Source organism: Triturus cristatus, chromosome 1_1 (assembly GCF_964204655.1).
Source record: "Triturus cristatus chromosome 1_1, aTriCri1.1, whole genome shotgun sequence".
NCBI lineage: Eukaryota > Metazoa > Chordata > Amphibia > Caudata > Salamandridae > Triturus > Triturus cristatus.
In genome coordinates this window covers 75298158-75370246 of record NC_140579.1, presented here as the reverse complement: position 1 = coordinate 75370246, position 72089 = coordinate 75298158, and the positions used below count along the sequence as shown (strand labels likewise).

General features: G+C 47.4%; 1 protein-coding gene across 2 annotated transcripts; it reads right to left on the bottom strand.

The window, feature by feature from the left end:
• Positions 1-16688: 16688 nt before the first annotated feature.
• Positions 16689-67471, bottom strand: LOC146869481 (keratin, type I cytoskeletal 19-like). 2 transcript variants are annotated; one of them, XM_085599872.1, is made up of 8 exons: positions 65969-67471; positions 34458-34540; positions 33649-33805; positions 22939-23100; positions 22713-22838; positions 22081-22301; positions 19979-20007; positions 16689-17694 (listed from the first exon to the last, which is right to left on the bottom strand). In XM_085599872.1, the coding sequence occupies exons 1-8, from the start codon at positions 66431-66433 to the stop codon at positions 17672-17674; spliced, it is 1266 nt and encodes a 421-aa protein (XP_085455998.1). In that variant the 5' UTR covers positions 66434-67471; the 3' UTR covers positions 16689-17671. The 2 variants fall into 2 exon arrangements, with proteins under 2 accessions (XP_085455998.1, XP_085455999.1); XM_085599873.1 differs by lacking the exons at positions 33649-33805; positions 34458-34540 and having other exon boundaries at positions 65969-66769.
• Positions 67472-72089: the final 4618 nt, after the last annotated feature.

The window sequence follows — 72089 nt, the reverse complement described above, 5'->3', positions numbered from 1 at the left end:
CCTGCTGCTACAGCTCAGCGCACAATCATTCCGTCACACCCCTTGCCTGCTACAGCACTTACTCCGCGCTCCTGACAGGCAACAGAAGAAAGAACAAAGTATATTTTGCCATTCAGACATCCGATCCTGCAGCAGCACACTTGCAAGTCCCCCTGCTGTGCCAGTGCGGCAGGATGCATACATGCCAACAGACCTGATTCGGGCGGGAGACTTCATTTTTAAAGCCCCACACATCTTCATCTCAGCTGTCTCCTGCCTACAATTGCCTCTGTTTCCACGCAAGTCAATGGGAAAAATAAATTGCCCGGAATGTTTTTCCAGTTCTCCCTCTTTGCAGCTTCACAATGTTGGCATGTATACCATTTACCATATATGCAGAAGTTCCCGTGAGAATCGGACGGCTCCTCTTCCCCTGCTGGGACAGTGGCAGGACTTTGGCAGCCACCCACGTTCTCGAGCTGGGACCACCCAGGGGCCTCCATTTTGGTTTCAGATCAGAAACCAAACCAAGTACGGTGCAGTCAGCGATGTCGCCCGATCACAGAACACCCCTCCCAGGCAGAAGACGTCATTAATACTTGTAATACCAGATATCAAAAGGCCTCTCTAGAGGGGGTGTTTTTTAATATGTTGAACAAGACCAATTTAGGAATAAACAGCAGGTAAACTTTCGAGGAAAAGTGCAGCGCTGGCACGGACTGCTCCTTTCTGTACTGGGAACTCATTTCTCTTCTATCGAGTAGATATGGCAGGTTGTATTCTCTTCTGTTCCCAGGGGCTGTAGGTTTAATTAGTAAATGTAAATCAGTAGTGGACTTCGGGCACCGTTACTGGGCTATTGACTTTAGAGCTCAAGGTCTGCGTAGATATCAGGCTGGCCTGCAATGCGCGTGACCCATTACTGGAACAGCGCAGGGAGCAGGGGTAGGACCGAGGAGCACGGAGTGAGCCTTTTTGTTGCATGAGCGCTGGATAGCGAGGATGTGGGCTAGTCAGGAATTGTAAATAGATTTATATAGCGTTTGTTTCCCCTGGTGAGGTGTCACAGCGCTTTTCTGCGAGTGGCACGCTACTCCGGAACCCAAAAAGGATTAGTGGTGAATTAGTATAGGGAAATGTGAAATTAATTTGAGTTGTGGTCATGTGAGTCTGTTATTTGGATTGAAAAAGGAAAGTTGTGGGATAGAAGAGGGAAGGGATTGCATTTTTATAGCGCTTGGTACCCCTGATGATGCGTCAAAGCACTTTTTGGCGAGTAGCACACTACTCCTGAACCCAAACAGGATTAGTACAGGGAAATATGAAATTAGTTTGAGCTGTGGACATGCGAGTCTGTGGAAATCGAGAGACATTAGCAGAGCTATGTGTGGGTTCTCTTACAGGAATAGCATCTGTCATCTGTCAACATTGAGGTGCATGGTACGAGCTACATGTGGCATCATGGCCAGTGGCATAAGGAAATTTGAGGGCTCCCCTGTAAACTACAGGAAGGGGGCCCCCACGCTCCAGACCCGGTCAAGAGCCCGCAGCCCCACCACCCATGCACAGTGACAGAGGCCTCCCCACACTGCGGGTGCTGCAGGGCTATTGTTCCACCACTGATCATGGCTGACTAAGCAGGGTGTTCTCTACTTTATGTCTGGGTATTAAGGGGCACTGGAAGAGTTGTGCCCATGTCCCATTCATGAAATGTCAGGGTAACTGGAGAAGGGAATGAGGTGCCGCTCTTGAAGCAATCTTTTAAACTTGCCCATAAAGTTGTGAACTTTGCCAATGGTGACGATGGACAAAGTTTTGTTTGATCTGCCTGGCCCACTGCCAGTGACAATTTCATGTGGTAGGCAGTCGTCCGGCTCTGTCTGAAGTGGAGTCTCCTGTGGCTGCAACCCCCAGACTTCTCAAGGCACGAGACACAGAGGTTCACAGACAGTGAGAACCTCAGGGAGGGGAGGAGCTGCAGCAGGGGGCAGTGTGAGAGATGTATGTTAGGGGGATAATGTTTTCACGATCGGTAGGGGACAGTGCCTGAACTGAGGAGGTGAACAGTGAGAAGGCTCAGGTGTTTGGGGTACGGCTTGGAGCCGGGGTGAGGAGACCACTGCCGAGTAGCAGAAGTCCACACTCTGCCTTCCAGAGTCACATCATTGGCCAAGAGCACATAGTTCTAACTAAAGCTGCTCTGGGGAATCAGTCAGCTCATCCCAGAACAGGACCTAACATCAGTTGTCCAGGCAGCTTCTTGACTGTGAGATTTTGCTCATTCTAGGCATCCCCAAAGTTCTACAGGCTTTGGCCCAGCTTGTTACGGGTCACAAGAACTTTGACCACATCACTTACATCTTGATAACCCTCCATTGGCTGCCTGTTGAGGTGAGAGCCCAGTCTAAAACTGCCTGTACCACACACAAGCCACTGCACTCCTCCTCTTCCATGTATCCGACTGAAGAATTGATCCTTCTGGGCACAAAACAGCGTTCAAGAAATGACCAATCTCTTCTCCTGGGCCCCCACCACCTTCAGAGGAGAGTGATTCTTGAAACAATCATTCTCCAGCAGCACCACAAGAATTTGGGACTCCTGTCTTCTGACCCTCCGTATGACCACATGGCATGCTTCCTTCAAAAAAGATCTCAAAGCTCTTCTCTTTGAAAGACACTTCCTTTTGCTCCCACTCACTCTTGAATGTCTGCTTTAATTTTTCCAATGCTCTGTCTCAATTGTACTTCTACACTGATTGTTTGGGAACTGTACTCAAATACAGCTTTTCTCCCACTTACTCTTGATGGAAGTTTTTATCTCTAATGTACTCCTGTTGCGATTGTTTGGTAACTGTCCTCTTGTGGGCCGCTCTGATGCCTCCGGGACATGTCCGCACTATATAAAACTACAGAAATAAATAATATACAAAATAAATAGTGGGCATGAGTAGCAGTAGGAACAGTTATCCACTGCCCCATGTTTGCAACGTTATAGCAATGCTGCAGAATTCATTTTTTAAACGTGTCAGTGAAGCAAAAAAGTCAAAAACGAAAGTGTTTGAGCAACTTAACAATGTGATTTTCTAGGGAAACCTTTAATTCCACCATATTTCGCTTATCTGACCAGTTGCAAAATGAATCCAACCGTATAAAACTCTATCTTGCTCACACATCACCTAGGCATTACATCAGGAGCTTCACGACCCTGCCCCCTTTAAACAGTAGTATATGTAATCTATGACATGTATGATCTTATCTTGTATGATCAAGAGCTAACCAGTGCATGCTTTGAGCTATGAGCTAAGCCTGACCACATTCCTCTCACATGGGAAAACTCACTAAGACACTGAAAAAGTGATGGATGGAACTGTTTGCCCGAAAGCTTAACCAAAGGGAATTCCCCCAGTAAACATTACCCATTATACATTTCTTATATCACGTGTTTGGTTTCAGTGACTTAGCTGGAAAAGACTGTTTTCTACAAAGTGCAGTTTACAATGGGCACTGATTTGAATAAGAATATTCAGATTCTGTGTACCGTTCGTTCATGAATACATTGTTGGTTAAACAATAGGCAATGGCGACGATTGGTAAATTAATGCAACTCTGCGACTGCAGCGTTTTCCACATAATTATTTACCTTTCATAAGTTACCATATAATTTGCTTCAATATTTATGGATTTCACAAAAAATACAGTTATTAACTCAAGTGGGTGAAAATAATGCTGACAGAGAATGTGTCACACAATGAATTCTCCAAATTCAGAGAGTGGTGGATTAGCTGATATTGGATTCTCAAAATACATTGACATCTGCCCCATCTTCACTAGGTATTACAACTTCGGCTAAGTATTTGGGTGTGTGTCTTAGTGCCTGTACTGATGATATTTTTGATTTAAACTATACACCGCTTTTGAAAAAGGTCAATAACGATTTACGTAGGTGGCAAAAGCTCCCGCTGACTATTATTGGGAGGTGCAATATAGTAAAGATGAATATATTGCCTAAATTTCTTCACTTTTTTCGCGCCATTCCCTTAAGGATTCCGGTGTCTTTTTTTAAGCGTTTAGACAGCGCCGTCGGAAGCTTTATTTGGAACTATCGGAGAGCAAGACGGGCGCTCAGATACATCAAGCTGTCCTTTAAGCAGGGAGGTTTTAAACTTCCAGACTTTAGAACTTACTTCTGGGCTGCCTTCATTAGTCGAATTCAGTCCTTAATCAAGGGACCTGATGTGAGGAAACCTTGGTTATCGTACCAGTTGGCATTTGGCTTAAGTACTGGCTTCTTGCTTCAGTCCATGTCTGATCCCAATTATTACAAAAGAGTCCGATTTAAGACTATCCGACATATCTCTTATATTTGGCAAGACATCTGTAAAATTTTAATCTTTCAGATTTGCATGAATTTACCTATCTCTGGGGTAATCCTAAACTTCCCGATATTTTTTCGGATTCAGTTACGCAATCTTGGCAACAACAGGGAATCACAATGTTGGGGCAGCTCTATGATGAAAAAGGTTTCAAGTCATTTCAGTTATTATTAACGGAATATGGGCTTACGTATAATTCTTTTTTTAAATATCTACAAATCAGGAATTTCTTTATGCAAGGTAAAGGACTGCTGGCTCTCCCCCCAACAACAGAAGTTCTTCGTGTAATTTTTAAGAATGGTAATCGTGGCCTTATAGGGAGAGCTTATGGCTGCTTCATGGACGAACTCGATGATGATTTGCTTCAGGTTACAGCTAAATTAAATACTATGTTTGGTATAGAGGTGACTTCCGATGAGGTCTCAGATTCACTTGTTAGAATTAGCTCCTCTGTTACTTCAATAAATCTAAAACTACAACAGCACCGCATTTTATTTATGCTGTATTATACCCCAAAAGTGATTTCCAAATGGACCGCCTTCAGCAATTCTATTAAATCTTACTGCCCTAAGTGTAACGAATTCGCTGCAGATTTACTGCATATGTTTGTCACATGCCCCAAGCTTGCCGACTTTTGGTGTAGGATTGCCCAGGAACTGAGTAAGTTAACTGGTAAAACAACGGTATTATCAGAGAAGGAAATCTTATTGGGGTTATTATTGGATACCGGCAATGTTTCAAATTTCTTTGTGTCAATTTTTATGGCATGTGCTCATCTGACTATCGCTAGAGTATGGATAGAAAAATCCAGCCCTACTATTAATGAATTTTGGTTGTTATTGAGGGGGGTCTACGAAATGGAATTGGCATTGTCAAAAGCAAGGGGCCCGAGATCTTTGGTTAAATTCGGACGGCTATGGTCCAGCCTTCAGTGGGATTAAAAGCATTTTTGTAATTATTGCTGAAACTTGATATGGTTATGATCTGATATGATATTTCTACAAGTTTCTTGTGTATATATCCATCTGTATTTATCTACTTATTGTAATTGTATCTAATGTAATTGAAACATGTCTTTTTTTGACTTGTTCTTTTTATGCTTGTAAAAGACAAAATGATATGCAACTCTCTCTTTTTTTTATGTGACTGTGACCAATAAAGTTAAATATGAATTTAAAAAAAAAAAAAGGATTCTCAAAATACAAATGATCTGCTCTCCACTAAGACGGCAGAAGGCACTGCAGTGAGTCACAGAGTCACACTAAAAGGGCCACGTACCAGCAATGAAGTAGTATTATACACCTACTCCTAAAGTAACAGGTTGTGCTTTAAAGAAAAGTCACAAATTATAAATAATGACATTGGATCGCTGGATATTTATGTGCTCATCAGCGAATTTTGCAGATTGGAAATGCTGTGCTTTGGCAGAGTTTGGTGAAAGCTGAGGGACCGCATCTCGATACTAATGAGTCCAGTCAGGTAACTGGTACTGTAGTACTGAAATACAGAAGGTGTTTCGGGCTACAATGTAGGTGTTAGTTACACTGGGAGAGATGTGTAAGGTTCCTGTACAGGATTAGAAGAGGGCACTGCTGTTAAGGTTTTAGGTACACTGGGAGAGGTGTGTACGGTTCCCTGAACAAGAAACAAATAGGGTGCTGCTTTGTATGTTTTAGGTACACTGGGAGAGATGTGTAAGGTTCCTGTACAGGATTAGAAGAGGGCACTGCTGTTTATGTTTTAGTTACTCTTGGAGAGATGTGTAGGGTTCCCTGTGCAAAAAACAAAGAGGGTGCTGCTTTGTACGTTTTAGGTACACTGGGAGAGATGTGTAAGGTTCCTCTACAGGATTAGAAGAGGGTGGTGCTTTTTAGATTTTAGTTAACTATTGGAGAGATGTGTAAGGTTCCTCTACAGGATTAGAAGAGGGTGGTGCTGTTAAGGTTTTAGTTACTCTTGGAGAGATGTGTAAGGTTCCTCTACAGGATTAGAAGAGGGTGGTGCTTTTTAGATTTTAGTTAACTATTGGAGAGATGTGTAAGGTTCCTCTACAGGATTAGAAGAGGGTGGTGCTGTTAAGGTTTTAGTTACTCTTGGTGAGATGTGTAAGGTTCCTCTACAGGATTAGAAGAGGGTGGTGCTGTTAAGGTTTTAGTTACTCTTGGAGAGATGTGTAAGGTTCCTCTACAGGATTAGAAGAGGGTGGTGCTGTTAAGGTTTTAGTTACTCTTGGAGATGTGTAAGGTTCCCTGTACAAGAAACTAAGAGGGTGCTGCTTTGTACATTTTAGGTACTCTGGGAGAGATGTGTACGGTTCCTGTACAGGATTAGAAGAGGTTGCTGTTGTTTATTTCTTTAGGTACACTGGGAGAGATGTGTAAGGTTCCTCTACAGGATTAGAAGAGGGTGGTGCTTTTTAGATTTTAGTTAACTATTGGAGAGATTTGTAAGGTTCCTGTACAGGATTAGAAGAGGGTGGTGATATTAAGGTTTTAGGTACACTGGGAGAGATGTGTAAGGTTCCCTATACAACAAACAGAGAGGGTGCTGCTTTGTACGTTTTAGGTACTCTGGGAGAGATGTGTAAGTTTCCTGCACAGAAATAGAAGAGGGTGGTGCTTTTTTGGTTTTCGGTACGCTGGGAGAGATGTGTAAGGTTCCCTGTACAGAAACAGAAGAGAATGGTGCTCTTTAGGTTTTCGGTACGCCGGGAGAGATGTGTAAGGTTCCCTGTACAGAAACAGAAGAGGGTGGTGCTCTTTAGGTTTTCGGTACGCTGGGAGAGATGTGTAAGGTTCCCTGTACAGAAATAGAAGAGGGTGGTGCTCTTTAGGTTTTCGGTACGCTGGGAGAGATGTGTAAGGTTCCTCTACAGGATTAGAAGAGGTTGCTGTTGTTTATTTCTTTAGGTACTCTGGGAGAGATGTGTACGTTTCCTGCAAAGAAATAGAAGAGGGTGGTGCTTTTTTGGTTTTAGGTACGCTGGGAGAGATGTGTAAGGTTCTTCTACAGGATTAGAAGAGGGTGGTGCTCTTTAGGTTTTAGGTACTCTGGGAGAGATGTGTAAGGTTCCCTGTACAGAAACAGAAGAGGGTGGTGCTCTTTAGGTTTTCGGTACACTGGGAGAGATGTGCAAGGTTCCCTGTACAGAAATAGAAGAGGGTGGTGCTCTTTAGGTTTTCGGTACGCTGGGAGAGATGTGTAAGGTTCCCTGTACAGAAATAGAAGAGGGTGGTGCTCTTTATGTTTTCGGTTCGCTGGGAGAGATCTGTAAGGTTCCTCTACAGGATTAGAAGAGTGTGGTCTTACAATGTAGTCTTTAGATACATTAATAGCGATGCTTGAGGCTCTCGTTATCGAAGCAGCAGGGGTGCCACAGCCTGAGGTTTAAGTTGTAGTTGCACTGGCCGAGATGAGTGCCTTGATACTGAAATAGGGGTGGGGTTGGGCAGTCTTCTACCTAGACCTTATTTACACTGCCATGGGAGTGAGGGTCTCAGAACAGCAGAGGGTGGGCAGACCATGGCCTAGGTTTTAGTTACACTTTCGGATATGGGCGAGTGACTCAGTACTGGGATGGGAGAAGGTACTGCAGCTTGCAGCCTTGGTTTCATTTAGAATGTCAGAGATGTGTGATAGCCCCAGTACGGAGATACTGGATATTGTTGTCATATTGGCAGAGATGCGTCAAGTGGCCAGTACTGCACTTGCAGAGAATGACGCAGCCTATACCTTACGTATCAGATATGAGTGACCGACTCAGTACTGGAATACCCTATGTTTCATTTACCTCCGCAGGGATGTTTGAGAGCTGACAGCCTCAGTACAGGAGCAGAGTACTGCAATAGCAGAGGGTGCTGCAGCCTGCACCTTAGGTTGTAGTTACATTAGCAGAGGTATCTGTGGGCCGTAGTACTAGAATACCAAAGGGTGGTGTTGCTTACTGCATAGATTTTGTTTGCATTTTGCACAGTGTTATGCTTGTCTCAGTACTGCTGCAGCCTGTAGCGTAGGTTTTATTTACACTGGCAGGCATGTTTGAAGGTGTCAGCACTGGGATAGCAGAGGGTGCCGCAGCAAGCAGCCTAGTTTTCAGTTTCATTGGCAGGCATGTATGTGTGTGCGGGTATCAGTACTGTAACGGCAGATGGTGCTTGGTCCACTGCTTAGGTTTTATTTACATTTTTATCAGGGATGTATGTGGCCACAGTACTGGAGCAGCAGAGGGTGCTGCATCTATTGGTTTGCTTTACAATCGCAGAGACATTGCAGGACCTCAGTACAGATCTGAAACCTGCCGGTGAGGTACAAGTGAAATTGCTAGAGATAAGTGAGGGTCTCAGTACTGGTACAGCAGACACCTCTGCAGTCTACAGCACAGATTTTATTTGTACTGCCAGAGATAAGTGATGGTCTCAGTATTGGTACAGCAGACACCGCTGCAGTCTGCAGCACAGATTTTATTTGTACTGCCAGAGATAAGTGAGGGTCTCAGTACTGGTACAGCAGACGCCGCTGCACTCTGCAGCACAGATTTTATTTCTACTACCAGAGATAAGTGAGGGTCTCAGTACTGGTAGAGCAGACACCGCTGCAGTCTGCAGCACAGATTTTATTTGTACTGCCAGACATGTCTAAGGGTCTCAGTACTGGTACAGCAGACGCGGCTGCAGTCTTCAGCACAGATTTTATTTGTACTGCCGGAGATAAGTGAGGGTCTCAGTTCTGGTACCACAGATGCCATTGCAGTCTCCGGCACAGAATTTATTTGTACTGCCAGAGATAAGTAAGGGTCTCAGTACTAGTAGAGCAGACGCAGATGCAGTCTGCAGCACAGATTTTATTTGTACTGCCAGAGATAAGTGAGGGTCTCAGTATTGGTCTGGTATAGCAGAGCAGACACCGCTGCAGTCTGCAGCACAGATTTTATTTGTACTGCCAGACATGTCTAAGGGTCTCAGTACCGATACAGCAGACGCCGCTGCAGTCTGCAGCACAGATTTTATTTGTACTGCCAGAGATAAGTGAGGGTCTCAGTACTGGTACAGCAGACGCCACTGCAGTCTGCAGCACAGATTTTATTTGTACTGCCAGAGATAAGTGAGGGTCTCGGTACTGGTACAGCAGACGCAGCTGCAGTCTGCAGCACAGATTTTATTTGTACTGCCAGAGATAAGTGAGGGTCTCAGTACTGGTACAGCAGACGCCGCTTCAGTCTGCAGCACAGATTTGATTTGTACTGGTAGAGATAAGTGAGGGTCTCAGAACTGGTACAGCAGACACCGCTGCAGTCTGCAGCACAGATTTTATTTGTACTGCCAGAGATAAGTGAGGGTCTCAGTACTGGTACAGCAGACGCCACTGCAGTCTGCAGCACAGATTTTATTTGTACTACCAGAGATAAGTGAGGGTCTCAATACTGGGAGAGCAGACACCGCTGCAGTTTGCAGCACAGATTTTATTTGTACTGCAGAGGTAATTGAGGGTCTCAGTATTGGTCTGGTATAGCAGAGCAGACACCGCGGCAGTCTGTAGCACAGATTTTATTTGTACTGCCAGACATGTCTAAGGGTCTCAGTACTGGTACAGCAGACGCCGCTGCAGTCTGCGGCACAGATTTTATTTGTACTGGTAGAGATAAGTGAGGGTCTCAGAACTGGTACAGCAGACGCCGCTGCAGTCTGCAGCACAGATTGTATTTGTACTGCCAGAGATAAGTGAGGGTCTCAGTACTGGTACAGCAGACGCTGCTGCAGTCTGCGGCACAGATTTTATTTGTGTACTGCCAGAGATACGCGAGGGTCTCAGTACTGGTAGAGCAGATGCCGCGGCAGTCTGCAGCACAGATTTTATTTGTACTGCCAGAGATAAGTGAGGGTCTCAGTATTGTTCTGGTATAGCAGAGCAGAGACCGCTGCAGTCTGCAGCACAGAAATATTTGTATTGCCAGAGATAAGTGAGGGTCTCAGTACTGGTACAGCAGACGCCGCTGCAGTCTGCAGCCCAGATTTTATTTGTACTGCCAGAGATAAGTGAGGGTCTCAGTACTGGTACAGCAGACGCCGCTGCAGTCTGCAGCACAGATTTTATTTCTACTACCAGAGATAAGTGAGGGTCTCAGTACTGGTAGAGCAGACACCGCTGCAGTCTGCAGCACAGATTTTATTTGTACTGCCAGACATGTCTAAGGGTCTCAGTACTGGTACAGCAGACGCGGCTGCAGTGTTCAGCACAGATTTTATTTGTACTGCCAGAGATAAGTGAGGGTCTCAGTTCTGGTACCACAGATGCCATTGCAGTCTCCGGCACAGAATTTATTTGTACTGCCAGAGATAAGTAAGGGTCTCAGTACTAGTAGAGCAGACGCAGATGCAGTCTGCAGCACAGATTTTATTTGTACTGCCAGAGATAAGTGAGGGTCTCAGTATTGGTCTGGTATAGCAGAGCAGACACCGCTGCAGTCTGCAGCACAGATTTTATTTGTACTGCCAGACATGTCTAAGGGTCTCAGTACCGATACAGCAGACACCGCTGCAGTCTGCAGCACAGATTTTATTTGTACTGCCAGAGATAAGTGAGGGTCTCAGTACTGGTACAGCAGACGCCACTGCAGTCTGCAGCACAGATTTTATTTGTACTGCCAGAGATAAGTGAGGGTCTCGGTACTGGTACAGCAGACGCAGCTGCAGTCTGCAGCACAGATTTTATTTGTACTGCCAGAGATAAGTGAGGGTCTCAGTACTGGTACAGCAGACGCCGCTTCAGTCTGCAGCACAGATTTTATTTGTACTGGTAGAGATAAGTGAGGGTCTCAGAACTGGTACAGCAGACACCGCTGCAGTCTGCAGCACAGATTTTATTTGTACTGCCAGAGATAAGTGAGGGTCTCAGTACTGGTACAGCAGACGCCACTGCAGTCTGCAGCACAGATTTTATTTGTACTACCAGAGATAAGTGAGGGTCTCAATACTGGGAGAGCAGACACCGCTGCAGTTTGCAGCACAGATTTTATTTGTACTGCAGAGGTAATTGAGGGTCTCAGTATTGGTCTGGTATAGCAGAGCAGACACCGCGGCAGTCTGTAGCACAGATTTTATTTGTACTGCCAGACATGTCTAAGGGTCTCAGTACTGGTACAGCAGACGCCGCTGCAGTCTGCGGCACAGATTTTATTTGTACTGGTAGAGATAAGTGAGGGTCTCAGAACTGGTACAGCAGACGCCGCTGCAGTCTGCAGCACAGATTGTATTTGTACTGCCAGAGATAAGTGAGGGTCTCAGTACTGGTACAGCAGACGCTGCTGCAGTCTGCGGCACAGATTTTATTTGTACTGCCAGAGATACGCGAGGGTCTCAGTACTGGTAGAGCAGATGCCGCGGCAGTCTGCAGCACAGATTTTATTTGTACTGCCAGAGATAAGTGAGGGTCTCAGTATTGTTCTGGTATAGCAGAGCAGAGACCGCTGCAGTCTGCAGCACAGAAATATTTGTATTGCCAGAGATAAGTGAGGGTCTCAGTACTGGTACAGCAGACGCCGCTGCAGTCTGCAGCCCAGATTTTATTTGTACTGCCAGAGATAAGTGAGGGTCTCAGTACTGGTAGAGCAGACGCCGCTGCAGTCTGCAGCACAGATTTTATTTCTACTACCAGAGATAAGTGAGGGTCTCAGTACTGGTAGAGCAGACACCGCTGCAGTCTGCAGCACAGATTTTATTTGTACTGCCAGACATGTCTAAGGGTCTCAGTACTGGTACAGCAGACGCGGCTGCAGTCTTCAGCACAGATTTTATTTGTACTGCCAGAGATAAGTGAGGGTCTCAGTTCTGGTACCACAGATGCCATTGCAGTCTCCGGCACAGAATGTATTTGTACTGCCAGAGATAAGTGAGGGTCTCAGTACTAGTAGAGCAGACGCAAATGCAGTCTGCAGCACAGATTTTATTTGTACTGCCAGAGATAAGTGAGGTTCTCAGTATTGGTCTGGTATAGCAGAGCAGACACCGCTGCAGTCTGCAGCACAGATTTTATTTGTACTGCCAGACATGTCTAAGGGTCTCAGTACCGGTACAGCAGACGCCACTGCAGTCTGCAGCACAGATTTTATTTGTACTGCCAGAGATAAGTGAGGGTCTCGGTACTGGTACGGCAGACGCAGCTGCAGTCTGCAGCACAGATTATATTTGTACTGCCAGAGATAAGTGAGGGTCTCAGTACTGGTACAGCAGACGCCGCTGCAGTCTGCAGCACAGATTTTATTTGTACTGGCAGAGATAAGTGAGGGTCTCAGAACTGGTACAGCAGACGCCGCTGCAGTCTGCAGCACAGATTTTATTTGTACTACCAGGGATAAGTGAGGGTCTCAATACTGGTAGAGCAGACACCGCTGCAGTTTGCAGCACAGATTTTATTTGTACTGCAGAGATAAGTGAGGGTCTCAGTATTGGTCTGGTATAGCAGAGCAGACACCGCGGCAGTCTGTAGCACAGATTTTATTTGTACTGCCAGACATGTCTAAGGGTCTCAGTACTGGTACAGCAGACGCCGCTGCAGTCTGCAGCAGAGATTTTATTTGTACTGCCAGAGATAAGTGAGGGTCTCAGTACTGGTACAGCAGACGCCACTGCAGTCTGCAGCACAGATTGTATTTGTACTGCCAGAGATAAGTGAGGGTCTCAGTATTGTTCTGGTATAGCAGAGCAGAGAGCGCTGCAGTCTGCAGCACAGAAATATTTGTATTGCCAGAGATAAGTGAGGGTCTCAGTACTGGTACAGCAGACGCCACTGCAGTCTGCAGCACAGATTGTATTTGTACTGCCAGAGATAAGTGAGGGTCTCAGTACTGGTACAGCAGACGCCGCTGCAGTCTGCAGCACAGATTTTATTTGTACTGCCAGAGATAAGTGAGGGTCTCAGTACTGGTACAGCAGACGCCGCTGCAGTCTGCAGCACAGATTTTATTTGTACTGCCAGGGATAAGTGAGGGTCTCAATACTGGTAGAGCAGACACCGCTGCAGTTTGCAGCACAGATTTTATTTGTACTGCAGAGATAAGTGAGGGTCTCAGTATTGGTCTGGTATAGCAGAGCAGACACCGCGGCAGTCTGTAGCACAGATTTTATTTGTACTGCCAGACATGTCTAAGGGTCTCAGTACTGGTACAGCAGACGCCGCTGCAGTCTGCAGCAGAGATTTTATTTGTACTGCCAGAGATAAGTGAGGGTCTCAGTACTGGTACAGCAGACGCCACTGCAGTCTGCAGCACAGATTGTATTTGTACTGCCAGAGATAAGTGAGGGTCTCAGTATTGTTCTGGTATAGCAGAGCAGAGAGCGCTGCAGTCTGCAGCACAGAAATATTTGTATTGCCAGAGATAAGTGAGGGTCTCAGTACTGGTACAGCAGACGCCACTGCAGTCTGCAGCACAGATTGTATTTGTACTGCCAGAGATAAGTGAGGGTCTCAGTACTGGTACAGCAGACGCCGCTGCAGTCTGCAGCACAGATTTTATTTGTACTGCCAGAGATAAGTGAGGGTCTCAGTACAGGTACAGCAGACGCCGCTGCAATCTGCAAAACAGATTTTATTTGTACTGCCAGAGATAAGTGAGGGTCTCAGTACTGGTACAGCAGACGCCGCTGCAATCTGTTACCGACAGTGCAGTACGAGACTCAGTCTCAGGAGAGATGCCTGCAGGAACATGTTACCCACAGTGCAGTACTTGGAGCCTCAGTCTCAGCCTCAGGAGAGATGCCTGCAGGAACATGTTACCGACAGTGCAGTACTTGGAGCCTCAGCCTCAGGAGAGATGCCTGCAGGAACATGTTACCGACAGTGCAGTACTTGGAGCCTCAGTTTCAGCCTCAGGAGAGATGCCTGCAGGAACATGTTACCCACAGTGCAGTACTTGGAGCCTCAGTTTCAGCCTTAGGAGAGATGCCTGCAGGAACATGTTACCAACAGTGCAGTACGAGCCTCAGTCTCAGCCTCAGGAGAGATGCCTGCAGGAACATGTTACCAACAGTGCAGTACGAGCCTCAGTCTCAGCCTCAGGAGAGATGCCTGCAGGAACATGTTACCGACAGTGCAGTACTTGGAGCCTCAGTCTCAGCCTCAGGAGAGATGCCTGCAGGAACATGTTACCCACAGTGCAGTAGTTCGAGCCTCAGTCTCAGCCTCAGGAGAGATGCCTGCAGGAACATGTTACCAACAGTGCAGTACGAGCCTCAGTCTCAGCCTCAGGAGAGATGCCTGCAGGAACATGTTACCGACAGTGCAGTACTTGGAGCCTCAGTCTCAGCCTCAGGAGAGATGCCTGCAGGAACATGTTACCCACAGTGCAGTAGTTCGAGCCTCAGTCTCAGCCTCAGGAGAGATGCCTGCAGGAACATGTTACAGACAGTGCAGTACTGCGAGCCTCAGTCTCAGCCTCAGGAGAGATGCCTGCAGGAACATGTTACCGACAGTGCAGTACTTCGAGCCTCACTCTCAGCGTCAGGAGAGATGCCTGCAGGAACATGTTACCGACAGTGCAGTACTTGGAGCCTCAGTCTCAGCCTCAGGAGAGATGCCTGCAGGAACATGTTACCGACAGTGCAGTACTTGGAGCCTCAGTCTCAGCCTCAGGAGAGATGCCTGCAGGAACATGTTACCGACAGTGCAGTACTTGGAGCCTCAGTCTCAGCCTCAGGAGAGATGCCTGCAGGAACATGTTACCCACAGTGCAGTAGTTCGAGCCTCAGTCTCAGCCTCAGGAGAGATGCCTGCAGGAACATGTTACAGACAGTGCAGTACTGCGAGCCTCAGTCTCAACCTCAGGAGAGATGCCTGCAGGAACATGTTACCGACAGTGCAGTACTTGGAGCCTCAGTCTCAGCCTCAGGAGAGATGCCTGCAGGAACATGTTACAGACAGTGCAGTACTGCGAGCCTCAGTCTCAGCCTCAGGAGAGATGCCTGCAGGAACATGTTACCGACAGTGCAGTACTTGGAGCCTCAGTCTCAGCCTCAGGAGAGATGCCTGCAGGAACATGTTACCGACAGTGCAGTACTTCGAGCCTCACTCTCAGCGTCAGGAGAGATGCCTGCAGGAACATGTTACCGACAGTGCAGTACTTGGAGCCTCAGTCTCAGCCTCAGGAGAGATGCCTGCAGGAACATGTTACCGACAGTGCAGTACTTGGAGCCTCAGTCTCAGCCTCAGGAGAGATGCCTGCAGGAACATGTTACAGACAGTGCAGTACTGCGAGCCTCAGTCTCAACCTCAGGAGAGATGCCTGCAGGAACATGTTACCGACAGTGCAGTACTTCGAGCCTCACTCTCAGCGTCAGGAGAGATGCCTGCAAGAACATGTTACCGACAGTGCAGTACTTCGAGCCTCAGTCTCAGCCTCAGAAGAGATGCCTGCAGGAACATGTTACTGACAGTGCAGTACTTGGAGCCTCAGTCTCAGCCTCCGGAGAGATGCCTGCAGGAACATGTTACCGACAGTGCAGTACTTGGAGCCTCAGCCTCAGCCTCAGGAGAGATGCCTGCAGGAACATGTTACCGACAGTGCAGTACTTGGAGCCTCAGCCTCAGCCTCAGGAGAGATGCCTGCAGGAACATGTTACCGACAGTGCAGTACTTGGAGCCTCAGCCTCAGGAGAGATGCCTGCAGGAACATGTTACCGACAGTGCAGTACTTGGAGCCTCAGCCTCAGGAGAGATGCCTGCAGTGCTGAAGCCGCAAGAATGCTGAAGCATAGAGCAGAGACTTGGAAGCGGGAAAGAGAGGAGGACGAGGTGGGAAGAGCTGGGCCTGGTGCTTGTTTGAGTCAGGAAGAGTCCAGAAAAGGGGATCGGTCACTTGTGATTGCTTTTACCAAGTTGATGTTCTGTTCAATGACCCAAAGATTGGGCTGGTTAGCATGAATCATGAGCTTACTAATATTCTCGATGTGCTCATCTTCGAGGCATAGGGTGGGTTTTATGGAGCTCGGAGGTTCTGCCGGGTGTCGAGAATCTTGAAGGAGATGGGTCATTTTGAGAAATCTTCCTTTTCCAGTTGGAGTATTGTATTGTATTGTATGCGGTATTTGTAAAGCGCAACAATCACCCAATGGGTATCTCGGCGCTACGGTACATGATACAGGTGGCTTGGAGTTAACAGGTGGCTTGGAGTTTCATAGCTTTAGAACAGGAGTTCTGTGGTTCCATTTTTCAGGATTGAGGTGGGTATCGGCATTACAGTTTCATAATGGGAAATGTCCTGCTTCGTGGTAAATGGGAAATGTTCGACTTTGTGGTAATTTATTGGAGATAGAACGGGTACTCGTTCTGACAAAATAACATACATGAATTGTGGGTTGGGGGAGCCCAGCGAAGGATTTTTATTAGACAGCCAAAGCAGATATATATATATGTATTGGAAACAATAACGCTTTCATCAACTGTGGAAACATATTACCCAGGGATGGGACAGCACCGCCTCCTTCCTGGTAATAAGAAGCAGTTTAAATGGACGGGCTCAATGTCACTTGACTGAAAGTCGTGGAAATCAACCTTTCCTATAATTGGAAGCTTGGTGTGACTGTGCCAAGGCACAAAACAAATAGTACATTGTTTATGTTCTGATTGAAATAATCACATAATTAAAACTATACCTCTCAACTCCCCGTCACTGCAGAGTATCACATGCCTTTAAATCACCTTCACCCTGCATGACACATGCCTCCATTCAGATAAATGCGTTCCGTCTTTCTCTAAACTTCCCCCCTCATTGGACCACAGCTGGATAACCCTAAAAAACGGCCGTGACTTTGCGGGAGTGTAGTTTGACAGATCTGTACAAACTTTGTTCATGGAAAAAACTAAGACGGAAAAGCCAAACAAATTGGCTTTGCCAAGGGTTTTACTTGTATCAAACAAGTCATGCAAAACAGCCGTGCTGTTCTTGGAGACAGTATTCCACTAAACAGGCTCTTGAAAAGCCATCGGTTGAGGGAGTGATAAAAACTAAACATTGTGCTGAGACCATGGTAGTTGACAGACTAATGCACCAACAGAGTTCAAAAGGGTCATCATTTCAACAAAATGGCCGGCAGTTTCAGGCCATCGCCAGGAACCTTTGACTTGGAATCACGTTATTGAACCTTCTTCATGCTTGGAAACCAAACTGTGAGACTTAAAATGTCCATCTAGGTTCATGTTTTCTGGCTTCCACCTAGATGTTTCTTCTTTTCTTTTTTGTTAAAATGCTGTCTCTTCTTTCATCTGAGTCCTCCGGGTCTTTGGTATGCTCTTGGAACTGGGCTCCTCCCGCTTTTTCTCTAGGGGCATGCCTTATTTGCCCCCACTCTTGGAGCCTAGAGTGACAAAAAAGAGCAGATGTTAGGATTTCACACCTTAGAATTGATTTCGCTTTGATTGGCAGAAGGGACGTCTACACTAGTGATAACAGATCTTTTTCTGGTTGTTTTCAGTGCTTCTGAGATATGTCCTAAGAGTCCAAGCAAACCTGGAATCCTACACTTTTTTTAATGTACCACATATGTACTTGAGATGTATATGCCTACACATTATATAGTAAATACAACAGGAACAGAACAGTGGGCCACATTACAATGGCAGTCATTGTCGCGGGAGTAGGACCGCCCAACAAGTAGGCGGTGGTCCCACCTGCCACATTTTGATTCGCCGCCATTCAAGCAGTCGGAAAATGGCTTTTTCTACTGCAGCTTGTGGCCCGGAAAAGGGGCGCAGCACAAGCCGCAGTAGAAAAGGGCATTTTTCAAACACCCATGCACCGTGTGCCAGGTATCATGTGGTGCACACGGTGCATGGACGTGTGGGGGGACGAGGGTGCTGGTTGGGCCCTCCAAAGTCTGTTTCCATCTCCCTATCCATGGTGTTGGGACCGCCATGAAAAGGCATTTGGAAAGGGACATCGTGATCATGACGGCTGTGCTTGCCATTCGGGATCACGATTCTGACCACCGCCTCAACTGGATTAGTAGATCCTGTTGGAGGCGGCGGTCTGTCCTCTGAGATTTTAGGGTCCAACCACCTGCATCATAATGTGGTGGTCGGCCCGAAGGGCTGTATGTCGGTGAGACAGTCATTGATGGCCTGTTGGGGACGGTTCCACCGGCATCGTAATGTGGTGGTCGGCCCCAAGGGCTGTATGTCGGTGAGACAGCCATTGATGGACTGTTGGTGATGGTTCCACCGGCATCGTAATGTGGTGGTCGGCCCGAAGGGCTGTATGTCGGTGAGACAGCCATAGATGGCCTGTTGGTGACGGTCCCACCGGCATCGTTATGTGGTGGTCGGCCCGAAGGGCTGTATGTCGGTGAGACAGCCATTGATGGCCTGTTGGTGACGGTTCCACTTTTTGCAAACCTGGGGACCAGAAGGATGGGACTGGTGAGACAGACTCAACCTGGGTGGGAAGTAGGGGCTGCGGACACAAGAGCTGGCCACATGGGGCATATAGCGCAACAAATGATGAGGGAAGGAGATTGAGAAAGGAAGGAGAAAAAGCTGAGAAGAAGTGAGATAGGGTCAAACAGAGAAGAAAGGGACAAATATACGGAAGAGAGAATTATTAGGAAACAGAGGAAGTTAGGGGATGGATGGGACCGAGAAGAGAGGGAGGGGGTGAGAGCGAGAAAGACAAAAAGGTGAAGGAGTGAAAGTGTGCACGAAGTGAGCTATAGGTTATAAAGAGAACAAATAAGGAGAGAAAACAGAGAGAGAGAGAGATATGAAGTTAAAGTGAGGGAGGTGACAAGCAGAAGAGAGAGAGAGAGAGAGAAAGGTATAGACAAAGGAGAGGAAAAGGAGTGATAGTGGGAGCAAAGACAGATAGGAGAGCCGCTTTGTCATTAATGCCCGCAGGGCTTTAAGGGGGCCGGGTCTCAGTTTGATAAAGGGGCCTCGAAGCGGGTCTCTATCGGGATCTGTTTTGTGCCCTGGCACAGGCGGACTGCAGTGACAGGGGCACATCGATGTGCGCTGCTCACTTCTCGCAAATGGATGTCACGGCATGAGCGTTGCAGGGGAAGGGGAATCCTTTAAATAGAGTCATTTTGTATCTGGATTTCCCTTCTCCTTTTGAAACTCCGGAGCAGCAACATTGTCGTGGTGTCTCTAGGACTTTAAGTAGAAGCTTTTTCAATATTAATTACAAGCCATAGTTGCTGCTTATTTATATTATGCAGCTAACAACCATTGACAAAGCCAATAGTCCTGACTTGCTTTAGGTATGATGTTACTTGTATCATATATCTGGATGCAATGACAAACAGCAAAATACAGGTCATGCGGCACACTATGAAAAAGTACAGATTTTTAATTTACGTATTTTTTAGCCCCACCCTTAATTACATTGGCCACGCCACTTGGAGAGACCCCACAGTTTGTTCATCCCACTTAAAGCCCTGAATACCCGGGTCTGTGCTCCTGGCTGCCTCCCATTATCATGAGCAAGGCCAGTTAAACCAGAAATGCTAGACTCTGGAAAGGTAGCCAAATCCTCCAAGCGCTATTCGGTGTTCTTAGCTTTACCAAATATACCCGTTTGTTCAAAGTGACCCGGAAGGGGCCTGCGTTTTGTAAACGTGAGATTAAGTAAAGAGGAATGCTTACCATGTGTGGACTGCGAGCCTCCGGACACACTGCGGGGAGAAGAGCATAGGAACGCGTCACTCCCGGCTCTTAATCCCGCGAGGCCCCTCCCCTGCCTCCCCCCCCCCCCCCCCCCCACACACACACACACACAGAGGGCGCGGTCTGCTTTCCAGGGGCCCGCACGTGCAGCAGGACCTCGAATTTACATGACACGAAAGCGCACAGTGTCCCTGGCAAAGCTACTCTCGCCCTTCAGGCAAACTCCTGGCATCCTTCTGAGGGCATGAACTGGGCACCTAGGAAGGACTCGACAGAGATGATTGGCGGGCAGGAAAGTAACCGCCCACTTCCTGCAGCAGTGCATGGGGCTGTATGGGGAGGAAGAGCAAACATTTCACACAGGTGTGGCCTAGAATTGGGGCGATGTGATGGCATTGCCCAAACTGGCAACAATAAGTAGAATTTAAAGTGCCAGGGCCCAAAGTGTTCATTAAGCAAGTTTTCTCTCTCTTGCTCTGGGTCAAAGTCTGATGTTGATACATAAGTTCCTGTCGCCGAAAATGAGTTGTAGAAATTATGTCTGCGCTGTTTATTCTATCAGTGAAATTGTGTAAATTTCACTTCCTCGCTGCATAACATTGAGAAGTTTGCCCGCTTTGTTGAATTACAGAATGTGGACAATGAATGGCTCACACAATGTCACACAAGATACCCACCAGACATTTTTTTAGCTAGCTCAGTCCCAAAATTATTCTTTTTTTAAAAAAATTAATTGGTCACAACATTCTTCTTTTTTTTTTTAAACTCACTTCTTGAAATTAGCGGTTGGATTAACTAGATTTTAAAATATGTGCAGAAGCGAAGTATGGCCATTTTTCACGGCCCTGGTACATATTGTGGGGCAGGAAGTAGGAACCTTCTTCCAGACACTTCCAAAAAACAAAGAATTGGAGAGGAGACACATGCCTGAGCGAGTCTACCAATCCCGAGCACGAAGGAATGAGGTGAGAATTGATGGACCAATGGTCAGCTAGAAGTGCTAAAGATGACCTGCACAGGCTCTGGATCCCACAGAGCCTGAGTGAGTCTACCAATCCCGAGCACGAAGGAATGAGGGGAGCATCGATGGACCAATGGTCAGCTAGAAGTGCTAAAGATGACCTGACCAGGCTCTGGATCCCACAGAGCAGGTCGCGCATGGAGTTACAACTGGTGAGCAGAGGGTTTGTTTGAAGGGTCTCCCAACCTCTGCGGGGGGAAAGTGATTCAAGAGGTGCACATGGAGAGAGCCATTACCCACTGAGGGAGAAGCCACTGCACTAAAGAGCCAGGTCATATCCGTCAAGGATGTGGTTTCTGGATCACCCCCGGCAACCGGCGACATGTTCCGCTCCTGATGTTTCCTCTTCCAGACTTTTGCTTTCTGACATTTTATTCCCAAAAGCTGCACTTAAGCGAACCAAGATCACAACTCCTGGGTGCTTGTTGCACAATAAAAACTCCGGAATGACAATGGCTGCCCGGGTTACAAGAAGCCTTATTGTGCCATTACCTGACTACAGGGCATCGCTAAAGTCACATTCACCACTTCAAGCTATAGGCAGAGCCCTGCAAGTGGACATCTTATGTTTAAACACTTTTCACCAGGTGGGTACTAGTACATGTTTATGGGGTTATTTAGAGTTTTGCACAAGCAGGACATCTAACAAAAATTGGCAGATGCCCCATATGCCCTATTTAGAGTTTGTAGACCTGTAGACACTCTAAATAGGGTGGGCTGGACACCCTGCACATTTTGTGTAATGTCCAACATCTGCAAGATTTGAAATAACCCCTTTAGTGCTACAAATCAAACCCCAATCGAAATAGGTTGGAGTTAAAAAAGTTTTGGGTATGAAGTGGCTTCTCACAGATTGACCCATCGGCCTGGGTGATCTTTCATCTGTGATGGGATGCACGCATTCTAATAAGGTAATTCTAGTGTGATAGGACCAGAAGCCCCTCCATGCTCACATGCAAGCATTATAGGTTCATCTCTAATAAGATATGACAAGAAAGCCCCTCTAGTATGCTCTATACCCTCATGGCTACAGCATTGCACATCAGCCAGTCTTACTTACTGGGCATCGCCCCCCTCGAGCAGCTGGCGGTATGTGGCTATCTCCATCTCCAGCCGGTTCTTGATGTCCATCAGCATCTTGTACTCGTGGTTCTGACGCTCCATGTCTGAGCGAAGGTCGCCAAGCTGGGCCTCTAGTTGCGATATCGTGCCCTGGATCTGCTGGAGCTGGGCACAATAGCGGGCTTCTGTTTCTGCCAGGGTTCCCTCGATGGAGGCTTTCTAAAAGAAAGAGAAGAAAGAGAAGAAAGAGAAGAAAATACCTTCTGTTCGCACACACAGAGGATGATCTCTATGACTGAGGGATCTGGTGGGAGGAGAGGGCAAAGTGGAACCATGTCAGTGGAGGACAGGCTGCAAAGGGAATGCAGACCACTTCCCCTAAAATGCAGGTTCTGTTTAACAGAGACAGTCATTTGTCAACAGGACTCCACCCCAGGCCTACTGTTTTGATGGCAAAACTCTTGCAATCTCATATGCTTTTCCTCTACAAGACTGAGCCTAGGCTCAGCTAGGCAATGGAGAAGATGTGTGCAAGGCTGTGGAACCCTGAACTCATAATAAGACCCTTAAAAAACCAAAGAAAGGGGCTTTGAGTGTAGACATCTCTAACTACCAGCAAAAGGGACGTACCATGCTAAGCTGTGACTGCAGCTCTATCTCCAGGCCTTGCATGGTGCGCCTGAGGTCGGTGACCTCTGTCCGGCTTGACTGCACCTCCTGCGTGTGGGTGGCCACCTCCTTGTTCAACTCGTCCGTCTTGGGATAAAGTAGGATATTGGGAAAGAGAAAAAGAAGTTACGTTAGATGTGAATCGACAAGTCTCGCTTGCTCTGGCAGATGACTGGTGATACCTTACCTTACTCAAGAACCTGGCCTCAGCGTCCAGGCGGTTCTTATGGGCCAATTGTTCGTACTGGTCCCTCATTTCCGTAAGAATACGGCCCAGGTCCACCGCTGGAGCAGCATCCACTTCAACACTGACCTGGCCGCCCACTTGTCCCTTCAGAGCCATAAGCTCCTGCAAATAAAGTGGAACATATTTACAGATGCCTCAGATACATTACTGATGAAAGATGCAGCCCAAGGTTTAGCCCCCAAGACAGGGAATGTGAGTTGTTTTAAGGGGCCCTACACCGATAGGTGGATTATGTTCAAGGCAGGGCCCTCTAGCGGGCCACGTTGGGTGTGCTCGCCCTTAGATTATATGGAATGCCTTCGGTGTTTTCTGAGTGGTTCTCAAACTTTCCAACTCTGACACTAGAGAACCTATGCAGGTATCCTAGCTAATCCTGGCAGTAGCCAGTAAAATAATACTATCATAGAGCCTTCTTTTGGACGGGGGGGGGTTATATAGCATGAGCTTGACCTGAAGGTACCAGGTATCAGAGCGCTTTACATGACCACCAGTTGCATTGTATAAGGAAACATTTTTGCTAGGCATGGGGAGAATAAGTGTTATGTTATGTTATGTTATTTGCACTTATAGAGCGCGCGATTACCCTTGGGTGTTCTGGCGCTAAGTACTGGTTACCTGGGAAAGCCGGGGAGCACTATTGCAGGAAAAGCCATGTCTTCAAGCCCCTACGAAGAGACAAAATATCTGGGGCCGCTTAAAGGAAGCTCATTCCAGGCCTTGGAGGCAGAAAGGGTAAAGCTCCTACCTCCCCAATTAAGTTTTCTAACTTTAGGTATTTGCACTTGTTTGGCACTGGCAGAGCGTAGTGTTCTGCCAGGTACATACCAATGAAATTTCTGCTTAAGAAATTCAGGGCCGATGCCGTTAACGGCCTTAAAAACAATGCAGAGAGCCTTAAAACGGACTCTTTGTTTTATCGGCAGCCAATGTAGTTTCCTAAGTTCTCCCTTTACTGAAGCAAATTTAGGTGGACCAACTGAAGCCTATACATTTGCTGTTTTTGTATGTTCAAATAGAGGCTGTTACAGTAGTCCAGACGCGATGTTACAAGGGCCATTACTACTGTTTTAAGATTGCTTTCAGTTAGGAAAATCTTAATTTTCCTAATGATTCTAAGAATTATAAAACAGGCTGAGGTCACAGAGCTTACTTGGTCGCCCAGAGTAAGTGTGTTATCCACTAACACCCCAAGGTTTTTGGCCTTCCTAGAGGGTACGGGACAAGGTCCCAGATCTTCCGGCCACCAATCCGGTGTCCATACAAAAGGATTGACCCCAAATTTCAGGACCTCAGCCTTGTTAGAATTGAGCTTTAAGCAATTTGAGGACATCCAATAGGAGATAGCGCTCATACATTCAGAGAACTGATCCCCAGTTTCTTTCTCATTTCCTTTAGCCAGTGACAACACTATTTGTGTTGGTTTCAAATAAGGGGGATAAAAGGGGGGGCTTTTTCCGCTCACAGAGGAGTGGGAGGTCCAGACAGGTAGAGTGCCCCAACAGTAAGACTACCAAGAAGAGTGTTACCTGTTGTTCCTCAATAGAAGGAGAAGATTGAAAGTGAATCAACAAGAGAGCTGGATTAGACTACATGTGCGCTATGTGCGAAGTGGGTAATCCTTTTGTTGGATATTAATGCCCTCACACACCCTTTCAGGTGTCATGCTTCATCATCTGGGCTGCTCCTCGTCGGGCCGGCGGTGCAATGCCTAACGGGCTCCCTAAAAGGGGCACTTTATCGGAGTTCTTTTAATCCAACAGCCGTTTGGTGAAGTGCGGGTATGGGGGCCTGGTTAATGTAGATATGAAAAAGTGATTTAAAACAGGGTCGAAAGTACCAGTGTAGGAATGCAATTTTATTCTAAAGGTCTCCTTCCCTGATTAAAAAAGTGTATTTGGCACTCGGTAGAGTTTAATGTCTCTAATTAGAGTGCTTAAAATTAGTGTTAGTGGTCAACATGTTTCTCGCTCAGAGCTCGTGCACTCGCGATTCTTCAGGACCTATAAAAACTATCAACAAAAAAGGGGGGGGGGACTATACGGAATATTAGTCTCTCAATCACAACAAGTAATGTGAAAAAATCATTTAACTAGAATACCTGTCGTGGTCTGGTGCTACCTGTAAAAAAGGGGGAAGGTAGGTTAAACAGATCATAGTTAAATCAGATATGACCACAGGTAATTGATAAATGGAGAACAAACAAAAAAGCTGTCGAGGTGATTCATCTCAGTCATATTTAAAAGGATCAGTGGTGACTACTGATGCATGAGCGTCAAAAAACGCTCTGATTAAGTGGTGTACCATCAAAGTGAACTAAAGTGACTATTCACCTATGTGGAACAAGTAAAAAATATATAAACAAAGCGGCAAAGAAGGTCGTAGGACTCACCCTATTCAGTAGGACTGCGGACCACAACAGTACTTGGTGGTCTCTACATGAGCCGAGGAACCTCTAAAAGTAGGTCTGGACCAAAAGGTAGTAACGGACTTAATGGCGTAAAACAGGGGAGGGAGAGTCACATGTCACAACAAATAGATAGACGTAAGGACAAGTGGAGCAACAATAATACAGATAATTAATGAATAACCACGTAGACAGACTGGGATCCAAAAGGTGTATAGTGGAAAAAAGGTAGAAACCTTCTGACAAATGGCTATCATCCAGCGTGGCCATAGCGGTATGTAATTGGATCAGCTGTAGGTGGCTGAGATCTAGTGTGTGTGAGCGCTATCTCACGTACTTAACATGATCGTGGTATTCCTTGCTGGGAAGCCAAATATACTCAGAACTGTAAGTCGGGATTTAAAATTAAATAATATAGCCAAACCGCCGATAGTTAGCAAGGAGGGGAGAACAAGGAGTTAAAGGAAAGAACACCCTCTTAAATGGCGCTAGCGATGGTGGTAGCTAACCATTAATAGGTCCCACAAGTTATAAAGTGGTATCAGGATTTGAAAGAAGATGGTTATGGTACTCACGTTTGCCCACAGAATTATAAAACAGGCTGAGGTCACAGAGCTTACTTGGTCGCCCAGAGTAAGTGTGTTATCCACTAACACCCCAAGGTTTTTGGCCTTCCTAGAGGGTACGGGACAAGGTCCCAGATCTTCCGGCCACCAATCCGGTGTCCATACAAAAGGATTGACCCCAAATTTCAGGACCTCAGCCTTGTTAGAATTGAGCTTTAAGCAATTTGAGGACATCCAATAGGAGATAGCGCTCATACATTCAGAGAACTGATCCCCAGTTTCTTTCTCATTTCCTTTAGCCAGTGACAACACTATTTGTGTGTCATCTGTGTAGGAGGTAAGCTGGAAGCCGAAAGATCTAATAACTCCTGCCAATGGTGCTACGTAAATATTAAAAAGAGTTGGGCTAAGAGAAGAGCCCTGTGGCACCCCGCAAGGGAGGGTGAATGGTTTGGATGTAAAGTCATCCAGCTCCACCGTTTGAGATCTGTCAGTAAGGAAAGATTGTAAAAGTTTCCAGGCTGGGCCTTTGGCACTAATCTCAGACAACCGGTCCATCAATAATTTATGATGGACGGTGTCAAAGGCCGCCGACAGGTCAAGTAAAATTAATACTGCAGTACCTCCTCCATCAACGGACTCTCTGATTTCCTCAGTGGATTTCAGCAATGCCAACCCCGTGCTATGATCAGCCCTGAACCCATATTGTGATGGGTCCAGTGAGTTATTGCGATGAAGAAAAGCACTGAGTTGAGTATTCATCTCTTTTTCCAGGACTTTAGCAGGGAAGGGGAGCCGCGAGATGGGCCTGTAGATATTAGGGTCCTTGGGATCCAAATTCTGTTTTTTCAGAAGTGGAAGGACAGAAGCCAGCTTCCAGATGCCAGGAAATATACCAGAGGAAAAAGCATTGTTTAACAAAGGGGTCAGGGCCTTTCCAATGACTTCAGGCACTTGTTTAGTGATCCACGCTGTTTAGTGATCCACGCTGGACAGGGATCGTTAGGGGCTCCTGAGCGAATCGAAGTCAAGAGCTTGATTGTCTTAGATATCTCCAGTGGTAAAAATTGATCAAAAACCAAAGATGGATTAGTATTGGACACCTTGAACATATTAAAGTTCGACTGAGCTGTCTTGTTAATTTCTGTGAAAGAAGAGAATATAATCTCGACTTTATGTTTAAAAAAGTCGGCAATATTATCCCAAAATGTTGAGCTACTGTGGCTCCTCGGAGTGATTGGAGTGGACAGTTTTTTAATACTAAAAAGTTCCTTCGATTTGGACTTAGCCAGTATTATCTGGGTGGAGAAGAACTTTCTTTTCGCTTCCAGTAACAGATGTTTATAGGTAGTGATGCTCTGTTTATATACTTTCTTATCTCTTTCACTATAGTTCTTCCGCCAGACCCTTTCTAGTAGTTTACAATCCAATTTTTTAACTCTCAGATCACCAGAATACCAGGGGGCCGACGGTGTCACTCGTTTAGGGATCCAGAGTTTCCTAGGAGCTAATTGATTACAGGTAGAAGCCAGCCATTGGTTATAGGCCACCTCGGCCTTATTCACTCCTGAAGGGAGGGGCCGCATAGAGCTACTAAGGGAGTTATGAAGTTTGTTAATGTTCACTTTCCCCCATGCTCTAGATACAATCTCCTGTACTGGTCTAAAATTATCTCGGAGATTTCTGCAAACATTTAGTTCGAACTGAATGGAAAAATGGTCTGACCAAGATATAGGAAGGACTGAGGTGACGACAAGCTCATGGTTATTTGAGTAAATACCATCAAGGGTATGACCTTTTTCATGTGTAGGAAACTTCACCAATTGTTGGAGGCCGCCGGCCTCCATTATATGCTCCAGCCGATTAGTATCAGAGTCCAGGAGATTTTCTAGGTGAAAATTAAAGTCACCCAATACTGTATAGGATTCCAGACAGAGTCCATCTTCGAGTAAGGAACCTACTCTCTCCAGAAAACCAGTTTTCAGCCCTGGTGGACGATAGAGTAGTATACCTTTAAAGGTTTTACAATTCTCCGCATGAATATTAAAGGCTAGGGCTTCGCATTAGATGTTGGAAATAGTAAGAAAATTGGACTGCAAAGAGTCATGGTATATAACAGCAAGCCCTCCGCCTTTTTTACGTGGCCTATCCAGTGTATGGCAATGATACCCAACAGGGGTTGCCTTCAGTATATCAGGACCGGAAGCACTATCTGTCCAGGATTCAGTGATAAAAGCCAGTTTTACCTGAAGGTCCTCTAGCAGTAATGCACATTCCGTACTATGCTTAACCAGAGACCTGGCATTAAGCAGGATGCATTTTAAGGCACCTCCACTGTTTGGGTTCAGCTTATTATCTATCTGAGCATTGGGACCAAGTGCCGGTAGATTAAACATATGAGGTACTTGTAGGTGGCATTTGGGGCATAAGGAACTCTCTATATCTTTATCATTTCCAGTTATGGGAAAAGAGGGACGGCATAACCTACTGTTAGCTGGGTTTGAGCCATGTAACTCCTTGTTGTTGCCCAGAATCACAGGATGTTGAGGGTCATTGTCAAAACTCGATCCTGGTTCCCCTGATTTAAGGTTGGCCCCCCTAGCCATTAGGCCACATCTTCCCCCCAGTCTTTCATGGGCTCTGCCTCAATCACGGTTTCGGCATCGGAGTTTCTATCTGTCATATGTGCAGATTGGCCGCTTCTGCCAACGGATCAGAGGGAAATGTAGTATTCTCATTGAATCTCCACTCCACGGCAGATGGGGTCGCTCTGCTGAGTGATGTGGCTGAATACACCACTGGCTAAAACATGGACTGGTGTATTCAGCAAACAGGCCCCGTCGTATCATCTTGATCACAGCGGAAGAAGCTAAGGGACGACTGATTTTCAGTCTCAATGACAGAGGTTTTACCTCCTCTAGCAAGATCCACGCAGATTTAGAGCTCTCTGTCTCAGTGTGCTCGGGGTTTCTTCCATACCACGGCTGCACCCACCACTGAATGAGCCACTTTCACTGAAACCTCTGGTGTCTAATCCTCCAATTCCGTGTCAGGTACTGGTAGAATTGTCGTCATAAATATAGGCATTGAAAATGGACGCACATAGCGAGAGTACTTTGTCAGTGCCACATATTTAGCTTCTGTATTATGTGGAGACCAATTTCCCAACACAACTGTGATAAGAACATTGGTCGTCCTCTCCTGTGTAATCTTTCACAAAGGTCCATCTGCCAGGTTTGGAGGTAGATCAGCCATCTATAGGGGGCTGTGTGCCTACCAATATTTATTTATTTAATATTCTTATATAGCACGCTTGGACAAGATGGTATTATGATGCATCACATAAAACAAAGAGCATGAAGATATGTATAGCAGTGGGCTGTAGTTGACAATTCAAGATAATATCCGAACAAGCTTAAAAGGTGTGACGGGCCGAGCGGCGGCGACCGCCTGGAGGACCCCGGGGGTACCGGGCCGACGCGACTGGTGCTGACTCTAGCAACAACCAGAGGGCGGAGCCCGGGGAGGATTAAAGACCCGGAAGAGGGAGGAACCAGCACGGAACACGAGGAGAGCGGAGAGCGACGCGGAGACGAAGAGGAGGAAGAGACCAGGTGGAAGGAGGCTCGATACGAGGATGAAGGGACGCCGCCGAAAGCCAGGACGGACCCCGAGGAAGGCGCCACGGACGAGGCAGCCGGGACCCTGTCAACGGGTCCCGGTTTCAGGCGAGTACTGGGGAAGACAGGGCGCTCACTGATAGGCTGGTGGCAGGAGCGAGCGGGCTTTTCTGGGCTGTAACGGAGCGGGAGGCCTTGTTGTTTTGTTAGCGCCATCAGGGTGAGCCAAAAGGGGACAGGAGCACCCACCGCAGACAATCACCCTGATACCCCTTCCCTGGAATGGTTCCTGAAGCAAGGGCCCGGGGACAGGAGAGGGAGAGAGGTTGGGCCACGAGAAACGCCCGCGCGTAAGCACACTCGGGGACAGGTACAAACCCTGACAGTGTCCTTTTTAGGTCTCGGCTAGCGAAGGCTGCGCTTGCGCAGTCTCGCTCGCGAGATTTAATGACTTGGAGAAGAGGGGCTTGAACCCGCCCCTCTTCTCCCCTGTTCTCCATTGGCTGGCCTCGTAAATGCTGGCCAGCCACTGGAGAAGAGGTCAGTCACTCCGATTAGGCCCCGTTCTTTTCGGATCGGGGGCGTGTTTTTTGCGAGAAGTCTCAGGGAGGAGATAATAGCAAAACACGCCCCCGAATCCGAAAAGGATGCTGCCTTTCTCCGAGGCATTTCTGCTCTGCCTCGGAGAAAGGCGGTGGTGTGCCTTTTGCTCTGCCTTGTTGACGGTTTAAGCTGTGCACTGGGAAGGGAGCTGTTGATATGCAAGGGACGTTTCCACTGCTTGCCGGTTGGTGGAGAAATAAATGATTTACTCAAGTCCAACCTGATTATAGGCCATCATAGGAACCAATAACACTCCAGCTCAAGAGGTCCTGTCCAAAGACGCTATTCCTCCCTACAGGTCTGGAGCGCCTCTTGATCTCAACACCAAATACTTGTACGGTATAATGCCCCCGCTGCTTTCCTCTACTCGACTTCGTGCCATCCAACCACATATCCAAACGCGTCCTGTTCCCTCTCTAAGCCAAACTTCCGCCATTCATTTTTGCTGTGCTAGACGGGAAATGTTGTCTCTCCATTGGTCTTCTCTGTACCGATAAAGGGTAGGTGAAACTAAAGCCCCAGCGCTCCTTGCTCTCATCAACTCTAGATCCCGCCCTCTTTCTGCTGTACCCCACGGTTAATGTAGTCTTCTTTGGACTTCTAGTTGTTCGAGACGCGGTGCCGGAACTACAATCCCCTGCACGCCCCGCTCAGGCCTGTTGCAAGTGCTCTGTTATTGTTGTGGATAAGAGGTCAGAGCCACAGCTGATGCATGGTAAGAGATGCCGTATGTGGGGTCCTTGGGTTGTATTGGGGCTGCCTTTCTCTGCGCATGTGGTGTTGTCACATTGAGTTGGGTGCGAGTGGCGTGTGTGCAGACTAGGAAAAACAAATGGTTACTTGTCACGGCTACACTGCGTATCATTCGTATGCATGGGGAGGCCCAGCAGCTGCACATAATATGGTGTTGGAAGGATCCATTCCCCCCACACGCTCTGCTGCGTGCCCGTATCTTTCTGAAGGCGGCCCGAGCTCCCCGCCCCGGCTCATTGACATGCAGGGCCGGCATTGGGATGGTTTCTCGGTATTCCCTGTCTGTAGATAGAGGGCTGATAAATATGGCTGTGTCAACCCCTGCGCAGGGAGCTGCTTGGGAGAATGCCTTTCGCTGATGTATCCGTGTGGGGGGAGAGGGAAGATAGCTCTCGGAAAACCCTCGACAGGCAAACGCAGCAGTGTCTGGAATCCGCCCTCAGAAATAATGCAGGGCAAGCGATTCGAAGAAAGCAGTGTGAAATGGAGCCTTTTCTGTCCCTGCGGTTTATAGAGGGGAGTGTGTGTGACGCACATAGATGCATTTGAGCACTGCCTCGCGAGCCAGCATCATGAACACTATATGTGATTCTGTGTAGATAGGCTGTAGGTGCTGTGGCGAGACTAACAATTGATTCTTATCATAACTTTATTTGTAATTTAAAACATATATGTATGCTTTTATGATTTTGCTTTTAAAATCGAATAAAGCTGTTTTTGAATTTGAATTTAAAACATTCATAATAAAAGAGGCAGGCATGACAGACCAAGCTTAGCACACCGCTGAAAAGTTTGTGTGTATCAGTGTAGGGGCAGAATTGTGGTCATTGTTCAATCCCTTCATGGTTAATTAAATGTAGCAGGGACTGAAGTTTTATAAGGATCACGTCTCTGTCTAGTCAAAATGTAGGTAATAGATCCGTAAAATAAATTGCCTTCCGATTCTCGATAGCTGTGGTTTGTGTTTATGTAATTAATGCTCCTAAGTATATAATCGCTTTGGATCAGAAATTCCATTTTTGAAAGTTTTAATGAGTGCACTGTGATTTAAATAATTTATAGAGACGAATATTCCAGGTTCTTATCAAGGTATGTAAATAAGAAAGAACATACAAACACCGCATTGGCAAAAAAAAAAAGAATTAAAAACTCGGGGTCTTCTGGAAATGACAATCACGCCACTTCTCAGCTGCCGTGTTCGCAGTGCGCCTGTCCTCAGAGCGGTCCTCCGGCCTGGGGTGTGCACCGGTTTCACCTTCTGTGGGAGGCAGACCGTGCCTTGACTACAGCCAGCCTCGCCTGCAGAGGGACTTTGCATTTTCCTGCGAGGGGACGTGGCGGCTGCTGCCAGTGCATGCTCATTCGGTTGTATCATCGTGGACTCCTGTCCGGAAGCCGAGGAGTGGTGCTTAGATTTATTGTACATAATGATATAGGCAGCCATGGATTTTAGTACCGCGTCGGTGTTTGACCGTCATAAAGGTAAGTCAATTTCTGTTAATTTCTAGGTGTCCTGCTTGCCCCCATCCCAACAGCATCCAAACACGCACAGACGCAACGTGGGCTCACCGGCCTTCAGCCCCCCCCCCCCCCATGTGTGTCAGCCCGGCTGGCGTCCCTCTAATTGCAGCCGGACCAGAGTACTTCACAGGTCTTTAAAAGACCGTTTGCTCGTTAATGAGGCTTTTGTTGTGTTTCCACCCCTTTTTACAGCCACTCTGCCTATGGCTGGAAGACGTAGCCCCCCCCCCCCGAAATCTTTTTCACCCCCCCAAAAAATTTGGCTCTAGTTGCCCGCCTTTAAAGATCTTATGTTGGCTCCACTTTGCATCCGTCGGTGTTTGCTGTCAGGGATTAATAACAAGCATTTACAATGCAATGGTCTCGGCATTGGTAAAGTTAGAGCTATTGACAATGCCGTTTCTTTAACCCCTTCGACGCGCATGACGGAACGGTTCCGTCATGCACGTCGGTTGGGCTGTGCTTATGACGGAACCGTTCCGTCATGGCCCCGCCCGAGCTCTGAACCTTCAGCGTGGCGCGGAAATCCGCGCCGCGCTGAAGGGGTTAAATGTTTTAAAAACAAAAACATAAACAAAAAAAATGTCATGAGCAATGCCAATAGCTCTAACTTTACCAATGCCGAGACCATTGCATTGTAAATGCTTGTTGTTTCTTTTAAGGGGGACGTCCGGCAAGACACCGGTAAACGCAGGAACGTCGCAAGGAGCCCGCGTCAACCCAGGAACAATCCAGACCAAGGGAAGAAGCAGTACCGCAACCAGGGCTCAACGTTAAAACGGACAGACTGTCTTCTGTTGTATTATCCACAATAAAGAAACCCGTTTCTACACAGCTCCGTGGCTTAGTCCTGTCTGTGAAAAGGGGGGGGGGAGGCGTGACAAAAGGATTGGGAAAGAGATACTGCAAGAGGGTCTTGCCATGGGATCGATTCTGAATTGTCAACAGAGATGTGATTTGTGACAGAGTTACCTTGGCATCCTGATAGAAGCTGAAGAGCCTCTACCGTGAGATAGTTGGCATGCAAGGAACTCTAAATTGGGTGGTTCTGGGGGGGATTTACCATTGGCAGCATCCTCTCTAACTCAGGCCTTCAGTGGGCTTGTTAGCTCTAGAGGCCAGCTAGTCTTGACGCACCTGCTCCCCATTGAGGCCTTCACATGCGGTGCAAGGCAGAGCTCACCTCCTCGTGGTTCTTCTTGAGGTAGGCCAGCTCCTCCTTCAAGCTCTCGATCTGCATCTCCAGGTCAGTTCTGGACAGGGTCAGCTCATCCAAGACCCGGCGCAGTCCATTGATGTCGGCCTCCACATTGACACGGAGAGCCTGCTCATTCTCAAACCTTGTGAGAGACAGATTTGAAATCAGAAACAAGTGAAGACATCGCAGGTTCTTCTTGCTTTCTGAAGGTCTATGTAGGCTCTCTGGTCCACAGGTACAATTATCAAAACCCAAACTATAACAGACATTACCACTTAAGAAATCTTTTGGGGAAAATTATCGTTCAGTGTTAAAAAATGTTCGATTCATGAATGGGGAACATCATCCTGTGTTCACAAATCCAGGCATCTGGATTTTCTTCTGAGGCACCACTTGCGTTTGTTTAAGGTCCGGCTATAGGTGAGCGCCAACAGAGCACCATGGGGACATAAAGTGTTTAAGTGACTGTCGTCTGCCTCTCAATGTATGGAGGACTGTGAAAGGGGATGGAAAACAAAGACATGGCTGCCGAACAAAACCTTTCGTACTAGGATCCGTTTGCGCCATCGCTCGAAGGTGCAAGATTTCAATGAGAAAAGCCTCCAAGAAACCATGCTGGGTACACGTCCTACTACGGACACGTGTTGTGTAGATTCTCATGCATGCCAATGTGATGGTTCGAATGCCCACCCCACCTTGAATTATCCAATGAGACCACATGAGTTCAAAGTTTCACCCAGATGACCTTTAATGTCATACCTATGCTTGCTGGCCAACGGGTGGTAAATACTCACTTGCTTCGGAAGTCATCTGCTGCCAGGCGGGTGTTGTCCACCTGCAAAACCACCCTGGAGTTGTCGATGGTGGCATTGTAGATCTAGTAAAGAAACATAAGATACGAAACCTTAAGTGTCAAGAGCTGGGCAGCAGAGGAGTAAAAAAAGGGTCCTTTCGCAATAGGCATCTCTACCAACTCCTCCTCGTTGGCATAAACAGGACCTTAAAAAGTGCATTAATTAATACCACAAGGCAGTGAATTTCACTGTCATGACTGGGATATCAGTTATCCCTTCAGGCCATAGAGAAGCGAAACGCCTGATCCGACCATGGTCCCAGGTTACTGCGAAGGAACTACTCCCCATACTGGCCGCGTCACGCCCTGTCTACACCAATGATACCTCCGTGGCGGCTAAGCGCTTTAACGAATGGCTGGAAGCTGCAATAGATAGGGTAGTCCCTCAGAAGCTGCTTGGATCCAGGAGAACTAAACCAAGCTCATCTTGGTATAGCATTGAGCTTAAGACCTTGAAGGCAACTTGCAGAAGGGCGGAGCGGTCCTGGAGAAAGGATTACAGTGCGGAGGGAAAATCACAGTATAATGCTTCCCTCGCAGCCTATAAGCAGGCAATAGTGGCAGCCAAGAGCGCCTATTTCTCGGCCAAAATTATGGATGCTGGCAACTCGGCCAAGGAGCTGTTTAGGACCATAACAGTTCTGGCCAAACCGCCGCAAGAGAATAATTATCGTCCGGATCAAGAAACTTGCCAAAAGCTGGCAGCATATTTCCAAGAAAAAGTCCAGCTCATTTATGATGAGTTTAGTGGTAGGCTTTCCAGCACGGGGGGGAAAGAGCCAGCGCCAGAAGCAGATTCCTGGAACAACACGGGCCTCAGGGAGTTTACCCCAATCACGGCGGACGAAACTAGGAGGTTGATTATTTCAACAAATTCCGGATCTCCATTAGATCCCTGCCCTCCATCAGTTTTTCACCTGGCCGTTGATGTAATAGCAGAAGAGCGGACCCAGGTAATTAATACAGCACTGCAATCCGGATGCTATCCCTCTTGCTGGAAGAGGGCTATAATTAAACCTTTATTAAAAAAAGTCACGCTAGACCCTCTGGTCTTAAAAAATTATCGACCAATTGCCGCCCTGCCTATGGGAGCCAAGATTCTGGAGAAAGAGTTGAACCGTGCCCTTACGACACACTTGGCGGCCCACAACTTACTGGACTCTTCTCAGCATGGCTTTCGTGCCCAGCACTCCACAGAGTCTGCACTCTTAATGGCAACTGAAAAGGTGCGGGCTATGGTAGACGGGGGAGGTCGTGCAGTCTTGGTGATGTTAGATCTTTCGGCTGCCTTCGACACCGTCAATCATAAGGTGTTGCTTCGAAGGCTTCAGGAGTTTGGTGTACAGGGGAGGGCATTGGCCCTACTAGCCTCCTTTTTGGAGGGTAGAGACCATAGCCTGTCCTGGGATGGTCTACAGTCGGACCCTTTCCACCTACCATGCGGGGTACCACAGGGCTCCTCTTTATCACCAACACTCTTTAACATCTATGTGGCCCCTCTGGCCAAGCTCATCAAGGCACATGGCTTTGCTATAATCTCCTACGCTGATGACTCTCAGCTTATAGTCTCTGCTGGGCAAGAATCAAATGACTCAGCTACTAAGTTTCATAGCTGTATGTCAGAAATTATGGAATGGATGCGAGAGAATTTCCTCAAAATCAACACAGAGAAAACCGAGATAATTGAATTTGGCCCGGGAAAGCCCGCATGGAATAGCTCCTGGTGGCCGGCCGAGGCAGGCGAATGTCCTATCCCTGTACGCAAGGTCAGAAATCTGGGAGTGGTGTTCGATGACCAGCTCAATTTCTTGGCACATGTCAGCAATCTCGCCTCTTCCTGCTCGTATCTAATTAGGATACTGCGGAAGATTTTCCCTTTCATCAACCCTGACCTCCGCAAGAATGTGGTGGTGGCCTTAGTGCTGTCCAAAATGGACTACTGCAATGCACTTCTCCTGGGACTGAATAAGTCCCTGCTGAAGAGACTGCAGGTTCTGCAGAATGCAGCAGCCAGACTTCTGCTGGATGTACCTAGAGACCAGTCTGTTGCTGAGGGAATTAAGGCATTGCACTGGCTCCCTGTCCAACAGCGGATAGAGTTCAAGGTGCTATGCCTAGTTCATAAGGCAGTGTTTGGGGGGGGAGCTAAGGAAGTGGAGATGCTCTTTACTCCTTACCGCCCGGGTCGGACACTCAGATCTTCCACCCAAAGTCTGCTTAAACTTAACCGTGTGAAAAAAGCTAGATGGGGAGGTAGAGCATTTTCGTATCAGGCGGTTAGCCGATGGAATGATCTCCCAGGCTTTGTTAAACGTACTGACAGTCATCAAGTTTTTAGAAAATTGATAAAAACATGTCTTTTTGAGGTCACCCACTCTTAGTGGAGTAATCTCTTTCTATGGACCAGCGCCAAGACGCCTCGGCATTTGTTCGCGCTTTACAAGTGACTATCCTATCCTATCCTATCCTACTGTGCATGTCGGATGTTTTTCTATAGTATCCAAAGTGAAGTGAATCCCTTCCAGGCGAGTGGGAACATTTGGGCCTCTGAAAAATCCCTATACAAGAGCATTTGTGCCCCCTGCCCGCCCAACAGTGCCCGCTGCCTGTAGCATCCTCCCAGTGTGCATGGTCTTCAGGGTATCTTCATTGGGCCAGGCCTGAGCGAAATCTGTTAAACGCCAGAGAAATGTTAGTAACTAAGTATTACTCTTGTGATGCACATTGATGCGATGATGCCAGCTTGAGTGATTAAGAGTAATTTGGGTCACAAATCCCACTGAAAGAGGACATGAATAATGATCTTAGAGAGAGCAGGCGGCTTTTGGCTACTGCTGTTTGTGTCCTGTAGCATTTAGTGCTATTTTTTAAGCACAAAATGCATCCTCAGGCCCAATGTGGATGCCAGGGTGCATTTTCAACTATGAAAATAGAGCTAAATACTGTATTTTGCTTCTCACCCAATTACGCATATTACGAGTAATTTTGCATTAATTATGAGCACTAATGCTAGAGAGAATTATGCCAGTTATGCCAACCCTAATCTTCATATCCTTCAAAAAGATATTTTGGAGTCTGTTCATTGGCAGTTTGGTTTGCTACTTTTGTGACATGCTACCCACTCTTCCCGGCTTTAAAACCTAGACTTACTGTGGCACTGGCGTAACAAGACTGACTCCCCCCCCACCCCCCCGCCCCCAAGGCCTGCTGACCTACCCAGTGCTATTGCCTGGTGTGTGCTTGGGCCTTGCAGAGATACTGGGACTGACACACAGACTCAGGCTCGCTGAACTTCTACAGGCCTGGTCCAGTGACGGACTCTTGCTCAAAGCCTACCTGACTCCAAGCCAGACACGTGACCGACTTTGCCCTCGTCGTATCAGTTGTCTGATGTGACTGAGAGTTCCCCAGTCCTACCGGCCTTTCAAAGGTACAAGTTTTGAAATGTGTTTGATTATCCACTACTGATCCTCACAGGCCTGTCCGGAAATTAGGTATCTCTACAGACCAGTGTGCCTCACATTGAAATACCCTGGTGTCTATGAATGCCAAGATTGGATTGGAATTCCTATTTTAGACGCTTCCCATGCACCAGTGGTCTGAACTACTTGTAGGAGAGTGTGCCTCATTCTTAGTTCACAGAGCTGGTTTACCAGTTTGTAAGCCTCGATAGATATATCTCATGCCCGTTGAGTACAGTAACTGGGAGAATTTACAAAAATGAAAGTCTCTAAAATTCCTCTGTAGGGCTGGGACAGACCGCATAGGGAGTGTGCACATTATATCTGGATGCAGACAATAGGAAAAGTCAAGTCCTAGGGCTCCACCTAGTGATTGTGGCAAAATACAGCAAAAGGCCAAAATGTGCTAAGGTTGTCATTGTGCGGGCAGCACTCCCATGGTAAAAAAAACTATTTTGTCTGCAGCAGTGAAAATTATTGCATTTCTTTGCTAAAACAAAAACACAAAAACAGCTGGGCAAGGTGACAAGAATACACAGAAAAATTGAAATAGGCCGTGCCAGGTTGGCTCCTCTGAAAAGCTGGCAATGCTGGGGCAGAATCTATCAATGAACTCTGGTCCTGACAAAGGGTTTATCTGAGACACCAACCTGTCTGGAAATCTTGCTCAAAGTGCCCATACCTTTTTTAATTTTACAAAAACTGTTTCCATACATTTTGTAAAAAGGCAACCGTCTCGGAACGGTTAATTCTGAAAGTTGAAATGCTTCAGCTGAAGCGCAAGGCAGTTATAAATGATTTGCATTATGTGCAGTCTGGGTATTACTAAATCTATATTTTGGAAGCCCTTTTTTATCTTAAACCTTTTTGCTCATTTTACAGCAGCCGATCTTCTAGCGTGTGTAATGCAAGTTTAAAAGAATGACTCGCATATTCACAGTGCTCTGTCACAGATTGGGACCTTGTAGTACTAAACATGCACAAAGCATCATTCTCCACTGCACCCACCAGGATTATTTTCTGTGACTGTCTGATTACAGACATGGACCGCTGCAGTGCATTAACAAATAGAGATTTATAATGTACAAACGCATTTTCCACTGATTAACTTAACTTGCATTTAGTTTTCATTTAAGCACGTATTTTTCATTTAAGCAGTGCGTTATTATATATGTAGGTACCTGAAGGTGAAAGACTGAAAAAAGTTACAGAATATTTTGTTTTTTTAGCCACGCCTTTGACTCCACCCCCACGCTCAATCACCTCCCCTCATTTGCGCACAGCATCACAGTTCCCATACTTTTTTTTAATGCACTTCGACCACTGTGTGTAAGTGGTATTTGTGTAGCAAAAACCTATACAAAGGGAGTACTATACAGGGTCAATGGTGAAGACCTAGTGGATGCGTGAATGGAGGTTCCAGCTTCTGACTTTAGAAACATACCCTCCCTGCCTCCCGCCTACGGAGTCCGCTAAGTCTCACATTCATCGGGGACATCCCAGCCCCTTCACTTGCAGGTCAGCCTCGCGCACATCCTGCCCTTCATTCATTCATTGCCTCGGATCTCCTCTGAGGAAGAGGGCTGGACTGAGCTGCTTCTTACTCACCCAACCTGCCCGATCTGCTCTGCTGCAGCCCAACAGGCAGATATCAAATCACGTGCAGGTCAGCCTCGCGCACATCCTGCCCTTCATTCATTCATTCATTGCCCCGGATCTCCTCTGAGGAAGAGGGCTGGACTGGGCTGCTTCTAACTCACCCAACCTGCCCGATCTGCTCTGCTGCTGCTCAACAGGCAGATGATCACATATTTGCTGGCTCCGTTTCTATAGCTTTTTGTTTAGTTTTTAAGGAAACAATGACCCTTGTGATCATAACGAGACCGCTGGGAGAAAGTGAGCCAATGAGATCGGAGGACAGCAGAGCGAGGCAGGAGAGGGAGTGGGAGGGGGGGCAGACAAAAGCTTGGATTTGGGATGTTTGCCGCTGACCGCGGCCCCCGCAGGGGGCCATTCAGCGGTCGGCGCCTTAGTGCCCCCGGGGCACCGGTCACCCCTCCCCACCCCCTCCCATAGGGAGGGGGCGGGGATGCCGACCGGAGCCCCCCTTCTCGGGCTGGCCGGAAGTGACACGCAATGCGTGTCACTACCTGGCCCTAGTGTGAGGGGGAGGCTATTTAGCCTTCCCCCACCCTCCTGGCGACCTCTTTGTCGCCCACCTCGCAACTCTACCCCCCCCCCCAACATGCTTATGCGGGCCCTGACCTGAGCACGGTGTGGTGGTGCTCGCAAGAAGGGGCCAGTCTTAGTCCTTCACCTGCCACTCTGAGTTGCACTGATGTGGGAGAAATCACACATAGCTAACTGAATCCTAGTCACTCAGGTGGGTGCCTAGTTCTTGGAGGGCAACGCAACCGAGATAGAATGGTAGTTTAGTATCTAATGCAAATGCAAGCCTGAGGTCAGCCAATAGATGGGTGTAGATATGGGTGTAGCTTAGTGCCCCTATCGCATCGACTACGGGGATGCACCGACATAGCGGCAAAAGAATAAGTGGTCACCACATAGCGCCTCACTAGGGCCTAAATCACGACACAAAGTTCCGGTGTGATTTGACCAAGTGTTTTCGGGTGCGCCGCTCGCGAGCGAATTGCGAACTGGCGCTGGGGATCGTCTGCCACAAGCTGGTGCGGCCTGTAGATAGTAGAGATGACCCAACAGGCTTGGATCTATGCGTTTGGGATGGAATTCACTGTTGCCAGCTGAATAAGTATACAGGGTTCCGTAGAACTGCCTTGCGGCGGAAGAGCGCGCGTGTGCCAATTTCTAGTTTTGCGTACCTGGTTCTCTAGGTACATTTCGCTGTGAATAGCTCTAGGTCGGTGGTTGTTTGTCACTCTGCCTACAGCTGGCACTGCAGTGCGCCTGCCTTGGGGTAACCGGACAGGGTATTTGTCCCTTCACTTTGAGGAGCGATTAATTCAAGGCTTTTCTTCATAGAACTATTCTCAAACCCACCAATAGTTCGTTGTCAGGCCGATTACTTGCTGGCCACCGGTTCGTGTTTCAGACCGCCTCTTGGCGCCCGAGTTAAATCTTGGACCATGCAGGTTGCAATTATGCAATACAACTCCTGTCTGGGCAATCAACCCGATCGGGTTGCATGTGATCACTCAGTTGGTCATTGTTCCCAGGACCCCCGCCCCAGCATCCGTGCAGGTCAGTGGGAATAAGAGGGGCCTCCAGAGAGGTACATCTCTTCTTCAGCGGGTGGAACTTGCGGGGTTTGCCGTGCAGACGGTCCATGTGCGGGCGTATGGGGCCGCCAGCCCCTCACTTGATAGTCAAGCAAAGCTTTACGAACACTAGATTATGCGGCCTAGAATTTTAGAAGGCACAACACTGCACAGGGCAGGCTGTAAGCACACTGCCCTGTGGGGTGCCAGGCAGAGAACATTAGCATGGGACTACCCACAGGCCACGTTGCTTAGCATAACGTTGGCCGAATGGCGACACGGTGCCCGCGGCACATGCCAGGGGTGAGCTTGCTATTCACTGAAGGGAGACACCTAGGCTAGTCAACTCACAAGCCTCGTCGAGCCATCGGCACTGGAGGTTGTAGGGATAGTGTGATCTTGAAATATACATTTGGAGCCCATGTGAGAAGCCGCAAGACACCAGCCTGCAGCACACTGAGCTGGGCACCAAAACCAAGGGTTAGGCCTGCAGGAGGACCAGCTGAAGGCACCATATAGAAACTGGTCCAAATTCACACTTGGGGGGCCATTCCTCTGCAACCAAAGGCAGTTTTCGGGTTACTTCAATGATGACCTATCCACCCGCGTTTTAGCCAGGGCGGCATGTGGGTGGTATAGTTATTATATAGCAAGTGTGCGGTCGTCCAAAAGTTTGGTAAACACCACGTAGAGCCTCATCGGCGTCAGGGCATTATTGACCATGCAGCATTCGCAACATTCAGGTAGGGCCGGTACTTGCACCAAAGTTTCCTGTTAGATCCCACAGACTTGTCTGCCCCCAGGATTATCCACTATGGGTTAGAACCGGAGGCGGAGGGGGCAATTCCTGCTCCGGCGTCCCAAATAAGTCGACAGCCACGCGGGGGTGGAGGTACCATGCAGGTCCTGTCCACCACTGGGTTTCCCCCCAGGCGATGGGATCAATCCAGGTGGGACCACGAAGTCAACGGGTCTTGGGAAGCTTCCAGTGGTAGGGCATTTAGCAACAGATAAAGTATCAGCGAGTGGGTAACAGACTTCGGCTCTCCAGCAGCATCATGCCCTGGGAGCGCGCGTGTTGCCCAAACACGGAGGCCTAACCATAAGGGGGCCGAGTAGCATCAGCAAGTAAATAGGTCTCATAGGCGGGCCTCGGGCCTTACAGCTGTGTGAAATCACCATCATTTAGAGTTAAGCCCAGGTAAGAATAGGGCATTTCTTAATGTCCGGAGGACCATTGCAGCTGGGGGTACCCCCCAGCGGAATCACTGGTCGCGTACTGCTTTTACCTCGCTTAGGGGACGCGGCCAGCCGACATATGGTGCTGCCGTCCCAATAACTGGGGTGTCAGCGGGGCAAACACAAGGGGACATTATGTCAATAGAACATTTGTCACGCCCAGGGTGTAACTAAAACTCTACTTCAACGGAGCAGGAATTTGGCACCGCTGGGGATGCTCTGGGTTTGCGGGGGGGGCACCCCCCTGCCACCCTCCTACTGGGGAGCATGATGGGAGGGGCGAAGTAGGACTTAGTCAATCCTCAATGCTTGAACTTTACAGACAGCGCGCAATGCTTAAGCCAGACAGATTCCCGAATCTGGTATGCCTAGGGGGTTTCATCACTGAGGGATCTGTGGGGGCATAATTCCCATAAGGAATAAGGGATGGTGGACAGGGGCAGGAGTCGCCCCGTGCCCATGGTCACGCGCTGGCAGCTAGGAGCACTCCTGTGCTCCAGGTTTAGCAATCAGAGGGGACTGTCCAAAGGTTAAGTAAAACCCTTATCGCCATAATAGCCAAAGCGGGCAGGCCCAGAATTGTAAAGAGGTGTAACTTTCCCGCAGGGGGGCGAATAGTTCTTGGCACATCTTCACAGGCCCAACGGGTCCTTTATTTCAGCAGACCCTATCCGACCAGGATAGCGTCTAGGGCTTTGGGGACATAGATGGGGCCATCTACAACACCAGGAGCTATAGCTCACTGGTAAGTCTTCTGCCTGTGGTTATAAAGGATCTCACAGGACAAGGGTTTGAGTCCTGCTAGCGCTGTTTTACTGTCATAAGGTGGCAGAATTTCAAACTCTCTTTCTGCAGGGATGGTTCCCCTCCAGCTAGTTGCAGGAAGCCCTAGACAGGAGAGGTTGCAGGTAAGACTATAGCGGGTTGGTGGGGGGCCCTGGCTGCGACGGTGAGCCGCCTCCAGGGCTGTGGCGGAGTTACAGGGCGATCTGGAAGCAGGCCGGTACAAAGGGTACCTCTGCGCGGCACCATAGGGGGTGCCTGAGCCAAAACCGAGGAGCCTCATGGGAGGGTCCCGGAAGCCATGTCGGTGCCCCACTAGTCGTGCGGGCGGTTGTGGGCCTGAACAACCGGGGGCTTGCTAAGCGATGCTCCGCCCGAGAGGGGGGGCGTGAGTAGAAGTTACCAACGGCACGTGATCATAGAAAGAATCACATGGATGGCAGCAACCGCGGGTATCGCTCCCGCGCTGCCCGGCTCATCAGGCGGGCAGGCGACCCAGCTGGTTGCCTGCCCTTGGATCGCCCGTAAGATAACCCACCCATTACATATTCTGGAATATAAAACTGCAGCATTGTTACCCAACACCAACAGTCTGTGTGTGTGTCATTTGGGTAACCTACTATGGGGGAGGGGGGACAGCAGGGTGCCACTGGGGGTACTATGCCAGGTTCTGTGTACTCAGGGCGCGCCCACAAGTGCACACAGGGGAAACGCAAAGGAAACCCACGCACTGGCACAGAGGCAGCTCACCTCTTAAGTACACAGTGTTTGGCTGCTGATAGAGGCTGGGTCGTATAACTCTGCCTGTTTAAGCACTCTAAAAACCTACACCGCATCCAACTGTGTCTAATTTTGCAGAGCTGCCTACTGGCCCTATTCCACGGGTTACCCCTCAGCCAGTCCTGGAAATGTATGCAGCGACACTTCGCCCTGTGGAACTATTCATGACATACTTACAGTGCTCAAACTAAAACTACAAGTCCCAGGGTGCAATCTGGTTAAAAAATAAAAAAGGGCTCATTGAAAGTGTCGCACATGACACGGGTCCAGTTTGGATGCCCTTTGTTGTTGCACTGTATATGCTGGGGGTGGGTAAGGGTCACTGGATGTGAGAGCTGAATGCTTGTGGGTCAAAATGTGTTGCTTCGTGTACAGAAAAGCAGCATCTTCCAAGTGAGACCGCTGGGCATAGCCGTCGCCTCACCCTAAATCTAGAGTGGGACTTTCAGCCTTTGGTGGGTGCTGCAGTGAGCAGTACAAAGCATGCTGGGTTTTGTAGTTTCTTATTCTACACTACAAGGCTGTGCCTATAGGTCTGGGCATGTTTTGAGATGTTTGCTTAAAAAATGTGGGACTGCCCGAAAGTCACTGTCGTGTCATTGGCACAGTAGCAGCTCTGGTGGAAAATGGGGGGAAAAGAGAACACGGCGAGACCAGGTAAAGGTCGAGGCGATGTAGAGCGGGCTTGTACATTTTGTGTTTGGTATACTTGAACTGCTATTTAATAATAAAGTTCATAAGTAAGAGTAACACTCAATTGCAGGGTGTTAAAAGAAATATATGTGGCCCATGTGGCACCCGAAAAGTGGCATGGCCTCCCTCCCCCACTCCACGTATAAAATAACAATGTCTATCAAATTAATTTCCATTTGTCTCCAGCGTTAAGGTTTGTTTCGCTCAGATTAGTATTTACAGGAACTCCCTTTTGGAATAAGTACAATGGATTCTTGGCACTTGCCAGGCTGCCGTCAAACTGGCAACAACCCCAAGCCCCAATAAGGCAATGTGTTTGCTTGCCAAGCTAAACTGTGTAATGTTCAAGGGGGAGGAAGAAACAGAAATTCATATTGTTTCGACTTGAACAGGCTCCAAAAACCAAAGGAAACAGGCAGGCAGGCATGAGCGGAGTTCTCATTGTGCACCGGGGTAGCAGTCAGTGTCTAGTTTTCTTCTACTAACACATGTTTGAGGCCTCGAAGCACTGTAAGGAACCTGTACATAACACCACCGGTCGGGCCTAAATTGCAGAGTCTCAAACGGCAGCTCTCTAGCGGACTAAAGTCACACCCTGTATCCTCTCAAGCGCCTAGAGTCGGTTGCAGCGCTCATATTTCGCAGTACCATGTGCGAGTAGCTTCGCCCCTTCTGTTTTTTTCTTCTTGCATTTTGAAGCCAGGAATGTGGATTTTTACAGGAATAAACAGCACTCAAACTACAGAATGGAAAAAATGACTTGGGACAGAAGGAACTGCTGATGGATGGAAAGGGGCGAGGCGGCCGGCACAGAGCTCGTGGCAGTCCCCTGCTTGGTGTGGCTTACACAAGAGCGCTCGCGCTGCTGCGCCGGCGCTGTTTATGTCGAACGAGGCTTGTGCGCGTGGCTCGTTGTAAAGGGGCTTTTCATGTGGCGCAGCTTCGGGGCGCTTTTTAGCCTTGGAACGTCACAGTTGCCAGGAAAGACCTTAGCTGTACTTGAGTGCGCAGCTAACGGTAACGCGAGGCAGCCGAGCCGAGAAGCCGCCTTCCCCTGGGGCAGGAGGCGGCGGCTGGAAGGTACCTGTTCTCTGAGCTTTTCTGCGCACGCGCACTACCTGTTTACAAACTTCGGAACCATTTAACACCAGACACGCTCTATGGGAGATGGACAGCAGCTGAAAACACTACTTGCAAATAGGTGCCGAGGTTTTCCGCGTCATGCGTGACACCAACAGCCACGCCCGGCCTGTCGGCCAACAGCATGTTTCATTGTAGCACATGTAGTTTTTATATTTAACATGGGGAGCATGGGTTCAAAAAGCCCAGCATGCCAGGGGCTGTGATTAAACGTCAAGACTGGCTGAAGGCATTGGACACGTATTTTGGAGCAAATACTTCGCCTGCATGGAGTGCCGAGTTTGCTCAAGTTCTATTTCCTGCCTAGTCGAAATCTCCAGTGATGACAACTTCACCGATCGGTAGAAAATGACTAGATAAGCATATATGTATTTACATGTATGTGAGGGACATGAAAAGCACACCTGGCTACGAAGCTTTGGAGTAATGCAGAATGGAGGGAGGATATAATCAAAGGGGGTGGGGGCACATTGGAGGGTGGGGTTGAAGGTTGCCAGATGCCTACATGTCAGCAGGTTCACCAGTTCCAGGCCAGGGCTTGCCTTTTGTAAATTATTGTTCACTCAGTTATTTTAGTTGAATCAGCCAAGATTACAGCTCTCAGAATGCATTAGATTGATACTGGAAAGCCTATGACAGGGAAATAAAGTTCCTAATGACAGAGTGATCTGGTAACATTAAGGAGAGATGAAGGAACTACAAATGTATACATCAGTGTGGGGAGTGGCTTGTTGAGCTCTGCAATAATTACATTGCATTGCATTACATTGCAATAAGTACGGGACACTTCTTGCGAAATCAAACATCACCCACAATGTGGCCCCATGGTCCCCTGACTAGTGATGCTAAGAATACCAGGTGCAGACGTTTATGGCATTCACTGCAGGTCGTAGGTAATTCAGGTGACAACCTTATGCAATGTGATCAGAGACACTGTTTTCAGTCCTCAGCTTTCATATGGGAACCAAACGCATTGTTGCTATGGCCGTCTAGGTTTGCTACCATTGAACGAGTTAGACCAGCACACTATAATGGGAATGAATTGTAGGCATGACGGTCTGAAGGGCTGTGATTACCCAGGACACAAAAGTATACAGAAGAAAGCATTTAGGGATGCCACCTCTTGTGTGATGGCATAGCGGCTGCCTGGGCGGTGCTCTGAGCTCTACCACCCAGCAGCTGGCTCCTCACCTTGTCCCGCAGGTCTGGCCGGTGCTCTTAGCCCTACCACCCAGCAGCTGGCTCCTCACCTTGTCCCGCAGGTCTGGCCGGTGCTCTTAGCCCTACCACCCAGCAGCTGGCTCCTCACCTTGTCCCGCAGGTCTGGGCGGTGCTCTGAGCCTACCACCCAGCAGCTGGCTCCTCACCTTGTCCCGCAGGTCTGGCCGGTGCTCTGAGCCCTACCACCCAGCAGCTGGCTCCTCACCTTGTCCCGCAGGTCTGGGCGGTGCTCTGAGCCTACCACCCAGCAGCTGGCTCCTCACCTTGTTAGTCTATATGATTTCTTGGAAACGTATAATGATAATAATAAGAATCCCTATTCGGTTATAGTGCTTGGTGATTTTAATGTTCATCGTTGTTTAAGCAATTGTTTTGTGTGGGACAGTTTAGGTCCATCAAACCAAGAAAATACTCATTTTGAACATACCCCGCAGGGTATGTACCTATGTGGTAAATAAAATATTACGCTCTCAGAATTTTTCAGAATATCAATAGGATCATGCATAAAGCAAGAGGCTGAGTCTGTGGTATCAGGTTCATAAAGGGATTTATTCCAATAACTCGAGTCAAAGGGAGAATATTTCCATCACCAAAATTGGATCTGGAAAGGGGCTCAAAAGTATTCTCAATATTCTCAAAACATTATTCACAGAGTACAGTATATATACATTTCTCAATTGTACGTAAGCAAAAGAGCAAGAGAGAATGAGATAAGAGCATGTGGGCGTGTAAGTAGGCGTGAAGGTGGGCGTCCATGTGGGCGTCCACTTGATGATAATGGGTAATTTGTCATGTGTGGGTGGATACCTGGAGGGGGTTGCGTGATCTGCTGGAATTGTACTGGAACTTTGCCTTACTTGTGCTCAACTCGAGCATGACGTGTAACTGACGTGGGGAGGGTTGCTATGCAACCGAACAAGTCTGGAAGTGAGGCCTTCAGTTAGTGAGGCCTTCAGTGTCAAGACGACCAGCACATCTTGTATTATCTGATATCCGATGTCTGGAGCAGGGACTGATTTGTGACATAGGTTGCTCATCACCAAGAGCCGATGTGGCATCTATTTCTTCATTTACTTCATTTACTGCAGAAGCCTTACATGGGGGCTATGGGCTTTTTACTGACGTGAGCTTTGCAATCTCACAAAGAGAGACAGTAGGGCTGGGCTCCCTCCTTGCAGATGGGCGCGTTCATTCCTCCTTCACCAGGCAAGAATGTGGTTTCAGTAAGAGTAAGCAGATAACCGTGCTCAATACTGTCTCAGTACCTTGTGACAGGGCCCCTTTGGCTGAGGCCCAAGTGTGCAAGGCCAAGGATACGTAGCTGTAGCTTTCAGAGCGTTCTGAGGCATGAAAACCTCTTTTTGGCTCTGGCTGAGCCATAAACATGAGCTTCATGAAAATGCAGGAAAACATGATGAAAAACGTGTAGGCCTCAATACAGATTTGTCGTTTCTCTCATGGGAGACTGGATGATGGCAGGCCACGTTATAGCATAAGCATCATGATAGAAAGGCCATGGAGGGGAAATACATAGGTTACATGTATGTGCACATAAGCGTTCGGGGGGGGCACATGGGGACACATAGGCCTCATAGATTTTTATTTTCCTCATTCCCTCCTTGTACCTTAGTGAACCCCCTATGTAACGTCTATGTTCATGAGACAGTCGATCTGTTCTTGCAGCATTATTTTTCCATTTTCAATGCTTTGTAAATAGGGATGTGGAACACATGCAGTAGCACACAGGCCACAAATGGCCGGGCCACACTGCAGACATAGGCAACAACTGAATATCATTAATAGTATCAACTCACAGACGGTCAACACTTTCCATCCCCAAGCCGATATTAATCCCCAGAGCCAACCGGACCATGTCCACGTGCCTTGGTCTTGATGTATGTTTTGGGCAATCTTGTGGAGCCTTGTTATTGCTTTGTATTCTTTGGCATCACCGTTGATGGATGTCATTAAGGCAAACCATGCTCCGCAAGAACCATTATGGGAGAACGGAAAAGGAAAAAGAGGCAACACTCCCTTTACCTTCTGATACGGGGGAAATCGGCCACAGACCCAGCAGTCTGTAGCATTGCTAGTCTGATGTGAATGGTGCAGCATCTGAATAAAGGTATTGTTGCGTAAGGCAAGTCGATATGATAGCTCATGGGATGGCAGATCACTAAATGTGTGCTTTATGGTATCATTAGTGGAGGAGTATAAGAGTGAGGCAATAGGAGGAAAAATAGCATGTAGTATTAAGCTGATACATATTATCGTGATGCACATCTTGCTTTTTCTTATCAATATTATTGTCCAAGATCTTATGCAAGCCAGAATACATGTTCAACCGCTTCACCACCTAGTGGACTTAATTGATCAAACGGGTTCTGACTTCTTAGATCAAAGTTTAGCTTTGTGGAAACTTCTGGGGAGTCTCCTCTAGAAAATGGTGTTCAAAATCCAAAATCCAAGTTCAAAGTCTTTTTCCTTTGTAAAAGAGTGGTGAAGGTGCACTTTGACTTTAACGGCCGTCCCCGTGGTCCAGAGCACTGACTTTGGCGCCTTCCATCCAGGAGCGATGGAGTATTCTTTGACCTGGGTGTTGTCAGGGAAGGCGGCAGCAACCTGCGAACAACAAGAGAGTAGTGCAGACATCAAGGAAGCCAGGTAATCTGTCAGCATCAGTAATCTTTTAGGCATTGGAGTGCCCACATATTTGGTGGTCTACCAAAGACCACTTCATAGGGAGATAAGCCTGTTCTAGAATGAGCTACCATTCGCATGTAAAAGAGGGCAACCGGCAGGGCTACCATCCAATCTACACCTTTGTCTGCGCAAATTTTTAATGTCTGATTATGTCTTTCTACAAGGCCTGCTGCTTCAGGATGTCGCACACAATGGAATTTCCAGGTATACCCTAACAGAAGGGACACCTGCTTCATTAGTACCAGGACATATTTGTAACCTCTACATCTGTTTATTTGGATATAATCCATTTGGAGCACTTCAAAAGGGTGGTCAGGTGGATGGAATCCACCTTGTTCCATCGGAATGCCTTTACCTGGATTGAATTGGCAACAGATCATACATGTTCTGACCTTTTGTTTCGCTGCTGCACGCAGGTGCTTGTTGAACCATATATTCTGTAAGTTATCTATCATTGCTTTCTCTCCTAAGTGTGCAGGACTATGTGCGGTATTTATAATCACTTGTACCATCGAATCAGGAAGAAGCCATGTGGATTTGCCCTTGTCATCCAACCCTGATCAGTCAGTACCCCTCCTTGTTCCGACCATTTCTTTAATTCGTCCATCGTAGCATGTGTCTGTATGTCTTGTACATCCTTGGAAGGATCCCTAACTGTCATGGCTTTGGACACTTATTGAACCTGTAACTTTGTCATGTCTAGTGGGGTCTGAGCTGTCTGTTTAGCTGTTCGGTCTGCCAGATCATTGCCTTGGGAAATGGTATCTGTGGCTCTAGTATGTGCTTTACATTTTAGGATAGCTATGGCTGTTGGTAAATGTATTGCTTCCAGTAGGGCTTGAATATGGGGGCCATGCTGTATCTTGGCCCCATGAGAGGTCAAGAAACCTCTTTCTCGCCAGAGAATCGGTGTAAATGTTTACTCTCAGCTCTCTTAGCTCTTATGCACGCTTGTGTCAGGGCGATGAGCTCTGCTGCTTGTGTTGACAATATGTCTATTCTTTTAGTCTCTATTATTACAGTATCAGTAGTCACTGCATATGCTGCCACTAATTCTCCCGCCCCTGTCCTCATGCATGAGCCGTCAACTTATAGTGTTAGGTCGGGGTCTGGGAGTGCAACGTCTGTCAAGTCTTGTCTTGGTTTAGTCACGGTATGTATTACTTCAACACAGTCGTGTGGTGAAACGCTTTCTGTACTGGAGGGCAAAAGGGTAGCAGGATTCAGTATGTTGCATCGTCTGATCTCTATGTGTGGTTGAAATAACGTTGGCTCATAGCCTGTCAGTCTAGCTACAGTCAGGTGTTGTGTTTGTGTCCGGTTCAAGAGAACCTCTACTGCGTGTGGTACTTGTACTGTCAGAGGGTGGCCCAGCACTATCGAGTCACTTTGTCTTATGGCTAAGGCCGTTGCTGCAACTGATTTTAGGCACGCAGGCAAAGCCTGTGCTACTGGGTCTAATGTACTAGAAAAATAAGCACAGGGCTCGTGTTTTCCTGCATGATCTTGTGTTAGGACAGATAGTGCTGTTCCATCCCGCTCTGTCACAAAAAACATAAACGATTTGTTGTAATCAGGGTTTGCTAAAACTGGTGCTTGACATAAAGCTCTCTTTAATTCTTCAAATGCCACAGTGTGTTCTTGTGTCCAAGGGAGGACTTTAGTAGAAGCTGTATTAGGGGCTTGGACTAATTCCCCTGAAAGATCACAATAAAACATGAGAAAAAGGGGAAAGCACCATACCTATTTCCTCGACTTAATTTCTAAGGGGGCTAATTTCTAAGGGGCTTAATTTCTTAAGGGGCTAGCGGGAAGCGAACCTCCTCAGGGGCCAGCAGAAAGCCAATATTCTCCTCCTTCCCCCCCTTTTTGACAGGAGGAAATCTGAAACAGATTTCACTGCTGTCAAACACTATCAAACCCTGTGTCTTGTCAACACTATTAATCCCTGTGTGTAGCTACTGGGCGTAAGCAAAATTATAGGAGATACACAGCGTATGTGAAACGGCGAGAAATCCTTCAAATTAATGTACAAACCTCATTGTGTTAGCTCATAAGCTGGCCAAATGACATCTCATATGCAAATGTCCCTATTACATGAACCTACACCAACCTGAAGTCAATATTAATGCTAGTAGGCCCTAATAGGAATGCTAAATTACCTAAATATTCGGAAAACCAAGTTTAAGAACAGTTGTTAATGTTGATAATTAATAATTTATCTGCTAAAGAAATCAGTCATTTTGCAATAATTTCCACCTATACAATAAATAGCCTAATTTAAAAACAAGTCAACTTTTGGGGCCACCACTTACAAGAATGAGCTTACTAAAGCAAACTTTAAAAAGGAAATCCTGTCAGATATTTTCTCATTACCCTAAATACCGAGCCTCATTTGTCACTCTGTGGTGGCAGTCCTTATTTAAAACAGGCCTTTCAAGAGGTAAGATGCGAGTGCACAGATCATAATGGTTCCTCAATGTCCAATCTGGAAACATATGACCGAGGCTGCCTGTCTATAAGAGAAAGGCAGTTATGTGAAAAATATTTTAGTCTTGCATAGCCTCTTTCTTTTGTTTCATTCATCTCCAACACCAATTAGACATACACTGATAACGTGTTGTCTGCTATTTTGACAGCATGATAATGGTAATATCATGTCTGTGAATTTTAGTAATTGTGAACAAGTTCCAGCCAAGCGCAGCGCAAAGATATACGTCGTCACGTCCATCTCAGTAACGCCCAGGAGAACTTGCATTAAACGCTAAACAGACTGGTCAATACAACACAAAAACAAAACATATATAAAATACATATGCCAAGCCATCAGTATACCAAGCACAGAAAGCATAGACAATTACACTAACATATATAAATGAGCAGTGATGCGCAATTATAGTACCTACAGCTCAGAGGCGAACACTCTGGCCTGCTTAATTTGTCAGGCTTATAATCAATAACTTATTTACCTGCCCTATACACCCCCATCTGAAATCACCGTGTCAAGTCTGACACACAGAATCAGCAATAATAATCAAAAACGAAGAACACACAAACCTGTTTGTTTTCTTTTATAAAAACAGAATCAGCAATAATAATCAAAAACGAAGAACACACGAACCTGTTTGTTTTCTTTTATAAAAATGAGCTATGCATCTTCGTCAACACAATGTACCCTAATGTCCCAGACGAAGACGCACCTCTCATCTCTCCTCACAGACTTTTAACCACTGTATCATTTATCCAATGCAACTGGTGGCAGCTTGTGGCCACAATTCAAAAATGTCTGAATTTGAAAATCGTTTTTATATAGGCACATAGCCCTTAAAATTCCAAGCAAGAGCAACATTTTACTTTCTGGCCAGAAGCAATATAACAATTGCTAAAAAATAAAACAAATCTTCTCCATAGACATTTCCCCGGGGCACTTGTTTAGCACAGAATAGACCAAGGGAATCTTTCTCGACTTACATTTCTCAGCTGCCCTGTCTTATCAGAGAAGCTAAAAATAGCCCCTCAGCGCGGCCTGAGCCTGGGCTGCCAGCCAACTTTTTTGTTGTTCCGGCTGCAGGCATTACACAGATGCGATGTCAGAGAAGCTTTCTAAGCAGTGCCTCTGTTCTGCTCCTCTCACCGGCCCCCACCTACACTGGCTACAAGGTCAGAATCTGTCTCCGATTTCTGTATCACATACTGCTCTACACAGCCCCCACCTTCTCCTCACTCTGAAGCTGTCAAAGACAAAAAGACTACTCAATTCCAGAAAAACTGCAATAATTCGCCCAATTGAAAAATTATTTTTATATACAATTTGCTCTCAGTGGGTCATAATCTTACCGTCTTGACCCAGCACATTGGCTCACTGGACCACCAAGAACACAAACCTGGATTCTGGAACAATTTTGCAAATTCGAAATACCCACAATTTTTCTCAAGCTAAACTTTTCACTAATTATTTTTCATTAACACTTTGTACATTAGGGGTGTCATCAAATCACAGGTGTTGCTCCTTCTCCAGCTACACCCCTCTCAATTTTCATCTGACAACGTAATCAAATGTTGGACCATGAAAACACCAGCTATGCGCTGTTCGTTTGGTGGGAGGCTCAAGAACCTTTGGGCTACTATATCATTATTATATGTATCGTGGTACTTGCGGTGGCACTCTAACTGGTCTTTCTACTGGGGCCACTCTTGCTAGGTCCTCTGAAAGGACGGGATAAATACCAGCAACGTCAGTATTTCTTTCTCTGTCAGCCTGCGCTCATTTTACCTACTCCAATTCCTCCTTTAAAATCTTTTCCTTGGCTTTTCCAGACTCCAGTCTACTTCTCTCTGCTTCGTGAAACACTTACTCTGACCTCCTATGTGACTCCTTGCGCCAAAACTCAATGGCATCCTTCCAAGCTGGTCTACATTTTCTCTTTCATAAGAGTGTTTCGTTGTCCATCTACTTGTTCTGCTTTTACTCGGATACCTTCCTCAACTAACACGTTTTCTCGGGCTTTGTCTGAATCCTCCCTACTTTTCTCTTCTTTTCTGAGCGCTTACTCTGTGCGTCTATGCTATTCTTTACGCCATAATTCAATGGCATCTTTCTGTTACTGTCTGGCTATCTTTTTCCATAATTCTTCTTCTACTCTCATGATGCAATCTGCATCCCATGTCCCAACTGCGGGCCACCTCTGACTTTCTGGTAAATCCTTGGTGTAGTCCACCCATAAATCAAGAAATAATACGGCATCTAGGCCATGCTTATGATACATAAAGTACCCTGGAGTGTCCCTAGGTGAAATGGGAACAGCTTCTTCGAGTACCCCTTTTCTAGTTTTGATCTGTCTTAATTTTGAAAAGTGCAAAAATAACAATTGATGGACAGAATGCAGAACAATGTCATACATTCACCCCAGTACAGAGATCTGGGCCTAAATCCATCGTTTTTTTGCTCACCATGCCATTCCAGTTTGAACCCAGCCATATGCAAATCAGTCTTGACCCTGTGCCCCATGGGAACAGTCCAGCCCGAACTGCCAAGCCAGGTCCTCCCTGGACTGGAAACAAGCATCCTAGGACCGGTTTCGGGCTTTCAGCCCTCATCAGCCAGGATAGCTTGATTCCAGTGGCATGGAGAGCAAGGGACTCACGTCTGAGCATACCCTTCCCACTCGGGGTGACAAATGCAAAAATAACAATTGATGGACAGAATGCAGAACAATGTCATACATTCACCCCAGTACAGAGATCTGGGCCTAAATCCATCGTTTTTTTGCTCACCATGCCATTCCAGTTTGAACCCAGCCATATGCAAATCAGTCTTGACCCTGTGCCCCATGGGAACAGTCCAGCCCGAACTGCCAAGCCAGGTCCTCCCTGGACTGGAAACAAGCATCCTAGGACCGGTTTCGGGCTTTCAGCCCTCATCAGCCAGGATAGCTTGATTCCAGTGGCATGGAGAGCAAGGGACTCACGTCTGAGCATACCCTTCCCACTCGGGGTGACAAATGCAAAAATAACAATTGATGGACAGAATGCAGAACAATGTCATACATTCACCCCAGTACAGAGATCTGGGCCTAAATCCATCGTTTTTTTGCTCACCGTGCCATTCCAGTTTGAACCCAGCCATATGCAAATCAGTCTTGACCCTGTGCCCCATGGGAACAGTCCAGCCCGAACTGCCAAGCCAGGTCCTCCCTGGACTGGAAACAAGCATCCTAGGACCGGTTTCGGGCTTTCAGCCCTCATCAGCCAGGATAGCTTGATTCCAGTGGCATGGAGAGCAAGGGACTCACGTCTGAGCATACCTTTCCCACTCGGGGTGACAAATGCAAAAATAACAATTGATGGACAGAATGCAGAACAATGTCATACATTCACCCCAGTACAGAGATCTGGGCCTAAATCCATCGTTTTTTTGCTCACCATGCCATTCCAGTTTGAACCCAGCCATATGCAAATCAGTCTTGACCCTGTGCATTGTCAGCATTCCGTCCATCATTTGTTTGTTGTAACGCTTAATTTTGAAAAGAGCGGCATTTTTAGACCTTATTACTTGAACACACTTAATACAATAAACACAATAATGAACAGTCATTCACACCACAATATGTAGAACGTATTTAAAACATTTAACATTTAACATTTAACGAACAACAATGGCCATTAGGGAACTAATCACTTAGCATAATACTCGACACTAACTAGGTGATTCTGAATTATATACTAGACATACTAGATATACTGCTAAACAGTACAGATACACTGCTGAAACAGTGCAGACCGGATTTGTGTACCCAAACCCGTCTTGACCGGCACAACCTATGTGCACGTCAGAACGCCTCCCCGGCAATGGTACTCACCGGGTAGCTCGGAACGGAAGGCCTCGGAACTGAACTGGACTGGACTGGACCGGACTGGACTCGACGCGGAACTTCGGAACTTCGGAACTTCGGAATCTGGTGGGCCTCTGTATACCTCGGACACAGCTCTCTCGCAGGTGGGCTCTGGGTAGGACAATCTGCGTTCCTCACCGCCTCGTATGGATGCCTGGTCGCAGTCTGTCCCCTTCGTTGGCCTGAGGGAGTTGGCGGGAAGGCCCGCGACGTGCGCGCTTGAAGTCCGTCACGGCTATGGAAGGGGGCAAAACTGGACCTTCATCTCCGGCGTGTGGGGAAAGAGATTAAACTGTTCGGGCGCCATTATGTGGTAAATAAAATATTACGCTCTCAGAATTTTTCAGAATATCAATAGGATCATGCATAAAGCAAGAGGCTGAGTCTGTGGTATCAGGTTCATAAAGGGATTTATTCCAATAACTCGAGTCAAAGGGAGAATATTTCCATCACCAAAATTGGATCTGGAAAGGGGCTCAAAAGTATTCTCAATATTCTCAAAACATTATTCACAGAGTACAGTATATATACATTTCTCAATTGTACGTAAGCAAAAGAGCAAGAGAGAATGAGATAAGAGCATGTGGGCGTGTAAGTAGGCGTGAAGGTGGGCGTCCATGTGGGCGTCCACTTGATGATAATGGGTAATTTGTCATGTGTGGGTGGATACCTGGAGGGGGTTGCGTGATCTGCTGGAATTGTACTGGAACTTTGCCTTACTTGTGCTCAACTCGAGCATGACGTGTAACTGACGTGGGGAGGGTTGCTATGCAACCGAACAAGTCTGGAAGTGAGGCCTTCAGTTAGTGAGGCCTTCAGTGTCAAGACGACCAGCACATCTTGTATTATCTGATATCCGATGTCTGGAGCAGGGACTGATTTGTGACATAGGTTGCTCATCACCAAGAGCCGATGTGGCATCTATTTCTTCATTTACTTCATTTACTGCAGAAGCCTTACATGGGGGCTATGGGCTTTTTACTGACGTGAGCTTTGCAATCTCACAAAGAGAGACAGTAGGGCTGGGCTCCCTCCTTGCAGATGGGCGCGTTCATTCCTCCTTCACCAGGCAAGAATGTGGTTTCAGTAAGAGTAAGCAGATAACCGTGCTCAATACTGTCTCAGTACCTTGTGACAGGGCCCCTTTGGCTGAGGCCCAAGTGTGCAAGGCCAAGGATACGTAGCTGTAGCTTTCAGAGCGTTCTGAGGCATGAAAACCTCTTTTTGGCTCTGGCTGAGCCATAAACATAAGCTTCATGAAAATGCAGGAAAACATGATGAAAAACGTGTAGGCCTCAATACAGATTTGTCGTTTCTCTCATGGGAGACTGGATGATGGCAGGCCACGTTATAGCATAAGCATCATGATAGAAAGGCCATGGAGGGGAAATACATAGGTTACATGTATGTGCACATAAGCGTTCGGGGGGGGCACATGGGGACACATAGGCCTCATAGATTTTTATTTTCCTCACCTAGAGGAGCTCCTCGCTGGAAATGCTTTGGTCTATCCCGCTAATCATACAGATGATATCCCAACATACAAAGGAAGTGGCTTGGGCTCCACCATTGATTATATTTTTGTAAGTACAATTCTAGTAGACAGTGTGAGTCAGTACAAGGTCAACTGGTCTACTTATGGTGATCATAATCCTGTCCAGGTGACCTTGTCTGACGACTTAAGGAAAAGAGAATCTGACACTCTCGTTGCTGGAATTTTGGATATAAGGCCCACGGACCAAACACGTCGTCTGAAATGGTGCCGAGTGGTACCAAAGGACTTAAATGAAAATTTGTTGGGAAAGGTTGGGGATGAAATGTCTACCTGTTTGAAAGACGGGATCACTGGCGATGAGGTCCTGGCAGCCTATGGCAAAATTTGTTCCCAGGTCAATAGTGACCTTAAAAAAGTATGGAAGGGGCAACCCATGAATGGGGAGAAATGGTTTGATCATAATTGCTCAATAGCCCAACAGAAGTTAATGAGAGCATTGAAAGCTGTGCCATCTGACAAAGCGGAAATCGCTGTACTTAGGAAAGCTTATAAAAAGGCTCAGAGTAAGCGTAAAAATGAAATTAGGGAGGAAGCATGGAATGAACTTTTATCTATAGATGTAATTAAAAATAGTGCCAAATTTTGGTCCGTGGTCAATAAGCCTTTTTTTCATGGCAAAAGTAATAATGAGCTTGACTGCGGTATTCAAGAAAAAAAATGGTTTAGTCATTTTAAACAGGTGTATGATGGAGATGGGATAAGGGTGGCCCCTACTCTAAACTTGGAGAATTATACTCTGTCCTTTACAGAATTAGAAGTCACACACGCCATCATGCAAATGACAAGTAATAAGGCTCCGGGACCCGATGGAGCCCCGGCAGACCTTTTCAAATCAGACATAAAAACTTGGTCCAAAATTTTATTTAATGTCTTTGTTAATGCCTGTCAATTGGGTCTTCCTCCCACTTGGGCGAAATCGGTTATAATACCTATATATAAAAAAGGCGACAGAGGTGACCCGAGTTGCTATCGCCCAATATCCCTAATAGATTCTTCTGTGAAAGTACTGGGTAGGGTGGTCCTTGCCCAACTGACTGGTTGGTTGGAGGAATCAGGAACACTCTCCATGGCTCAGTACGGATTCAGAAAAGGGATGGGTACCATAGATCAATGTCTGAACCTGCAACTATTAATAGGCAAATACACGGTGGCCAAGAAGGGAGTCTTATTGGTAGCCTTTATGGACCTGTCATCGGCCTTTGACCGTGTAAATAGGTCAAAACTGTGGTCCTTTTTTCCTATCCTATGGAGTAGACAAAAACATCGTCTACTTCTTAGCTGATTTACATAGGGATTTATCGGCCACGGTCCGGTATGACCAATTGGGCAACTGTACAGAAGACATACCCATATCTAATGGAGTTAGACAGGGGGGCATTTTGGCACCCCTGCTCTTTACCCTATATATAAATAAATTAGATAATGCCTTAATCACCTCATGTAATGATATTCCGCGTGCAGGGAAATGCCTAATTCCCGCACTTTTATACGCGGATGATGCTGCCTTACTTGCAAGAACGGGGGTGGGCCTTCAGCTATTGTTAGATTCATTTGCGGGTTTTATGAAGGCGTTGGATCTCACTGTCAATTTCTCAAAATCGCATATAATGGCCATTAGACCAAAATCCTCAAAGATTAAAACCTTTAAATGTGGGGGCCATCCATTATCCAGGGTATCATCATTTCCTTACTTGGGCGTTCTTTTCGATGATCAAGGTTCCTGGGTAACTCAAATAACAGCAAAAAAGATTGTCTTATCTAGAGCGACTGTGGCTGTTTTAGGTTTTGCTAGGAAGTTAGGCGCCAGGCCAATGAAGGCCCTTATTCAAGTATATAGAGCCAAATGCTTCTCTCTAGCAATGTATGGAGCCGAGGTATGGGGTATTAAAAATGTTAAAAGTATACAGATTGTTGAGGATAGGTTTTTAAAAAACCTCCTATCAGTTCCGATTTCAACTGCTAATTACAATACCCATCAGGAGCTTGGAATTGGTTTTGTAGAAGACTCTATTGCTGTGGCCCCATTATTGAAATGGATCAGCATTTGGTTAAACCCGGACCTACAGCTCAACCGTACGATCATGAAAGATTGTATGTCACTAGATTATGGGTTATGCATACCCTGGTTGAAATACATTCAGAAACTGGCAATAAAGTTGGGCCGACCTGAATTATACCAGTCACCAGAAGCTCTAGTAAAGGGAGACATAAAATGGTGTAAGGAAACTTTTATGCACATAGCTACCATGGATCGGGAAGGGAATGAGCTGACAAAGATAACTGTCAGGGCTCACCAGCTATGTAAAACAACACCATCCATGGAACCATACCTAGGATATGTCACAAATGCTAATCACCGTTTTTTATTGACTAGATTTAGACTAAATCAATTACATCTACTGTTTGGAGAAAAGAAAGGTTGGAAAAGGGTAGAGGATCTCGGCCCTTGTTCCTGTGATAATTTTTCACCACAGGATATCACACACTTTCTTTTCTTCTGTGAGCACTTTATTGATATCAGGAAACGCTTCTTACTCCCTATTTTAAAAAACAAAGGCTTTGTGCAGGTGAGACCTGCTCTTCTCCACCTTCAAATGTTAACTGATGTTTGGGAAACTTTTAACATTGCGAATTTTTTATCTGTTGTTATTAGATTTCTGAGGAAATGAATTGTGTCCTCTTTTAAATGCTTTCAAAATGGAATTGTTCCTTTTTTAAAATTGTATATTTAGCTGTTTTTATATGTTTTTAGGTGCTATCGATCATTCAAAATGAAACCTGTATCTTTTAAGTGTTTTTTTATTCATTATATTTAGGCTGTCCGGAATTCGGTTTAAACCGAATCTAAACGACAGTACCCTACCGGATGAAAATCAGCGCACTCGGTTTAAACCGAGTGTCACTGATTTTCATTGCTGTTGCAGCACTTGGCCACTTGATGGAGCCAAAGCGTTAGATGCAAAGCCCCAATGCTGTCCGGACTTTGGCCCCACACAAAAACTCCAGCGGCGCAGGCACACACCCAACGTCAGCCTTAAAGCCCCCTGGACAGGTCTTTGCCGAGAAGCACAATGAATGGATGGCCCTTCCCGGTCCCAGGTCAGGCAGCTAATGGGAAGTGCTGAGCGAAGACGGTTTAAGTAGTCCGGAGGCGGGCGGAGATAACGTTCACTGTACTTGATATTATATTACCTGTCCTTTCGCAGTAGCCTTTGCCCGTAGAGATATGTGCGTTTTATGGTTATGGAGGCTCTGTCCCCTTGAATATTCCAAGCCGCTAGCCATTCGCTGACATGTAGATAGATAGCACGTCAGCACTCTAAATTCTATCCCAGCTTCCCTCCCCCTCCCCTTCCCGCAGCTCAAGTAAGCAAACGACACCGCATGGGGCCAAATACACTGCCTCTCAGCGATAACACATGCGCCACACACACATCGCGCTCTAGGTTAACGGTGAGCGCAGAGGTCAGGAGGTCAAGCGAAAGAAGCAGTTGAGTTTCCTGACTACGCGTTTAAATAGCAGTTGACACAACACATTTCCTGCCCCTCGGGAACCAACTTTCAGCTTTTTGGAAACCGCACAAATATCATTGGTTTTGTCCGGAATGAAGCTGCAGAGAATCCACAAATACCCTTAGATCCCATCATGAAATGGACACGACGGAGTGAGTTATTTTGCATTACTGAGTTTTTCGAGGTTTGTTTTGTTTTGCCCCAGCTGGCGTTGTTGTTTGTAAATAGAGACTGCAGTGTATTCTGGGAGGAGAGTGGCAGCCTGTCGAATCTTCACAACGGGACGGGTCAGTGTGTACCCTGGGGTGGTGGGGTGCCTGCTGAGAGGAGGCGTGGGGCGTTTTAGGCTCTCTCTGATAGTGGAGCAGCCAAACAGGCTGCAGACTGGGACTGATACCACAGAGGTACATCTTCGTGAAAGCGTTGCAGCTGCGAGCTGGTTGCTGTTCGGAATCCCTTCATTTGCATATCTGATTAAAACACACAGTTCCCCATTTCTGCTCCCAGTGCCTTGGAGCCTCTGTCTGCGGTGGAGAGAGCGGGGAGCGGCTGGCAACCCTGAGGAGGGACCCGCAGGCCATGGGGGCCAAGAGGAGCATCACAGCCGCGGCGCTGCTGCTGCTGACAGTGCTGGGCACAGCCTTTGCTATTAAAGTACAAACCCCTCAGAAAGTCATCCAAGTAGCACGAGGAACAAATACAACTCTTCAGTGCAAATTGGAAACAACAGCACTCACGAAAGTTGGAGGTATTGTGTCATGGAAGACCGCGGTTGATCAGGCTGATGTGCTCGTGTATTTCTTTGGTCAAGATATCAGTTACGGGGAGCTGTACGCTGGCAGAGTGCATTTTAGCGGCCAGACAGATAACGGTGACCTCTCCATTTCCATTTCTGCTCCCAGCATGAGGCAAGGCAGAGGGATGAGTCCCGGGGGTCCCCTTATCATTCACACTCAGGCTAATCCTCAAACCACCCACTAGTGAAATTGTAATGCAAAGTACCTGGCTAAACAAAGGCTGGACTCTCCCACCCCCTCTCTAAACACTGCACTCTTTGCCCATTATTAGATAAAACCTCCCAGAGGAGGATGCGCCCCTCTGAGATGTACTGTTTAGATTTACTGATTTACAGTTGGTTGTGGTTTTAAAACACGTAATCCCGCAGTAATTGCTTTTCTGAATCAAGAGGTAAATGGATTTGCACTAAGAAAGTTGCCCTGGGACAGGCAAATCTTTAAATTATTACTTTGCTTCCATTAATATAATGGCCGGTACCCTCAAAGATGAAGCGTCTTTTCCAGGCGGCTCATCGCCGGCTTGACTTCCTGGATTAGGGCTGTTAATTGATTCTGCACCTGTGGTTTTCTTTCTTCTGGGGTCATTTTACGTTGAGGTTTCCCTGAGTGCCGTGCTTTAACTGAATTCAATGAATTCTTTACTTTTAAATGCAAAAACGACACTATCCAACTATTTCATTCAAAATCTGGAATATTTGAGATTATTGCTTGAGTCTACCAAAAAAAGTGAAAATCATAAAAGTATCATCTAGCAAACACATTTAGTAATTGCTTGAAATAGTGTGTGTTCTTTGCCCCTTTTCAACTATGTATGTTGAAATATTAACACATGTTTCTTATTTAACTATGCACACGCACGCACACACACACACATATAGACATATTTATATATGTGATATAGGCACCATTAGAAGTTGCTTTTTTATTCTGAACAGCGATGGGTTTAGAATGTTACCACTGCGAAGATCAGTTATGTTTTGTTAAAATCCATTTTGCTAATATTTTCCTGCAAGCTAAAAAGCAATAATTCTTCTTGCTTTCTTTTTTTGAAAGTGTTATCAGTAGCTTCAATAATACATTTTGTCGCTGATGTTGAAAGGGATTCACAGATGTGATTTTATAGCATGATCCCTCACTGTCTGTAAAGAAGCTTCTGCAGTTTGCAAACGTATTCAAAAGGCGAGAACGAAAATTGAAGTAAGAGTAAAAAGAAAGGACAAATAGTAAAAAGTAACAAAATTAACAAAAAAGGGAAGTAAGAAGAGGGCGAAAAGAAGGATAAAAAGTCAACAGAATACTGAAATACAAGATTTTGCCTGCGCTCTAGAATGCGAAGAAAGAGCTCGGCTCTGGGCACAGTCCACAGATATCATGTTAGTGGAGACACTAACCTTCCAACCTTTGCACCCGACCCTTGAAGAGCCTTTGAGGAGACGGAGCCCTGGGAGGGCTACACTGGCCTGTTATTGGTATTTGTCACTCAAACATTCCTGCTTGGAGCAGCAGTACACATTCATACCATGCCAAGAATATTTGCTAAAACATTTTTTTAAAGAAAAAGACCCCAAGAATGTTTTCCCCTCAAAATATGTCCAACAGCTAAATCCTTTTTTTGTTGTAATTAGATAAGATTAGTCAACTGCAAACGTTTAATGAAATTAGACCTTACTCACTTTAAATCTCTCTGATGTAGACTCTGGGAATGAGGACGAGTGCACTGATGTGGATAATTAATTTAAGAATATAATAGGCAAGTGTTGAGGACCAATTCAGGAAATTTTATTTTACAATGCATGAGAAACGGCTAGCAATGATGCATAGAAATGTCCCTTCACCAACCATGGCGTTTGAAGTCAATGAAGCCTCACTGTGGTACTTTGCACAAGTGTTAGATCCCTTCCGTAAAGGGGAATTTTCTCCAGACTTTTCAAAGTACAGCTTCGTTTTTGACCGCTTTAATACCTCTGGGGGCATATGCACCCACTTCAACGCATATGTTGCAGAACCTGTCCCAGAGAATGTCAACCTTCAGGTGCACCAGTATTGGCATGGAAAGCTACATCAGTGGCCAGAGTTGGCAAATTGTGTACGGGCTGTTTTGGTGTTGCCAGTCTCAAGTGCCAATTTTGAGAGGGCCTTTTCACAAATAAAAGTTTCCATGAGAAGAAAAGAGCGAGCACGAATGACTAAAGACTCGCTGAAGAAATATTGTATGGTTTACTACAATAAGTTCCACTTGTAAAAATGTATTTGGATCTCATATACACTGTACGTACACTGTCTATATACCATGCATCAATGAAGAAAGCAAGCAATAATAAAAGCAAAGCGTTCCATAAACACCGGTAAAACACTGTTTCAGTTGTTTTTTATGGTGCGAAAATGAGTAACCACTGAAAAGCACTGTTTTTTTGAGGTTTTGAAATCACTGGAAAACACTGAAAAAACACCACCAGAATTCACCAAAAATAGAAACTGAAAACAGGAAAGCCTAATTATATTGTAGTGTGCTTTTATGGTTTGCACTTAAACCGAATAAAGACTTTTGACTGACTGACTAGATAAGCATATATGTATTTATACATGTATGTGAGGGACATGAAAAGCACACCTGGCTACGAAGCTTTGGAGTACTGCAGAATGGAGGGAGGATATAATCAAAGGGGGTGGGGGCAAATTGGAGGGTGGGGTTGAAGGTTGCCAGATGCCTACATGTCAGCAGGTTCACCAGTTCCAGGCCAGGGCTTGTCTTTTGTAAATTATTGTTCACTCAGTTATTTTAGTTGAATCAGCCAAGATTACAGCTCTCAGAATGCATTAGATTGATACTGGAAAGCCTATGACAGGGAAATAAAGTTCCTAATGACAGAGTGATCTGGTAACATTAAGGAGAGATGAAGGAACTACAAATGTATACATCAGGGTGGGGAGTGGCTTGTTGAGCTCTGTTACATTGCAATAAGTACGGGACACTTCTATGGCATCAAACATCACCCACAATGTGGCCCCATGGTCCCCTGACTAGTGATGCTAAGAATACCAGGTGCATTCACTGCAGGTCGTAGGTAATTCAGGTGACAACCTTATGCAATGTGATCAGAGACACTGTTTTCAGTCCTCAGCTTTCATATGGGAACCAAACGCATTGTTGCTATGGCCGTCTAGGTTTGCTACCATTGAACGAGTTAGACCAGCACACTATAATGGGAATGAATTGTAGGCATGACGGTCTGAAGGGCTGTGATTACCCTGGACACAAAAGTATACAGAAGAAAGCATTTAGGGATGCCACCTCTTGTGTGCGGGCATAGCGGCTGCTCTGAGCTCTACCACCCAGCAGCTGGCTCCTCACCTTGTCCCGCAGGTCTGGCCGGTGCTCTTAGCCCTACCACCCAGCAGCTGGCTCCTCACCTTGTCCCGCAGGTCTGGGCGGTGCTCTGAGCCTACCACCCAGCAGCTGGCTCCTCACCTTGTCCCGCAGGTCTGGCCGGTGCTCTGAGCCCTACCACCCAGCAGCTGGCTCCTCACCTTGTCCCGCAGGTCTGGGCGGTGCTCTGAGCCTACCACCCAGTAGCTGGCTCCTCAGCTTGTCCCGCAGGTCTGGGCGGTGCCCTGAGCTCTACCACCCAGCAGCTGGCTCCTCACCTTGTCCCGCAGGTCTGGCCGGTGCTCTGAGCTCTACCACCCAGCAGCTGGCTCTTCACCTTGTCCCGCAGGTCTGGGCGGTGCTCTGAGCCTACCACCCAGCAGCTGGCTCCTCACCTTGTCCCGCAGGTTTGGGCGGTGCCCTGAGCTCTACCACCCAGCAGCTGGCTCCCTACCTTGTCCCGCAGGTCTGGGCGTTGCTCTGAGCCCTACCACCCAGCAGCTGGCTCCCTACCTTGTCCCGCAGGTCTGGGCGGTGCTCTGAGCCCTACCACCCAGCAGCTGGCTCCTCACCTTGTCCCGCAGGTCTTCGATGGTCTTGTAGTAGTGGCTGTAGTCACGGGTTGGGCTTGGGCCTTGCTTCTCGTACCACTCGCGGATCTTCAACTCCAGGTCGCTGTTGGCGGCCTCCAGCGAGCGCACCTTATCCAGGTAGTTCCCCAGACGGTCGTTGAGGTTCTGCATGGTCTCCTTCTCGCTGCCCCCCAAGATGCCTCCTGCAGCAGCATTGACGGCACCGAAACCTACCCCATAGCCAGCGCCACCACCGCTGCCATATCCACCACCATAGCCACCACCAACACCGCCGCCGAATCCCCCACCATAACTACCCCCATACCCCGAGGAGACAAGCCTAGCGGAAGAGACAGACACACCCTGGCCCCCATAGCCTCCATGGACACTAGGGGCCTTGAAGGCGACCACGCGTGGCCCCCTGAGGGAGCTGCTGCTCTGCCTGTAGCTGTAGCTCGACGACATGGCGGACGAGGCTGATAAAAGGGCGGGAAGTCAGACACCCAAGACAGCTCTGCCTGGAGCGCAGGAAGTCAGAGACCCAAGACTGCTCGGCCTGGAGCGCAGGAAGTCAGAGACCCAAGACTCCTCGGCCTGGAGCTCAGGAAGTCAGAGACCCAAGACTGCTCGGCCTGGAGCGCAGGAAGTCAGAGACCCAAGACTGCTCGGCCTGGAGCGCAGGAAGTCAGAGACCCAAGACTGCTCGGCCTGGAGCGCAGGAAGTCAGAGACCCAAGACTGCTCGGCCTGGAGGCAGCAGAGGTGCAACCGTGACTGGTCTGAGAGCGGGAGGAGTGCAGCCCTTCCCAGTCCGCCCCCGTCCTTTTATCCCCGCGACAAAGGGTGTGGAGGACATCTAAACACAAGTGCAATGAAACCGGCCCCCTCGTCCGTGCCAACTTTCTGAGGTATTTCTCATTGGCCCGCTGGTAGGAAAGCTCGTGTTTGTTTTTTCCTCCTCGCTGCAGACAAAGAGTGATTCATTGTGGGTGGCTGACGGGAGGGGGGCGGTGGAGGTGGGGGTAGAGCCAGGTTTGAAGGCAGTGGGATTCCTGGAAATAATAGAGGAGCTGTGGATGCACACAATAGCTCCTGCTTCGCCTTTACCTGGCAGCCGTGGAGAGGTATGTCTACTGTGAGAAATCACCCGTCGCCCCAGTGAAAGGGGCACCCGTGGTTCCTCCGTGGAGTCCACCCAGCTAAGTTACAGTAGGCGCTGTGGGCACCGGGCCAGCTCGGGTGTGACTGGTGCAGTCGGCAGCTTTTTGCATGTGAAACAGGCCCGGTTCTAGCGGGTGGGCCGGGTAGGCCAGGCCTACCCAAATATGAGCCTGGCCCACCCACACAGGAGCCTTGGCCCTCCCAGTGAGGGCTTGAAGGCAGGCGCCCAACGCCATGGGGCTCAAAGTGCTTCAACCCCCGCCACCCCTACCGTTGGCACCGGGCGCCACCAGCTCTAAAGCCGACCCTGAAAAGACCTGAGAGGGGAGGGAGTGGTGGGCCCCTGGCAGAGGCGCAACTAGAGCCAAATTTCGGGGGGGGCTGAGCAAAAATTTCGGGGGGGGCTGAGCAAAAATTTCGGGGGGGGCTGAACTTTAAGCAATAGGCAGAGTGGAGCTGCAGGGGCTCTTAGAAGGGGTGAAACAACAGCGAGGCCTATTAACATGTAAATGGTCTTTTAAAGACCTGTGAAGTGCTCGGGTGCGGCTGCTTTTTTGCCCGGGAAGGTGTCTTATCCCGGGCTGCCACACACGACGGGGGGGGGCTGAAGCCCTGTGAGTCCAATGGGTGTTGCGCGCCTGGCCCCTGGCGCCTGGCGCCTGCCGGCGGCTGCCTCTGCTTCCAATTTCGGAGTCTGTCTTCTGATTGCTGATATGGGGTCCGGAGCTGAGCATCGTGGACGGCTTCCAGAGAGTGGCCCTGGCTTATGATGATATAAACAACAACGATGGCTCCCTCGGAAGAAGACTTAAACTCCCTTGGCTAACTTCATTTTACCATCCAGTATATTGTGCTGAAACAGTTACATTTATTCCTTGTATGCTTACTTTTATTTTGCAATTAACTCATTTTTCAACATAGCGCAGTGCAAGTAAACTGTGACAGTGGTGAGACAGATGTGCACAGTGCTATGAATAAAGCATGAATGCAGAACCGGGGGATGATATAACTGCAGACGTTCATAGCATGGCTCACATCGAGAGTACAGTGTGTGCATGAATGTGATTGAAATCCGTCCACGTGTGTGGTTTGGTGCTGGAGAAATTAATTTGAAAAGGGTCATCCTCAGGACCAGAAATGTAGGAGCAATCAGCGTTAATCGATGAGCAAACAATGTGAACACAATACACAGCTCTAGCACACGCAATGATGATATGAGTCTAGATATTATAATAATCAGTACAGTTGTAGAGAATGGAAGATCACAATTAAAAAGGTTTCTTTTTATTTTCGGCCCATTGGCTTCTTCCTTTGCTTTTATAGCCAGCCAACAGATGTTTCGTCGTAGGAGGGAGCGCCTCAGGACTTCTTCAGGACTGCAAGCGTGACACTGCGTTCTTGAAGAAACCTGTAAACTGGCAGTCTCGTACTGTGGTATAACACATATGAATCCAAATCCACTGAGAGATCTCTGTCGCACGAAGAGCAATCCTATAGTATGCGGCCACTGCACTCTTGACCACGCTACTCTGTGCCACTGCACTCTTGACCACTCTACTCTGTGCCACTGCACTCTTAACCACTCTACTCTGTGCCACTGCACTCTTGACCACGCTACTCTGTGCCACTGCACTCTTGACCACACTACGCTGTGCCACTGCACTCTTGACCACTCTACTCTGTGCCACTGCACTCTTGACCACTCTACTCTATGCCACTGCACTCTTGACCACTCTACGCTGTGCCACTGCACTCTTGGCCACTCTACTCTATGCCACTGCACTCTTGACCACGCTACTCTGTGCCACTGCACTCTTGACCACTCTACTCTGTGCCACTGCACTCTTAACCACTCTACTCTGTGCCACTGCACTCTTGACCACGCTACTCTGTGCCACTGCACTCTTGACCACACTACGCTGTGCCACTGCACTCTTGACCACTCTACTCTGTGCCACTGCACTCTTGACCACTCTACTCTGTGCGACTGCACACTTGGCCACTCTACTCTGTGCCACTGCACTCTTGACCACTCTACGCTGTGCCACTGCACTCTTGGCCACTCTACTCTATGCCACTGCACTCTTGACCACTCTACTCTGTGCCACTGCACTCTTGACCACTCTGCTCTGTGCCACTGCACTCTTGACCACTCTACGCTGTGCCACTGCACTCTTGACCACTCTACTCTCTGCCACTGCACTCTTGACCACTCTACGCTGTGCCACTGCACCCTTGACCACTCTACTCTGTGCCACTGCACTCTTGACCACTCTACTCTATGCCTCTGCACTCTTGACCACTCTACTCTGTGCCACTGCACTCTTGGCCACTCTACTCTATTCCACTGCACACTTGGCCACTCTACTCTATGCCACTGCACTCTTGACCACTCTACTCTGTGCCGCTGCACTCTTGACCACTCTACTCTATACCACTGCACTCTTGACCACTCTACTCTGTGCCACTGCACTTTTGACCACTCTACTCTCTGCCACTGCACTCTTGACCACTCTACTCTATGCCACTGCACTCTGACCACTCTACTCTATGCCACTGCACTCTTGACCACTCTACCCTATGCCACTGCACTATTGAACACTCTACTCTGTGCCACTGCACTCTTGACCACTCTACTCTGTGCCACTGCACTCTTGGCCACTCTACTCTGTGCCACTGCACTCTTGGCCACTCTACTCTATGCCACTGCACTCTTGGCCACTCTACTCTGTGCCACTGCACTCTTGGCCACTCTACTCTATGCCACTGTACTCTTGACCACTCTACTCTATGCCACTGCACTATTGAACACTCTACTCTGTGCCACTGCACTCTTGACCACTCTACTCTATGCCACTGCACTATTGAACACTCTACTCTGTGCCACTGCACTCTTGACCACTCTACTCTGTGCCACTGCACCCTTGACCACTCTACTCTGTGCCACTGCACTCTTGACCACTCTACTCTGTGCCACTGCACTCTTGACCACTCTACTCTGTGCCACTGCACTCTTGACCACTCTACCCTATGCCACTGCACTCTTGACCACTCTACTCTATGCCACAGCACTCTTGACCACTCTACTCTGTGTCACTGCACTCTTGACCACTCTACTCTATGCCACTGCACTCTTGACCACTCTACTCTGTGCCACTGCACTCTGACCACTCTACTCTGTGCCACTGCACCCTTGACCACTCTACTCTGTGCCACTGCACTCATGACCACTCTACTCTATGTCACTGCACTCTTGACCACTCTACGCTGTGCCACTGCACTCTTGACCACTCTACTCTGTACCACTGCACTCTTGGCCACTCTACTCTATGCCACTGCACTCTGACCACTCTACTCTATGCCACTGCTACTCTGTACCACTGCACTCTTGACCACTCTGCTCTGTGCCACTGCACACTTGGCCACTCTACTCTATGTCACTGCACTCTTGACCACTCTACTCTGTGCCACTGCACTCTTGACCACTCTACTCTATGCCACTGCACTCTTGACCACTCTACTATGTGCCACTGCACTCTTGATCACTCTACGCTGTGCCACTGCACTCTTGACAACTCTACTCTGTGCCACTGCACTCTTGACCACTCTACGCTATGCCACTGCACTCTTGACCACTCTACTCTATGCCACTGCACTCTTGAACACTCTACTCTGTGTCACTGCACTATTGAACACTCTACTCTGTGCCACTGCACTCTTGACCACTCTACTCTGTACCACTGTACCCTTGACCACTCTACTCTGTGCCACTGCACTCTTGACCACTCTACTCTATGCCACTGCACTCTTGACCACTCTTCTCTGTGTCACTGCATTCTTGACCACTCTACTCTATGCCACTGCACTCTATGCCACTCTACTTTACACCACTTTATTCTACTGTGCACAGCTGCACTCTGTGCCACTCTACTCTACTGTGCACTACTGCACTAAACACCACTCTACTCAATTCTGCACTACTGCACTCTACGCCACTCTACTCTGCACCACTCAACGTTATGCCACTCTACTTTATGCCACTGCACTCTACACCATTGCACTCAACACCACTCAACTCTATTCTACTCTACTGCATGCTACTGCTCTTTATGCCTTTGCACTCCACCCCACTCAACTCTATGCCACTCTACACTACGCAACTCTGCACTACACCTCTCCACTCTCCACCATTGCACTCTATTCCACTGCACTCTACAATACTCTACTCTGCTGTGCACCACCACTGCACTCTTTGCCACACTACTCTACTCTGTACCACTGTACACCACTGTACTCTATGCCACTGCACTCTAAAACACTCCACTCTATGCTTTGCCACTCCACTACACTGTACACCACTCCACTCTATGCCAATCCAGTCTATGCCACTGTACTATATGCAACTCCAATCAATGCCACTCTACTCTATAACACTTCACTCTAAATTACTTTGCTCCATGCCATTCTACTCTACATCACTCCAAGTCACTCTTCTCCACTCTATGGCACTCTACTCTATGCCACTTCACTCTATGCTACTTCACTCCATGCCACACTACTCTGCGCCACTCCAAGACATTCTGTTCCACTCTATGGCACTCTGCTGTATGCTAGCTTATTCCACTCTACGTCAGTCTACTCCACTCAACACCATGTCACTCCACTCCTGTGGGGGTCGGTCCTTTGCGTTTAACGGCGCCATTGGCTGGAATGCCCTCCCGCTTCATTTACGGAAGGTATCTAACCTTCTATTTTCCCGTAAGCTCTTAAAAACTTGGTTGTTCTAGCTCTTCCTTTGCCTTTTGCTCTCTGCTTGCTCTCTGTCCGCAGCACTGGGAGGCCTTCGGGTAGCCATTGCGCTTTATAAATTCTATTTCATTCATTCACTCCACTCTACTCTGCTCCACTACATGCCACTCCACTCAAACCTGGTACACTACACTATACGTCACTCTACTCTA

Coding starts and splice junctions, on each gene's coding strand:
- LOC146869481 (XM_085599872.1), bottom strand. CDS start 66,433: ATGTCGTCGAGCTACAGCTACAGGCAGAGCAGCAGCTCCCTCAGGGGG. Junction 33,806..34,457: donor GCAGATGACTTCCGAAGCAA/GTGAGTATTTAC, acceptor GTCTCTCACAAG/GTTTGAGAATGAGCAGGCTC. Junction 17,695..19,978: donor AGGCTCGCAGTCCACACATG/GTAAGCATTCCT, acceptor TTGTCACTCTAG/GCTCCAAGAGTGGGGGCAAA.